The sequence below is a fragment of the Bidens hawaiensis genome, unplaced genomic scaffold (genome assembly GCF_021521415.1).
Source record: "Bidens hawaiensis isolate Kalapana, Puna unplaced genomic scaffold, B.hawaiensis_p1.1 tig00038687_1, whole genome shotgun sequence".
NCBI classification, from domain to species: Eukaryota; Viridiplantae; Streptophyta; class Magnoliopsida; order Asterales; family Asteraceae; genus Bidens; species Bidens hawaiensis.
In genome coordinates this window covers 133,388-197,819 of record NW_027505575.1, presented here as the reverse complement: position 1 = coordinate 197,819, position 64,432 = coordinate 133,388, and the positions used below count along the sequence as shown (strand labels likewise).

The 64,432-nt window shown below is 34.4% G+C and overlaps 4 protein-coding genes and 4 pseudogenes across 4 annotated transcripts; 5 read left to right on the top strand and 3 right to left on the bottom strand.

The window, feature by feature from the left end:
• Nucleotides 1–5,130: 5,130 nt before the first annotated feature.
• LOC143614046 (uncharacterized) lies at nt 5,131–7,394 on the top strand. Its single transcript, XM_077087597.1, has one exon. The coding sequence runs from the start codon at nt 5,131–5,133 to the stop codon at nt 7,348–7,350; it is 2,220 nt and encodes a 739-aa protein (XP_076943712.1). The 3' UTR covers nt 7,351–7,394.
• A 2,430-nt stretch (nt 7,395–9,824) lies between these two features.
• On the top strand, nt 9,825–12,831 carry LOC143614037 (uncharacterized protein At2g02148-like). The gene is made up of 9 exons (XM_077087589.1): nt 9,825–9,901; nt 10,151–10,357; nt 10,986–11,091; nt 11,179–11,517; nt 11,595–11,757; nt 11,836–11,959; nt 12,038–12,091; nt 12,191–12,406; nt 12,522–12,831. The coding sequence occupies exons 2-9, from the start codon at nt 10,175–10,177 to the stop codon at nt 12,621–12,623; spliced, it is 1,287 nt and encodes a 428-aa protein (XP_076943704.1). The 5' UTR covers nt 9,825–9,901; nt 10,151–10,174; the 3' UTR covers nt 12,624–12,831.
• A 3,127-nt stretch (nt 12,832–15,958) lies between these two features.
• LOC143614038 (tobamovirus multiplication protein 3-like) lies at nt 15,959–17,708 on the top strand. Its single transcript, XM_077087590.1, has 10 exons — nt 15,959–16,114; nt 16,293–16,383; nt 16,460–16,512; nt 16,594–16,686; nt 16,778–16,849; nt 16,926–17,044; nt 17,127–17,190; nt 17,312–17,365; nt 17,453–17,530; nt 17,616–17,708. Exons 1-10 carry the CDS (start codon nt 15,959–15,961, stop codon nt 17,706–17,708), a joined length of 873 nt encoding a protein of 290 aa, XP_076943705.1.
• An 11,303-nt stretch (nt 17,709–29,011) lies between these two features.
• LOC143614050 (phytosulfokine receptor 1 pseudogene) lies at nt 29,012–31,089 on the bottom strand (annotated as a pseudogene).
• Nucleotides 31,090–32,693: 1,604 nt separating this feature from the next.
• On the bottom strand, nt 32,694–34,016 carry LOC143614049 (phytosulfokine receptor 1 pseudogene; annotated as a pseudogene).
• A 6,144-nt stretch (nt 34,017–40,160) lies between these two features.
• On the bottom strand, nt 40,161–42,067 carry LOC143614048 (phytosulfokine receptor 1 pseudogene; annotated as a pseudogene).
• A 2,506-nt stretch (nt 42,068–44,573) lies between these two features.
• On the top strand, nt 44,574–45,471 carry LOC143614052 (putative CCR4-associated factor 1 homolog 11 pseudogene; annotated as a pseudogene).
• Nucleotides 45,472–61,071: 15,600 nt separating this feature from the next.
• Nucleotides 61,072–63,663, top strand: LOC143614041 (polygalacturonase At1g48100-like). The gene is made up of 7 exons (XM_077087592.1): nt 61,072–61,278; nt 61,452–61,583; nt 61,799–61,960; nt 62,199–62,243; nt 62,330–62,537; nt 62,705–62,895; nt 63,268–63,663. The coding sequence occupies exons 1-7, from the start codon at nt 61,072–61,074 to the stop codon at nt 63,661–63,663; spliced, it is 1,341 nt and encodes a 446-aa protein (XP_076943707.1).
• The last annotated feature ends 769 nt before the right edge of the window (nt 63,664–64,432 follow it).

Genomic DNA, 64,432 nt, shown 5'->3' with positions numbered 1-64,432 from the left:
TCTAGCTGATGTATAAACCTTCAAAATCAAATCTTTGAATGAGTATAAATCATCTTTTTACATAATGTTTGCAAGCAAGTCTTAATCTTGCATTGATAGTTTAACTGAACGATCGTTTTAGATGCATTATTTCTTGTACAACTTTCTAATTTTTTGCATTTTGATATGGTTTGGAAAATCTTGAAATGTAATTGCTTGAATCAAGATTCTGGTGGAATACAAAGGAGTGATCTTTTTACCATGTTATCAAGCTCAAGTCTACATCTTGTACCTCAACATCACAACTCCATTAATGGCTGTACTATACAAGTGCATTAAATGCAGTTTTTCTTATACAACTTTATGATTTACTGGGATGCTGATAATTGCTTGAATCAAGATATGATCTTAATGCATCATTTTTTATATAACTTTGTGATTTTTTGGCATTCAGGTATGGTTTATGAAAATCTTGAGATGCATGCAATTGCTTGAATCATAGTTCTAATGTGTTAGAATGATCTTTTTAAACAATATTAGCAAGAAAGTGTTGATCTTGAATCTTATCATCACATATCTGTTGGTGATTGTGCTGTACAACTTTGTGATTTCCTGGCACTCTGACATTGGTTGGAAAATCTTGAGATTTTGATGGAATTGATGTGTGGGATCATAAAAGGTACAATTCCTCATAATGTTAGCTAGAAAGTCATCATCTTGACATCACAATTCCATTGCTAACTGTACCTATAAGCATCCCATCCCACTGCACCTTTTGTTGTACAAGTTTGTGTTTCTGACATTGGTTTTGCAAAGGGAAAATTTCCAAAATAGCCTACTAGAAAATCTTCGTCTCTACGCTAGAAAATCGAGACGACATGTTTCTTAACTCGCCGTTTTCTTGTCATATTAGCTCATAACTCGTCGCCTCCCCACCATGTTAGCTCAAAACTCGCCGTTTCCCTGCCTTGTTAGCTAAAAAATTAAATCTAATATTAATATATCTTGTTATTTAAAAAACTATATCTAAACAGGCTACACATAAAATGATTTGATGGTATGAATGAGTTTTCTAAATCATATTATCATCCAAAATCCAATATACAAGAACTTAAAAATCAATAAAATTTAAAATATTCAAATATTTTTTAATTAAGTTTTGGATCCATGTTTTTAGTAAAGATAAGGTAGAATTTTGTTTTTAGCTAACACAGCGAGGAGACAGCGAGTTTTGAGCTAACATAGAGGGGAGACAATAGGCTTTGAGCTAACATGGCATGGAAGCGACGGGTTATGAGTTAATCTGGAGATGAGGCGGTGAGTTAAGAAACATGTCGTCTCGATTTCTAACGTATAGGCGAAGACGAGTTAGTAAAGGAACAAATGAGAAATTTGTATTTTGGAGGGTTATAGTTGGAATCTCTTTAAAATTAGGCTATTTTGGGATTTTTCCCTTTTTGCAAATCTTGAAACTTTAAGTTGTATGGTACAAGTAGTTGATGCATTGAAGTGGTTTCCCTTTTTCCATCATGATTGGTCCCTTCCATTTTCCATGAACTTGCTTAGCTTTTACAGAGTTGGGCCCCTCACCATGTGTGCATTATTGTCATTGTATCAAATGCATCTTTCTCTGTTCCTTGTAAAGACTAACTTTTACTCTCATTGGCCCATGGTTTATGGCCTGCCTCATCTTAAAAGAGAAAACAATAAACATATCTACACTCATTGCATTTAACTTTTTATGTACAAACCTACCTGTGATTAAGTGGCATCTTCAAACTTGTGATTTCATAAGATTTTCTTTGTAATTATTGTTATTGTACTCCTAAATGTAGATTAATAATGCATTTCATTATTATGAGATTGAGAATGGTTATGAGGGCCATATGTTGATAGTGTCGAAGTGGGTTTGCTTTGGCTGAATTACTCTAGTTAAAATTAACAGAAATAAATGTTTATGCAAGTCCAACTTGTATCATGTAATTTGAGATCCAACTCGTTCGAACGTAGTTCTAAACACCAACTCAACACACTAAAATACAAGCTCAAAATATACAAGGAGACGAACTCAAAATTATAAGAACTCCTTAGGTTTTTTTATTCAGCTTTTTAAACCTACGTCCTTGCCCTTTGTACACATTGTCTATCGTTTCTACCGATTGAATAGTCCGGTGAAGTGTGTAATAGATACAAATATAAATTGGAACTTATACAAATGATTTTTTCACTTGTGATCAAGTTTTTTTTGTTATTTTTATACACATGCTTAAAATTACTAATTTTATTTTTTAAAATTATTTATAGATTTTTTTAATTACGAATATGAAATAACTCTGAAAGGTATTTACAAATCATTTTCATTTTAGAATTCATAATATTATAGTTTGAATATTAATTTTGAAAATATGTATAACACCATATAAACTACAACATAATTAATTCAAAATGAATAAAGGATTTAGATCGAACTCATTCCATCCTCAAGTTAAATATATAATCCAAGGGCTAGTCGGGATCACAATAGTTACACAAGCAACGCAAGGTTAAGATTTGGCAATGACCGCCACTCATAGCACCTTCAGCCTTACAAATGATATCGCAGTTTCTATTGAAGAAGCATAAGCCTTTATATGTTCTACTAAAATATTTGCATGGATGAATCTTCTCTCCGGTGCTTGAACTTATTTCTATCATTGTAGGTTACACATTAAATAGCAAACAACATATGTTAGCAACAAGAAAACATATACGATAATTCAATAACTATACAAGGGTATAGATAGAGAGAGACCTGAAATTATAAGCACCGCTAACGACAAAAAGAAACATGCTAGAATGGAATTAAGAGAACGCCCCATCAAAATAGAAGATGGTTGTTTCGTAGATGACTACTCGAGAACGGAGAAATCAATCATGAAAAATGGCTTACTCTAGCATGCACATAGAATGATGTCTTCATGTGATAAACATGTACCAACTTCCTACATTTTTGTTTGATGTCTTCATGTCTTGACTCACGTATAACACTTACATATCGTTTGAGTCTAGTTAAAATGATGAGGTAGTTAGGTAGACATGGACACATGGTTTCAATTACTTTTGCTAGACTGGACATAAAGAAAAAGAACGATAACCCTTTAATATAAGTATCAACAAATTGATGAGCGCATGGTACATAAAACACACACTTAAATTGACGAGCTCATGGCACATCTGGTCGAAACCGAAAGAGGCATAGCCGGACCGTCTCTCAGTCTATTATTCTTTTCCTTACTCCAAATCTTCGTCTTTTTCGTTGTAAAAGATCGAGTTAATTGGAAAAACTCTAAAAGAAGTCGTTAAATTGTAAAAAAAAAAAGGACGGTAAAAAGATGAGTTAATTAATGGGTTAAAATATAGTTAAAGATTTAAGAAAATTAAGGATAAAATTATCATAATACGAATTCTCTTTATAAATATGTTAAGATGAATACATAATATTTTGATTATTTTAGAAGGATATAGATGATATTTAAAATTTGATTTGAAGTTTTTATCCACCCCCACTTGGTGTTGTATTACATTATTCGTTTCTAACATTTATATATTTTTTGGATTTTAAATTTATTTATAAGGAAGTCAATAATATCATTAGGATTTGATGATTAAAGGGTTTCACAAATAAATGAAATTTTAACCGGTTTAAAAACTATTTGGGTTTGGCGAGACACATGACCCGCTTATTTTTTTTATTAAAAAATTGTTTCTTAATTATAAATAATATCTTTTTTAAAAAATTCTAATACTAATTTTTAGTATATCCCTATTCTATAGGATTTTCATATCAAATATTTGATTAGATTAATTTTTAATTTAATGAGATGCTATAAAATGTTTAAGGGCTATCTAGGTTTGATGAGACCCACACCCGTAAATTCGGGTCAAATGCATGAGAAACATTCATTTATAAATAAAGTAATCTAGTAGCTTGAGAGAACATAGAAATATTTCGTTAGTTTATATATATTTAAGATTAAGATAGTTAGACAAGTTGTGCGGGGATAACATATATGATTTAGTTTGAATATAAATGATATTTGAGGAGCACTATATACATGAAATGCTCAATTTATTTGGAATTGATGGTCTATTTTCAAAGACAAAACTTTCTTTTTAACAATTAACAAATAAAGTCCGGGTATTCGGGATAATCCACTGACAAAAGACGTCCTAACACTCCCAATACACCCGCGATCGTAGACAGCACTGGGTAGTCTAAGCCCACCATCTCAGTTCCCTGAAAAACCTGCCGCCCAAAAACCAACTACGATACAACCCGGTTGGAATTGGATTCGAACCTGAGAAGTTAAAAAATAATTATATTGTCAACTTGAACAGCTAAGTAGAGGTGCACAAAAAACCCGAACCCGAAAAAAATACTCGGAACCGGTTTTTTCTATACCCGGGTTTTTAATACCCGAACCCGTACCCGACCCTACCCGTAGGGTACGGATAGGGTATGTATTTCAGTACCAAAACCCGTACCCGGAACCGGACCCGATTTATACCCGGTAATACTCGAAAACCGGAACCGTTTCCATATCCGGAACCGGGTTTTTCCAATACTCGTAACTGGGTTTTTCAAAATACCCGATTTATATCCGAAATTACCCGAAAAATACCTGAAAAATACTCGAAAATACCCCTAAAAGTGTAACCCCTTAAAAAATCCAATCTATACCCGAAAAAAACCCAAAAAAAACCTAAAAAACCCAAAAATAGGGTATTCAAATACCCGATTCCATACCTAACCTGACCCGATGCATAGGGTATGGTTTTTATAGAGAATACCCGGACCCGACCCCAAACCGGGTATTACCAATACCCGATTTTCCAATACCCGGTCATACCCGAACCCGGGTATTTAAAAACCCGATTTGTGCACCTCTAGCTAACCCATGAAACATTGGGCCAGTACTAGAACTAAGCCCAAACCCATATACTCAAACCCGACCCGCACTCACACCACCACACCACACCACACCACACCACACCTTGCCGCTTTCCTCTTGAACCCTGGTGGCTAAAACCCTAATCACCACTGTACCAACTTCCCACACTCACACCAGCAATGGAATGAATGGAACCCCACTCGCCTAATTCGCCCAGACCATGTTCATCTTCCTTCGCAGTCTCGTCTTCATGGGAACTAAAACCAGATACCCAAATCATCGCGTAAGCCTCGTATTATCATCATCTTCAACATTAACAAATTCAAATTCAAATAATATATTATTTTTCTTCACTTTCCGATCATATTCCAGTAAACCCACTTGCGATAATTTAGCCCACGGTCTTGATCGCAATACCATTAAGGAAATTGTTAAGAATGAGCGTTGGGATGATTATAGGATTAATAAATTATTTGCTTCGGCTTTAGCCCCAATTTGTGTTTCAAACATATTATTACACTTAAAGGAAGAACCTTTATTAGCCTTTAAGTTCTTCAAATTAGCCGAAACTAAACCCGGGTTTCGCCACACGAGCGAGGCGTATTGTGTTCTAGCTCACATTTTGTTTTTTCATAAACAATATACCGATGCTCATGGTGTTTTGAAGGATTTAGTTAGCTCACTAGTTTTGCCGGGTTGGGATGTGTTCGATGCAATGTGGGCGACGCGGAAAACATGTCGGTTTGGGTGGGGCGTGTTCGACACGGTGTTTAATGTGTTTGTGGAGTTAGAGAGGTTTGAGGAGGCGAACGCGTGTTTTGATAAAATGAGAGCGTTTAAAGTGCTTCCGAAGGCGCGCTCGTGTAATTTGTATTTGGGTAGGTTGACGAAAACAGGTCGAGGCGAGGTCTCGAAGAGGTTTTTTAAGGAAATGATTGGGGTGGGAATTAAGCCTTCGGTGTTTACGTTTAATATTATGATTGATTATTTGTGTAAAGAGGGTGATATGAAAGGCGCGCAAAGGCTTTATTCTGATATGAAAGTGTTAAATGTGGCACCTGATGTTGTTACTTATAATACGCTTTTAGATGGGCATGGTAAGCTCGGGGAGTTGACCGAGTCAACGTGTGTGTATAATGATATGAAAAATAGTGGATGTCGTCCCGATGTGATCACATACAATGCGTTAATAAACTGTTTCTGTAAGTTTGGGAAAATGCCACAAGCATTTGAGTTTCTTCATCACATGAAGGAAAACGGATTAAAACCGAACGTTGTAACTTACAGCACGTTTATTGATGCGTCCTGTAAAGAAGGAATGTTGCAAGTAGCAATCAAGTTTTTCATGGATATGAGACGGGTCGGTCTTGTTCCCAATGAATTCACTTATACGTCTTTAATTGATGCAAATTGTAAATTGGGTTGTATTTTGGAGGCCGTGCGGTTAGTTAAAGAAATGTCTGAGGCAGGTGTTACAGTTAATATTGTTACATGTACAGCGTTATTAGATGGCCTTATTAAAGAAGGTAAAATGAAGGAAGCGGAAGAGGTTTTTAGTGAAATGGTTAAAACTGGTTTATCACCAAATTTAAAAGGCTACACGAGTCTTTTTCACGGGTACATAAAATCCAAAAATATTAGTAAAGCGATGGATGTTTGGGAACAAATGGAGTCGAAAAACATCAAACCTGATTTGTTGTTATACGGTACTCTTGTTTTAAGACTTTGTAACGAGAAAATGTTTGACGATATTAAGGTTGTACTTAAGGAAATGAAGAAAAGTGGTACGGATGCAAATTTTGTGATTTATACTTCGATAATGGATGCGTATTTTAAATCAGGAAAGTCAAAAGAAGCTCTAGATTTGTTTCAAGAAATGAATGATATAGGTATGACACCGTCGGTTGTGACATACAGTGTGTTAATTGATGGTTTGTGCAAACTTGGATGTGTTCAATCAGGTTTAGATTATTTTTATAAAATGTTGGGTGATGGATTAACACCTAATATTATTGTTTACACAGCTCTTATTAACGGGCTTTGTAAAAACGATCGATTAGAGGCTGCCAATAAATTGTTTGATGAAATGCTTGAGAGGGGTTTGATTCCGGATGTAACGGTTTACACGTGTTTGATTGATGGGAATTTGAAAAATGGGAATGTTGAAGAAGCCTTGAAGTTGAAGGATACAATGGTAAAAAGTGGTGTAAAGCTTGATCTTTACGCGTATACTGCTTTAATTTGTGGGCTTTGTAAACGTGATAAAGTTGTAGAAGCGAGAAGTTTGTTTATTGAGATGGTTGTAAATGGTGTTCGTCCAGATGATATTATATATGGCTGTCTTGTAAAGAAATATAATGAGGTTGGTAATGTAAAAGAAGCAGAGGAATTGCATAATGAGATGATTGGAAGACAACTTATGAACGGTGTTAGTGATTAAGATTCAAAATCATGAGTTTTTGCATGTGGGCGTCATGAATTTGGATCAAGAGTTCAAGATCCTGCTATTGACTTCTGCAATTGGTCAAACTTACTGATTGTGACCGAGCTGGAAGTCGTAGAAAGTTGGATCAAGGGATCGATCAGGGTACCATCGTATGTCAAGCATACAACGTTTCTGTTATTAGGTATGTATTAGTTTGTTGTTAGTTTCAACATATTATTTGAAATTCCTGTTTGTCAAGAAATAAGTAAAAATTATCTTCTGCTTGTCATTGCAGGCACATAGATGGCGGAAGTCAAAATTCAGTTGTGTCGAAACCATTGAGAAAGTTTTGGCAGTAAATGAGGTGTCGATAATCTCATGTAGATAGATGTCTGATTCTTTTAATTGTTTTGTGACCTCTGTTTTGAGAGATTTTGATAATCATTGTAAGCGAAATAGTTTATTAAAAGAAGGCTACATCAATACATTCAAAGATCAAAAACTTAACGTATGCTAGGGACATCGAAGGGTGAGGGCAAGGTGGTTCTGTGCCTTTTTTAGACTCGGTTTTAAGTCGTGTCGTTTACAATTCATATTGGAATAATTTTTTTTGATGGTGACTTGATCTGAATCAGTGTACAGATGATAGTTTTTAGGCTTTGGATTTCTAATTTGAACCGTGTCTGCTTATTCAACGTGCCCAATCTGAATGTCTGAATTCATTTCATTCCGGTATGGCACTGTATAGGTTAGCTCAGGTATCCTTATTATAGTTATCTAAGATCAAACAATATATGACACCTTATGAATTTTGTATACAAATTAATGTTGACAAACAAACGTATCCAGTAAAATCTCAATTGTATGATAAGGTCTACGGAAGGTGAGACGAATGCAAACCTTTTCTCTATTTAAAGAGAGAGAGAGAGAGAGAGAGAGAGATCGCTCCAACTAAGAACACCGATTCCAAAAAATAGTGTGGTAAACTATATAAAACAAATAATATAAGTGTAGCCAAGATAGTCCTAACAAGAAAACATCATATAACAATAATAAAAGTCGGTAACTAGAAACTTAGAAGTGATGCGAAAACTTTAATAGTAACAGCTAAATGAACAAAGCACAACAAATCTAAATAAGATTTACAACAAAGCTAGAAAAAAAATCTAGAAACTAAAGATTCCATTATAAAAGATTATTAGCAAGTTTTTTTCCCTCAACCAGAAACTTTCATTAAAAAAAAAAGCACCCGCTAACAAGACCAAAAACAATAGAACCAAAGATATGACAAATTAGACGTTAAGCTCCAATAAATTTCTCCTGTCTAGCCCTACCTTGCTCGACCAAGCTTTTACAGTTTTACCCAAAGAAAACTAAGAGATTTGATTTGAACCACGAGCTTTTACAGTTGACCCACGATCCACCTTCTGCTGCTCAAAATACTTCTATTTCTTGTTTGCCAGGCACACCAACAAGCAACCAACATTATGGGTTGGAGGCTTCTTTTCCGGCTATAGAGGATGGGAGCATACTTACGAATCTCAAAAATGTCTTTCAAAGAAAAGTCGAATATTGACTGGATCTCGCACTACCTATTTATGCGTTGCCACACCAAACTAGCCACGAAACAAGACTTAAACATACGATCAGTCTCTGAAATGCAACCGCATAAGGGACACCCATGGTTAACCGGAATAATCTTCCGCTTACCTGTCTCTATGTTGTAATTGGATTCTTTTATTATAATATAAAAATCTAGTTGATAAAATCTTCCTTTTAACGAGTTCAACTGAAGTAACGCCGGTTCGCCACCAAACAGATTAACCTTAAGGGGGATCCGACTATTCTAACAATAACTTTCTGATCCTTTATCTCCCCGGGCGAAGATAAATAATCACACTTTTATGTATTAGCCTATAATAATCTCACCTTTAAAAATCACTACTAACGGTTCAACCTTTCAATTATTTTTGTCTCAATGCCCTTCATTAAAAAACACGTAACGCCTTTACGCTTTTCCGAGTTTCAAACTGTTGTTTTAGGACTTTTGATCGGAAGAAGGATACGAGCCAACTGATGTAAAACTTATCTCAAAACGATGATTCAAAAGGATTGATTTTTGTTAACTGAAAATTCAAACACCCGAATTGAAACACTGTTTCATCGTTTGGATCACCGTTTCAGGATAACTTTTACATCAGTTTACTCTATCCTTCTTCCGATCAAAATCCCTAAAACATTGGTTTAAAACTCGGAAAAACACGTAACGGTGTTAAGTGCTTTTTAACGGAGAACCATTAAGACAAAAATAGTTAAAATATTGGCCCGTTGATAGTAATTTTTAAAAGTAAGATTATTATCAGGCAATACACAAAAGATGAGATTATTTGTTCTTAGCAACGAACGTATTTACACTCTTACAAATTCTCCAAGGGGTGAATATACAAATTCTCCACCCCTCATATCACTACAAAACGTTCAATCTCGCCGGTTCGGGTGCTGGTACGGAGATCATTCACAGGCTCGGGAGCTTCTTTACACTTGCCGGAAGCAAGCTCACCCTCAGGTTCGTATTCCTCAATCTATACATACATACATACATACATATACATATATATATATATATATATATATAGCCGTTATATCATCTTCACCTTTCAAATTCACCCAATTTCATCACTCAATAATATTATTAATCACCTCAACTTTACAGCTGGTTAATCAGCACAGTTAGGTTACATGATTAATAATTACGTGTTTATTTTGTGAGTTTAGGGTTTTCGATTTCTAGGGTTTCTAATTGGGGAAACTGTAGGTTCAGATTCAATTGGATAGTTAGATGGGAGCTCGGGTTCCGGTTCAACAGTATAATTTGAGATCGGCTGATTCGTATATAGACGACACGTCTTTGCATGATCTCAATACTGTCGATGGACGGTCCGGTGAGATTATCGAACCCATGGTTGACCGTGGTGCGGTTACGGATGGGAGCTTAGATAATGAAGATGACTCTAGTGCTGTTGTGAGTCTTATGTAATTATAGAGATATATACAAATTAATTGATAAATAATAAGTGAGCCGAGCTTGAGCTTTAGAAATAGAGCTCGAAATGAGCCGAGCTCAAGCTCTCTTAGCCGAGCTCGAGCTCTCTATAAGCTAAATGAGCAGAGCTCGAGCTTAGGTTCGGCTCGGTTTGTTTACACCCATAATTATCTAAGCAGCTAATGCGAAAAAATATCGGATATTGGCCAAGGACCAATATTTGAGACATCAGTATCGCAGTGGGATATCAATAATTATAATATCGTCCAGGATTTATATATATAGCAATTTAACACTAACAGTTCAGTATACTCTTCAACCACTGACAAATCTTTTGCAACTTGCAAAACACTAACAATTGTAGCAAGATTAAGACTTAAAACACTGACATTAAACACTAAAAATTGTATATTTAGACTTAAAACACTAATATCGGATGTATCGGTGATATATCAGTCCAATATCGGTCCAATATCAGTCAATATCACTGATTACTAATATTTTGACCGATATTTTGACTGGTATTTCACATGGGGACCGATAACCGATATCCCACCGATATTGACAGCCTAGCTAATTATTATAGTATAATTTGTTTCATATGCAGGAGTGTATGCATGAAAGCTATCAGAATAGTTTACCACTTCAAGGCCATTCAAGCCTTGATACTAGTGGTTCATCAAGGGATTCATATAATATTTTATCACCCAATGGTACTGTTAAAGTTTGCACAACATGTATGCTTGTGAATTATTGCTTACTACTGAAATTAAACATTTAAGCTGCATATACTTTTATAGATATTTCGCCAATAGAAACTGCGAGAGCGAGATTTTTGGATTTTGTGGTGGATACTTTTATTGGATCACATGTTGTTGAAGTGACCGATTCTGAGACTGATATGCCTCAGTCGATGGAAGACAAAACCAGCAAGAGAAAGACGAGAGATGTTCAATATGAAGGGGACCCGCAGTATGTATTGCCGTTAATGTATGTGGCAAATATGTATGAAACTTTGGTTAATGAAGTAAATATGAGAATTGCTTCAGTTGATGGCATGCGTGAGAAGACGATTGGAGTTGCACTTGAAGCTGCTGGTGGTTTGTATAGAAAGCTAGCAAAGAAATTTCCAAGAAAAGGTATTTATTTATTTTTTATCCGATAATACTTTTTGCATATATCTAATGACAGATATTTAATGATGTATGTCATGCAGGTGATTGCACGTTTAAAAGACGGGAACTTGCAACTTCTTTTGAAACAAGGTCAAGGTTTCCTGAATTAGTGATACAAGAAGAGAAACGGGTTCGTTTTGTTGTTGTCAATGGTTTGGATATTATTGAAAAGCCAACAATAACGCATGCAGATAATTCGGAGTGGTAAGTTTCATGTGTAAACTTCAATATTATAATTAGTTAATAGAGTATGGACAATTAAATTGACTTTTTTTAATATAGGTTTAAGAGGTTGACTGGTAGAAACGATGTAGCCGTCTCTCATGTTGACTACAAGTTTTATGCCCCAAGGCATAAATATAGGCGCACGGGATCAAACTCTGTTTCAAACATTCCTGGTTTTCCAGTAAGTTTATAAATATTTCTTTTATACTTATATTAATATCGGAGTTAATCATGATTTTACCTTTATTAATTTGTTTAGACTTTTCCTGGTGCTGATAATTCTTCTCCAATGTCTGTTGCTCAAGGCTATCAAGTAAGATATGTTCCTTACTCCTTAGTAATCTTGATTTTGATTATTTGATAATATGATAAGTGCCATGTCTTTTACAACCGATTATTATATGTTGAGCAGCAGACACCATCAAAACAACAGCATATGCAAAGTCTTCCACACCAGGGTCAATTTCATATGGTGAACCCAAACCACCAATCTATGGGCCATGGTCAGTATTCTCAACACGGTCAATGTGGTTCTGAGATTGGGCACACACAGGGTCCATCTTCCATGTCTCAACAAATGGCTTGTTTACAACCACTTGGTCATCTTGGAGGTCGCTTGCATGTACTGGTGAATTTTTTTAACTCTTGGCTTTTATTTGTTGAATTGGTTTCTGGTAACTAATTAAATTGAAACATTTTTCACTCGCTTTAGTTTGTAAATTGCTTGTGATTTGGTGTTATAGCCAACGAGTCCTGCAAAGTTTTGTGATGAATGTGGTGCTCCATATTTGCGTGAAACTTCCAAGTTCTGCTCAGAGTGCGGTGTGAAGAGGCTGGGAACATAATGTTTTTAGTGGTTGTAACCTAGCAATCTGTTGGCACATGGTAGATGAACCCTGTGTGTGCAATCTCAGAACCACATTGATTGTGTTGATTTTGTTAGTATTGTTTTTACAGTTAGGACAGTTACGTGTTTTTGCGTTATGCAGGCAGGGTATATGTATATATTGTAGTAGAGTTTGTATGTATATAGTTAAATGCTTGCAACATGTATGTGCAGTTGTGGACTGGACTTCCAAGTTGTGTTTCTTGGCTAGTTGACTGGCAGCATTAGTTTGTTGTAATGTTTAGAATTATGACTTAAAAATAATTATGTTACTTTTAGTTATTATTATTGCTGATAATAAGCGAAAGCGACGAATAGAAAACCGTTAATTTATATTCGTTAAATGGTTGCAACATGTATGTGCAGTTGTGCACTGGACTCCCAAGTTGTGTTCCTTGGCTAGTTGACTGGCAGCATTAGTTTGTTGTAATGTTGTGTTTTAGAATTCAGACTTAAAAATAATTATGTTACTTTTAATAATTATAATTGTTGATAATAAGCGAAAGCAACGGATAGAAAAACGTTAATTTATATTCGTTCATAATTAGTTTATTTAAAAACCAACAAGAACAACACTTTATTTTCATGACTTCATCCATCGTTAAAGAACGGCTAAAAATATAAACTTGTTTAATAGTTCATTTAAATGAAAAGGGAAAATGTAACATGATAGTAAGTTTTAAAAGCGTTTCAATTATGTAACTAATGTAATTTTTGCCCAAACGAGGCACTAAATCTTCAAATCGAGCGTCATCGGTTTTTTTGTGCATCAAGAAAACAATTGAGGAGAAGATGTGGGGGTTAGGATTTGAAATATATGTAGTTAAATTTAAGAAATAAAAGAAACGTTAATTATATTAAAAATTTAAATTAAAAAATAAAATCCAAATCATCACTTCACATCAACATAAAAAAAAGATTTTAAAACATTTTCTCATTGAATATAATCTAATTAAAATATAAAAGTTTAATAACTTAATTGGAATACTTTTAAAATTTTAATGACTTAATTTGAACTATTAAATTTTAGTTACCATTATACAAAATTTCCCCAAATGAAAATCTTCTAAAACTTTGAAGATTAGTATTCAGTTTTCAAGATCTAAACAAATTTAATAATTCATTCAAATATTTAAGTTTCTAATCATACGAAACTATTTGATTGATTCAATATTTTCATGAGCATAAAATAATTATTAAAATAAATTGAATTTATATTTACACACAATTTATTTAACAATAATTTTTACTTCAAACGTTTCAAACCAAAAAAATCAACCATATATCTTTACAAAAACAAAATAATGTCACCCATTGTTTATAATTTCACAAAAAAATGATATCTTAAGAAACTGTAAAAATCTATCTAACTATATATATAACTAGATTTTATCCCCGTATTACGGGGATTGTTTTACATTATTTATTTTTAATATTTATATATATATGTATATTTAGATTTTAATTTTTTTTATTGTAAGAATGCCAATAATTAATATACTTGAGATTTGATGATAAAATGGTTTCACAAATAAATGATATGTTATAATCTGGTTTAAAAGCTATTATAAAATTGTTTCTTAATTATAAATAATATTTTTTTTAAATAAAATAGGATATTAATTTTTAGTATATCCCTATTTTATAGGATTTTTATATCAAATATTTTATGAGACTAATTTTTAATATAATGAGATGTTATAACCCGTTTAAAAGCTATCTGGGTTTGGTGAGATCTTTACCCGTGAATTCGGGTCAAATGCGTGAGAAACCTTCATTTACAAATAAAACAATCTGATGGCTTGGGAGAATGGCTGTTTTACATTTTTTGTTTTTTAATATTTATTTTTTGGATTTTAATTTTCTTTATTGTAAATAATATACTTAGGGTTTGATGATAAAAAGGTTTCATAAATAAATGATATATCATAACCCGTTAAAAAGCTATCTGGATTTGGTGACCCATGACCCGCTTATGTATTTTATTATAAAATTGTTTATTAATTATAAATAATATCTTTTTATTTTTAAATTGGATATTAAATTTTAGTATATCCCTATTTTGTAGGATTTTCATATAAAATAATTGGTAAAATTATTTTTTAATTTAATGAGATGTTATAACCCGTTTAAGAGCTATCTGGTTTGGTAAGACCCATACCCATGAATTTGAGTTAAATCAATGAGAGGCCTCCATTTAAAAATCAAGTAATCTGGTAGCTTCCATAAAAGCGGGGAGCGACCACGTCGCGACATGTAGGATTTTAGGGGTTTCGTTTATATATATTATAGATAAGAAAGGTTAATATACAAATTAAATTAGCGTGCTAATTGTGAAAATCAAGTAAAGTAATTACATAATTACTCTACTTGTATATATAATTACTCTACTTGATTCTCACAGTTAGCACGTTAATTTCATTTGTATTTGATCCAAACCCATATATAATTGTCTATTGACGCTGACCTGTCCCCCCCTCTCTGTTTAAGCCATTGATCATATTAATTTAACCCGGTCGGGACCCGTTTACCCATTTATATTATAACAGGTTATAACATATCGTTTATTTATGAAATACCCCCTTAATCATTAAACAATATTCGCGGGTCATTGAGTCCGCTAAATCCGGATAGCTCTTAAACAGGTTATACAATTTCATTTATTTGTGAAACACTCTCATAATCAAACCTTGGTTTAATTTCTTTCCTCTACATATTCTCGTAGTAGGTATATCATCTCCATCACCGGTTAACTTCCGATTACCACCCACCATCGTCAACCTCCACTCACATGTATCAACCACCATCGCCACCTACATCAACTACCCTTTTTCATAAGACATTTATTTTTGTTCATGTTTGTTTGTTTAAAAAAATTGTTCTTGTTCGTTTGTTTATGTTTGTTCGTTAAAAATCTAAAAAACCTACATATCTCAATTGAAAGAGAACAAACGTTAAAAAATGTAATGAACGTAACAAACTAATAAATACGTCATAAATCCAAACAAAACTGCGTCAAAAAATAAAACAAACCTCCGTAAGACGGGTGGCTCAAACTGATTTTATAATATATATTATCTACAATCTACATGACTATACAGTCACATTTTTGTTTCTGGTAGTTACAAAACATTATTTAAAACAACTCAACCGATCTACATTCGACTCGTTGATCCTCAACATATAATAATTAATAAACACATCCTTCACAGGCCTCTTCACAACTGCAATATCAAAAACTACCCATCAAACAGTAACACATTAATCTCCCATTCAACCGTCCAACCTCCGGCAATGTATAGGGCCTTCTTTGGCCCCACGTTGATCATCATGTTCACCATTAAAGACGCTTCTCATTGGTGGCATGTATTAAATGACACACCCCTTTGGCAAGATCGAATCTATCATACTATTGCTTTTCTTTATGGCCTTGTTGCTATTGTTGCAATGGTGATTATTATTATTATTATTATTATTATTATTATTATTATTATGTTCCAATTTCTGTTATTCATCTTTGTGTTTTGGAAACATAATATTTTTATTTTTGAGTTTTATGTTGCTTTTATTATTTTTGAATTTTAGAAATTAACACAAGTGTGACTTGTGATTTTGTGTTTTGTTGTAGATGCAATTGGTTCGGATACAACAAAGACTGCCGGAGTACGGTTGGACGACTCAGAAGGTCTTTCATTTTCTTAATTTTGTGGTTAATGCAGGTTTGTATATTTTGAGTGTATCATTTATGAAACATATGTTTGTGTGATGTTTACTAATGTATTATTACTGTTGCAGTTAGATGTTTAATTTTTGTTTTTCGTCGCGATATTCAAAACTTAAAACAAGAGGTTAGAATATTGTTTGAAAAACTTATTGTGTTAATTAAGTAGTGATAATAATACTTAATGTTGTATAATTTGTTTGATCAGATTCCACAACATATCTTGCTTGATGTACCAAGCCTTGCATTTTTCACCACCTACGCGCTCCTGGTGTTATTTTGGGCTGAAATTTACTACCAGGTTCGGTTAATATTATTCATGCATTATGTGATTTAAAAACATAAAACTTGGTGATTTGGTGTTGAATGTTAATGCAAGTAACCTTTGACAGGCTCGGGCTGTTTCAACTGATTGTCTTCGGCCTATCTTTTACACAGTAAATGGAATAATCTACGCAATACAGGTAAAACCGTAAAAGATATTTTTATTCAGATGAAATATGACGCGGGTAATTAATGTAACGTTTAATTTCTTAACAGATAACATTGTGGCTAATGATCTGGTGGAAGCCAGTGCGTGTTATGGTGATGCTCTCCAAGATGTTCTTTTCGGGGGTGTGTTTGTTTGCTGCCTTGAGCTTTCTGCTATTTGGAGGAAGGTACTTCATAATTTTATGTATATATGTTAAGTTCAGTATTTTTATATATTATAAATGTATAATATAATTTCACCGGTTGCAGGCTCTTTTTAATGTTGCAACGATTTCCTGTGGAATCAAAAGGCCGGCGAAAGAAGTTGCAGGAGGCATGCACATATACGTTAAACCGTTTTTATCAAATTGATCAATTATATCTATGTGTGTGTGTGTGTGTGTGTATATATATATATTATAACATGATATTTTGATTTTTTTTTCTTCATTCAGGTTGGATATGTCACAAGTATCTGCTTTACATGTTTCCTCATAAGATGCATCATGGTAAGTCGGCATTTCGTTGCTAAGATTGTTACATGAACATATTTATATTCATTTATACTTATTTTATTATCATTTTTTGATGGTTAGATGTGCTTTAATGCATTTCATAGTGTTGCCAACCTGGATTTGTTGGAACATCCTGTTTTGAACTTTGTATACTACTTGGTAAGCTTCCTTGCTTTAATTCAATGTGTCTTATGCCTAGTTCTTTGCGACGTTTTTCTGCGACTCATAATTTTCATTTAAACAGTCGGTGGAGATATTACCTTCAGCTCTAGTTCTCTTTATTTTGAAGAAGTTGCCGCCTAAACGAGGGATAAATCAATATCACAATATACGCTGAGAATATTATGAATTCGTGATGATGTGAAATGAAGAAAAGATTTCTTTAACGGAACTGGTTTTTCTATTGAAATGCAGGATATGTCCAGAAGCTGAATCCGTGGAGTGCGAAGATTTTGAAAGCTTGTAAAAGAAACTGATCTCTCATCTGTAGTAATAAAATATTGAAAGATTTGTTCCTTAATTCAATAATTCGTATTACAATACAAAATACGAGTACAAACATGTATATATAGGAGTAGAAGTGGAAGACAGTAATTAAGAAACTTAAGGACGTAAGCACATGTTTAACACGTTTCTCTTAAAACAAATTTAGTGTCAGATTATAGCAAAACTGGATTTGCAAATATTTAGTTGCGTTTGTGTTCATCTCATTGCCAAAAATCACCTTTTCCCCTTCCTCATGTTTACTTATACCTTATGTGGATATATTCTCATGCACTCACACCTTCAATTTGGACATTTTGATTTACCCACTGAGGAGAAGACGAACATAAGGGGATACAAGTCAATCGTCTTTGTTTCGGTTGGGACCGACGGTGTTGAAGTCGTTGGTGGGGATAAAAATTGAAAATGGTGAGGAAGAGGGCGTTGTATGTTGGCTCAATTATTGTTTGGCCCAAGTGTAAAGCCCAGCCCAAGAATTATTAGGGTTTATTATATTTGGTAATGTCTTGACTAGCAAGTTTGGTTAGTCCATATAAGCCGAGTTATGGTTAGACATTAGAATAAGTGAAGTTGGTGTAACCAAGTTAGGGTTCATCAAAAGTCAAACCGAGTTAGGGTTTGAGATATTGTAATCAGTTTTTTGAGTGAGATTTTCTGATTAAAATAAACGAGAGTTATTCGTTTAGTTCGTGTTTAATTATCGATCTGGGACTTGAATTGGTATCAGAGCCAAGTTTAAGAAATCGATAATCGAGTTAACTTTGATCGGCGGTGAGGCGGATCAACGGTGTCACACCCCAACCTAAGGCGGAAATGCCGGGGCGTGAACCGATTGCTTACAGCTCGAAGATACTATCATATATAAAATGTGACAATATCTAATTAATTATTTGATTCAAATGATATACGATATTCAATTACAACAATACAATTTAAATAAATAAATATAGTCAATTGAATTTAAATTTGTCTTCAATATAACCAACCCTAAAGTCTTTCTAAGTGTCCATCCTTCAACTCAGGCAACCTGCATATACGTAGAAAATAGAGTTTTGGTCAACAACACATGTTGAGTGAGTTTACCACCAGTTTTGTAATAAAATAAGAATAATATAATAAATAAGCAAAACGTAATAAATGCAGCAATGAAATCAAACCATAAGCATGTAAGTTGTCGATTAAACCATTGCCAAACGAATCGGGCGCTAGTGAATCAACCATAAGCATATAAGAATAAGACCGTTGCCAAGCGAATCAGGCGGTGGTCAATAGAATGAGAACCCTCTACAAGGGGATATGTCAAACGAATAAATACAATAACACATAAGCACATAAAAAGTAGATTTGATTAATCACGCACAATTACACGTTTGCTATTTTTGATATGTATGTATATATAGATATGTATGTATAGTATTATATACGCATATGTCCCCAAAACGTTTATGAAAATCGAGTAAAATAGGGGAATGATAAAACTCACCTGGTTGAATAAGCCAAACGGGAATGTTTATGACAAGAAGGTGGAAATCACACTCTTCGAGAATTATCGACAAGAATCCTAATTAAATGATATTACGAGTGAATTATAATGATATAACATGTATAACGAATTTAAGATTTTGATGTGATTTGAGTTACAATTATGATTTGGTATGTTACGGATTAAACGATTGATCTCTACGGATTATTGTTATCATTTTAATTATAAAAATCATTGTTTGTTATAAAATCCGGTTTACGAATAATTAGTTTAAATAAATATGGATTGAGATCTATTTATAATAATAACCATTTAAGTATATAATTGTTATAAAATTTATATTTTAAAATCCTTAATGAATTTCGATGGTAAAAATATCATTAACACTTTTAATCATGCTTAATACATTTATTATAATTCTTGTTTTAAAAAGATTAATATATATATATATATATATATATATATATATATATAAAATAATTATGAACAATTTTATAAAAACGTTTTTAACAATGAGAAACATCAATAGTGGTGTTGGTTTTAATAAAATAATGATGGTTTAATAAATAAATATATACTTATAATACATACACATATATATATACACACACACACACGAAAACTTGTATCGAAACCATTTGACATGAAACGTTAACTTATGATGTCGGTATAAATAAAATATTGTTATTTAATAAGTAATATTAATTATAATATATTATATATCAATAAAACAAGTTTTAAACCCTTAAATAAAAAAAATATCAAAAGACTTGGCCTAGCTGGGACTCGAACCCGGGTGGCAGCAAGCCTGAAATTTGAACACACACACACCATCCAACTGAGCTGGTGTGTCAGTTGTTAAACAATATGAAACTAGTAACATATATACAGAATCCATTTAAACCCAAATTGATTAGAAACCCTAGATTCTCAATTGAACAATTTGTTATTCGTTTGTTTAATTAACATTAGGGCTATTGTAAAGCTCAACAAGAAGAACAAAAACATATAATTTATTACTTAATACGATGATTAAACGCAGGTTAATTTTAGCGTAACAGGGCCGGCTATAAGGTCGACGAACAAGTAAATCCAGACTTCGGCAATCCAATTAATCTTAGGGGTTCAATAGGCGCTGGCATGAGGGACTTGTAGAGGGAATTAATTGAATTATATTCAACCCTAGCGTATATATTTGATTCTTGGTTAAGTCGGTTCTTGATATATCAATTATACGTAATGCTTGATCTTGTTTCCTAATTAACTAAGACGGTTAGGCCGTAAATGATACGGGGAATCATATACGCGATTAAATTCCTAGTTTAGATTGAAAATTGTGGTTCAAGCAACTAAACGGGTCACGGTTTTGGGTAGATGGATATGGTTTACGGGTCTGGGTTCAGGGACCAAAGAGGAATAAATTTAATTTATAGAATTTGTACTTTGGTCCTTATAGATTGAAGGTGGGAACGATAGAGGATTTAAGTTGGGTTTTTGGGTTAAAAGTGTACACTTTTCAAAGTTGAATATATATTAAATAGATATAATAAACAAATAATAATTATATAATAATTACTCGATAAACGCGATAATTTTCGATGTTAAAATTTCCCGAGTTTAAAACGGGTCAGGTTATGAGTACCAATTACGGGTTTGGAAAATCCGAGTTGTTACAGTCTCTCCTACTTTAGGGAATTTCGTCCCGAAATTAAGGAAAACCACAACATTATCGTTCTTTAAACAATTAATCTTTTTAATGAAAATATCATAACATAGAACTTTTAATAACCGAAGCAGCGCTTCAAATGACAATCCGGTAAGGGCACTTATATATAGGATGTACCAGCGGCGTATCCACCATGTCCTTATCATTCCATCATTTGTACCGTCACCCAAGCTACCTTAGGTTCTAAATCATGACACATAATTGTATGTATTATGATTTCCATGCGAGGACGTGAATAATTATGTATGCATCTATAATTACTCTTATCGTCGGATGGTCCGCATAATTCGTTTCATCATGTGGTTTATAAAAAAAATTTAAAATAAAATTTTTAAGAGGAAACAATTGTTTTGATAATTCTAAATATAATTTCACATTATAATTAACAAATGATATAGTTGAATTCATAAAACCGTATGATTTCGAAAACATCTTTTGCTTTTAAAGTAAAATTTCGAAAACTGAAGAAAATAGGTTTGATGATTTAGATGTTATTAAGATAATCAAGAATAAGATAATGAGATAGAGATACAAGATCCTAATAGTTTAATTTTGATAAAGGAAACTTTATTCATAGAATGAAATACTTAAAGAGTTCAAATTGAAATCATCAAATGTCGCGAATAGCTAAAGAGTCGATACAATGCAATAATGAAAAGATGAGATAATCTTAAGATAGGAAAACAACAAAAATCTTTAGAGTCTTCAAGCATCTTCAGCCACGGTAGATGTGATTCACTTGCCTTGGAGCACTTGAGGTAGTTGAATCCATAATAACTTGAGCAGTCGATGCAGGTGGATATGGAGTAGGTTGAACTTGGAAAGACGACACTAGTGAGGTTTGGGTGGTGTAGGCTTGGTAAACTTGAACTTGCGGGTATGGAGTTGGATAAGGGTGAGTCATATTGGTGATAGGAGTTTGCAGTGGATATGGTTGATGGGTCGGGACTTGAGAAGCATTAGGTATGTAGTAGGGTGCAATCCTATCTTAAGATTGGTGAACATTGGTTTGGTGAGGGCACATATTGCGAAAATGACTAGGATCTCCACAATGGTAGCAAGCACGGGTAGTAGGGGGTTTAGGAGTAGATGGCGTACGACAAACATTTGCAAGGTGGCCATAACGATTGCATTGGGTACAAAGATGGCACAAGGATTGGATCGGATGATGATAGTTACAAATAGAGCATAATGGGTAAGGTCCGGTATAGGGTTTCTTGTTAGGAGCATTTTGGTTGGAGGGTGAAGGGTTGGTTTGGCTAGCAGCGTTGAACTTACGTTTGTGACAAGAATAGTTGTCATTGCGCGAAATGGGTTTGGGTTTAGCCTTAGCAGTAGTTAAGGATTTGGCTTTGGATTTTTCAGAGGTAGGGTCAGAGTCAGCGCGAGGTAGAGTTCCATCTTCAACAGGGTCATCGGGACGTGAGGTAGCAAGAGCAATAGCTTCCTTGAATTCCTCCCATGGCATACTCGTAGCAATCCCAAGCATAGCAGCAGCAATCTCCTTAGTGATCCTAGCAGTCAAACGGTGATCACGGGCAGCCGACGGACGATGTTGATTACGACTATGGTTTCCTAAGGAAAACATCCTGTGAGGTCCAAGAATGAAAATGTGTAAGATGACAGGTGAGTTGTAGGAATGAGTTGATATGAAATTATGGGGATGCGTATATGTATGTATATGAATTAGTACTAGTGAAGACTCGAGGGCGAGTCAAGAATTAAAATAATATGTATGAGTTTGAAGCATTTAAGTAAATGTTTTATAGAATTTTCCAAAAATGAAATAACCAATCATATCAAATGAGTTGACCTCCCATGAGCTTTCTATGGCAATTTGAATTGCCCAACTAAATAAACAACATAAAGTTTGTGAATTGGCCTCCCATGAGCGTTCCATGACAATTTGTTGGCCCAATTCAAATAACGAGTTATAAGTGATGTGTGTTTGGTTCTGAGAGAGATTCAGAACTAGGCAAGAACTTGTTTCGAAGGCAAAATTGAAGCAGGCTGTCTGATGTGCTAAAAGTAGTTTAATATTATTAACTAAAATTACGCTAATCTAGACACTAAGTAATACTCTAGACTCTCTAAAACTCGACTAAACTACTAACCGGCAAGTGAACCGATCGACTCTAGTAAATCTAAGTAAGTCCGGATATCGAACCCACGAGACTCTTTTAATTACGTAAACTAGCTAAATTAGACTCCACTACAGACACGGCTATTTATTTGTTATTTGTTACTAATAAACTAATTTTAAACTAATTAAAACTAATTAAGAAAACTAAAGACGACTTAAATTTAGAACTTGGACTTAATTCAGATGATGATGAGATAACTACCTAGGCTAGAATCCCCTAAATTTTAGTTATTAATTAATCGGAAAAATATTTAGTTATGGACTGGGATCGTAAAATAGACACCTAAGAGAAAACCCAAACAGGACCCCTGACCCTTCTAAAGAGACACCTATGGGTTTCTAATAAGTTTTAATGCACACAAGTATTAAAAATCAAGTTTCCTTACGGTCACCTAATTATTTATGACTTAGTTCCTTTATACGAAATCCTACCTTACAGCGCGGAAATCAAAGACAGTTTAATATATTTAATTGATTCAATAGACAATAATTAAATAATCAAACCTAGACGGATTCCTTATGAAGAACTAAATCTAGCAAGATCAAATAATAAAGATCTAACAATAACCTAGCACTTTACAGATTTAGGTTAGCAGTATTATTAACTAAACAGATTTAGATTTAGATTTAGGTTTATTTAATTAATAATTATTATTCCTATGATCTAATCGCGAATCAATCATAAAATAGTCAAAAACACAAAATAGATGACCTAATAGCAACCTATCATAATGACAAACAATAATCAAGGCAACTATGGAATAATAACAATTAATCAAACAATCCTAAATATCCATACGCATTAATTTAATATAATTAAACCTTTTACTAAATCATAAAACCATAACGATAAATAAATCCCAAATCAAAATACAACGTCAAAATAGGTTCATCATAAACATAGGCAGTCTATAATGTTTAGCCTAACATCTTAGGTTTAAACAAAACAATCAAATAAGAATTCATGGCGGATATAAAAGACGAAAGAAAACAGAAGATAAAACCCGTGTTCTTCGTTTTCAACCAATACGCGCACCACCGGATGATTCTTCAACTCCAAAGCCTTCAAAAGTTGCAATCCTAAGCCTTGGAACTCCCAAAATTTGTATGGCTCTTCTAGGGTATTCAGGTTATGATTAGGGTTAAGTTTATGGGTGTTTATATAGACTTTCAAGGCCCATAAACTTAAAATTAGTAGAAGATTCGGGAAATCTGAGCCCATAAATTTAATACTTGTAGAAGATTCTAGAAATCTTAGCCTATAGACTTAATATTTGTAGAAGATTCTAGAAAACTGAGCCCAAAGTGCCGCGCGACGGGCCTTTTCCCATTTTGCTTATTTTCGCCCTCTTTTCGACATGATTGTAACTCGAAACCTAAAATATTCAAATGAATTAGTAATATACAAATTCTAATAAAAACCAAACGAAAACTAATAAAATATTATATTAAATATACAAGGGATTTATATATATTTGGCCTTATATCACTGTCGCAAATTTATTCCCGGTGCCGTCGTTTTACGATAACAAGAGTTTTGTTTTTTTATGGCAGGTTCTAGTGGTTTTACACGTGTTCGGTTTTTCGAGAGGTATTCGTTAACCGGGTTTGCGAACAAGTAGGTTCGTGTCTGAAAAGTTGTTCAAGACTGTTTGGCTTATATTTGTTTCAAAGAAGTGGAGCAAAGGGGTTCGATGTCAATGGCAGGTGACGAAGGAAGACCGGTAATCCAACCCAAAGTAAGTGGGGGGATTTCGTTACAGGTTCCAAAGCTGAATGGAACTAATTACATCACATGGGCGATTGTAGTGGAAGCGATTTTGGACGATCAAGACCTATGGGATGTTGTTCAACCAAAAGAGGGTGCGGTTATTGATGCGAAGAAGAATAAAACGGAAAGATCGTTTTTGTTTCAAGTGGTGGATGGTGATATTCTTCTTCAGATTTCTCAATACAAGAATGCCCGAGATATATGGACGACTTTGAAAGCACGGTATGTTGGGGCCGAGCGAGTTCAAAAGGCTCGACTGCTAACTTTGAAAAGTGAATTTGAGAAACTCAAGATGGCGGAAAACGAGACTGCTGACGAGTTTGCGGGAAAAATAACAAGTTTGGTTTCAAAGGCAACAAGTCTAGGTCATGTGTTCGAGCAAGATGTCTTGGTGAATAAGTTATTGGATGCGGTTCCAGATAAGTATTTCCAACTTGTAGCCTCAATAGAGCAAAGTGTTGATCTCGATAGTTTGATGTTTGAAGATGCTATTGGAAGACTTAAGGCATTTAAGGAACGTCTACGAGGGAGAGAACGAGTTTCAAATACACAAGGTCAGTTACTTTTTAATCGATCGAAAAGTAGTTACAAAGGTAAGTTGTATGATCAGTCCAGTAGTCGAGGTAAGGGTTGGCCGAGTTCAAAGGGGCGTGGAAGAGGCCGTGAAACCGGAGGTCAAGACCGAGAGGATGAGGATCAAGATGGTTGTGAAAACCGAGGTGGTCAAGATCGTGGGTCAAGTCATAAGGGACAAAGAAGAACCAATGATCGTCAAAGGGGAAGAAAGGATAGATCACAGGTTCAGTGTTACCGTTGTGATGAGTTTGGTCACTTTGCGTCTATGTGCCCGGAACGTATGAAGAAAAAGGAAGAATCTAATTTGAACAAAGTTGATGATTTTGATCCATCTTTGTTTATGATAAAAGGTGATCAGAAAATGGTTTTTCTGAATGAAGACGGGGTGATTCCAAAGCGTTTCGAAACCGAGCCGATGGAGAAAGATGTTTGGTATCTCGACAACGGAGCATCGAATCACATGACGGGTAATAAAGCGTACTTTTATGAATTGAATGAACACGAAATGGGAACGGTGAAGTTCGGAGATGAATCTTGTATTGATATTCGGGGAAAAGGGTCGGTCTTAATTGAAGGGAAAACGGGAGAGCAGCGCCTGTTGAACGATGTCTACTACATCCCGAGCCTACAGTGCAATATCATAAGTCTTGGTCATGCAACGGAAGGTGGATGCGAGATTCACATGAAACATGATTTGCTAACCATTAAAGATGATACAGGTAAACTTTTGATGAAGGTGACAAGGACCAAGGACCAATTGTACAAGATTGGTCTCAAGATAGCAAGTCCCGGTAAACGAGCTATCATTGGAATGAAGAATTTTGCAGGTCGGGATCTTCAAAGTATTGGATTGAAAGAAGACAAGCCATGTACGAGTCAGATTCCAATCAAAGATCCAAGTTCCAAAATTCAAAGTCCAATGAAGGGAGTTCAAGAAACTAAAAGCGCGGTCAAGAAAGAGATTCAAGCCCAAGGGAAGGCGTATAATGATCAAACGAAGCAAGTGTTACTTCAAGCCAAGTGGAGCCCAAAGAACATTGCAAGAGATCAATAAAAGCCTCGGGAAACTCAAGAAAAGGATGACAAGCGTGAAGTTGAAGATCCGCCAATTTCGAGTAGGAAATTAGGGGGTGAGTCGGATACAACAATTGAGGGGTGATTGTTGGCTCAATAGTTGTTTGGCCCAAGTGTAAAGCCCAGCCCAAGAATTATTAGGGTTTATTATATTTGGTAATGTCTTGACTAGCAAGTTTGGTTAGCCTATATGAGCAGTTATGGTTAGACATTAGAATAAGTGAAGTTGGTGTAACCAAGTTAGGGTTCATCAAGAGTCAAACCGAGTTAGGGTTTGAGATATTGTAATCAGTTTTTTGAGTGAGATTTTCTGATTAATATAAACGAGAGTTATTCGTTTAGTTCGTGTTTTATTATCGATCTGGGACTTGATTGTAGTAAACTATAATACTTTCCGGTCTTTCGTACATTTCACTTTCTAAATGCAGCTTCAGTAACCTCTCATCATTTGTTAAATTCCTTCAACACTCAATGCTCTCGGTGTTAAAACAATCGAACAAGTTTGTTTAAGCTCTATTTGCCGTCTTTAAACATTTCAGTGCTTTTTTTATTGTTATCATAGGCTCTTCCTCTTTGTTCAGTTAATTATTATAGTTAAAATAAAGTTAAAGGGCATATGAATTAAAATCAGTTTTGAAATGAAGTAACTTGTAATAAATAAATAGACTCCATTAAAAATCTTTTTTCAAAAGGACTACTTTCTATGCAACTTCAAGGAAATAGTAAGTTATAATAAAACGAGAAGAGTACGTAATAGATGGAGAACCGGCGACTTTGACAAAATGACATGAAAACGAAAAATAAATTAAAAAAAATGAAACATAAAAAGAAAGTCAAAAGTTTGGTTTGAAAACAAACCAAATCATATGTATGGCTTGAAATGCATCATGTAGAAATGCGAAGGGAAAATTACCAAAAAAAAAAAAAAGAAGTCGTAGTTGATAAAAAATTTCAAAAATACACATAAAAAATTGTTCATCAAAGAAGCTAGGTCTATTTTTTTTATTCCTCACTTGTTGCCTAGCGGTAGGAGACTTGAATTCTTAGGTGGAGGCCTAAGGTTGATCATCATTTATGTCACTTTGTGTGGATAATGACAATAAAAGATTTGAGCTAGGCATTGTGTAAAGGTTATCAGTTCGAACCCTGAGTCCACCCGGATTTTCGTATCACCGTGTGTTAAGCCTAAGAGTTCTACTCGTCTAATGGCACAACGACTGTCAAGTGACAGCCAACGGTATGGTTTCCCGGGGAACGCTCAAGTCAAACTTTAAAAACCAACGTGAGTCCGGTTAAGACAACATAATCTGGTCAGAGTAGGGCAATATTGGGCTCTTCACATTTGAAGAGTACGGTGGTCTAACACGCAAGAAAGTCACAGTTCAAAAGAAATAAAGAAATGCTAGCCCTATTATCTTTCAATCAAAATTCGTTACATCAGCTACGCCAGATCAACTGTTTCCACTAACCGGTAAAAATCGATTAAATTCATTCCCACTCAAATCAATTGGTGATTGCAATGCGTGCATTCGTGAAACCTTTTAATCCTCTTACGTCGTTGGAATTGCATGTTGAAATCACATGGGAACCTGACTTGGTAGGGAGAGAAAAAGATCGAATAGCCGTAAACACTACAACCATCTCATGGAAATTAATAAAAGAAAAGAAGAATATGGAAATTTGTTGTTAGTAGTCAAACAGGTAGGTCACAACGCGCTAGTAGTTAAAACGGGTAGGCCACGACGCGTAGTAGATAAAACGGGTAGGCCGCGACGCTTTACAGTTGGATAATTAACTCGTCGTCTTGATAATCTAACAGGTCGTCGACGACGAGATAGCTTGCGGACAAATCTGGAAACTTGAATTAGGAGGGACATATTTTAAATCTTTTTCAATAAAGGGCCATGTTGAAAAGTTCCCCTTTTGTATGAGAGTTTATTATTAAAGAAAATTAGAAAAATGGTCATGTACACTTAAAAATTATCAAAGTCTCCCGTTGGGCGAGTACGACGACACCAACCTCATACCTCTAACATGTGCCCATTTATATTATATTCACCACTATAGAATAATATACATGATAAAAGAATGAGCCAATCTATATATACAATAGAGGAGTCAATATAAATAATCTAATCACAACCAACATATATATATGCCAGAATACTTTCAAGTAAAAACAACTCATGTTTAATACGTTCTGCTCAATGCTCAATTGTCTTGATTCATGTAATGAGATCATTATAGCACACATTTAAGGCCAATAGAACTTGAACAATGCAACATTTACAACTGGGCATCATAATATATTTACACCATTATCACATTTCAACCCATTGATTACGGAAGAACACAAATTGAATTTACTCAAATTTATCCATTTTTAATGTTCCCCGAATTCTAGGAACAAGTAGCAATGATATGACAGTGAGTAAGAAACCAAATCCAAACCCAGTGAACACAAGCAAACGAAGGATGGAGAATCCATCATCATCATCATATCCATCCTCATATTCTGGAGTCTTCGAGTCTTGATTTTTCTGGCATTTCATAATTGAAAGATCACTACATAAACCGGGGTTTCCTTCAAAGCCAGAGTTTATAAAGGTAAGAAGTTGGCCTCCAGTTGGAATAACTCCCTTTAGATCATTATACGCGACACTAAACTTGGACAAAAAACTTAGTTTCTCCAATGAGGGAGGGACTGGTCCTATTAAATTATTATAGGACAAATCCAGCGTCTCTAAGTCCCTCATACCTGATAAAGAACTCGGAATTGTACCTGACAAACGGTTGTGTTTCAAGTCCAAAACATGCAGTTTTTTCAAGTTCCCAAACTCGGGCCAGATTGGTCCAGTTAGAAGGGTGTCACCGAGGTCTAATAGTGGCGGAATCTCATGATCTGATTGTACTGTAATTTTGACCCCCTATTGCTCATGTTACTATTCTTGAAGAAGGGGAAACCCGGTGAGGCTTCTGCTAGTGAGATATCTCTTGAAATCAAGCTTTGTAACTGTGTTATATTCTTGGGTATCTCTCCGGAAAAGCTATTGTATGATAGATCCAAGTAAAAGAGAGACTTAAAATCGCCTAAATAGGCAGGAATCGTTCCCGTCAAGTGGTTATAAGACAAATCCAACAACTGCGCGCAGTTGTGTTAAACTGCTTAACCATGATGGAACGCTACCTGTGAGCCCACAATTGGTGATAACTAGAGCTTTGAGAGCCTTGAACTGTAGATCATCGATGGCAGCTGTTCGGCGTAAAAGTTCATAGTGAGAACCAAAACAGTTAAATTAGGGCAGTGTTGGAGGATTTTAAGAGTTGATGAGAGGTTAGTGAAGCTGCAATTGAAAAGTGAAAGGTAAGAAAGAGACTCAAAGTTCTTAAAACTTTCTGGAATTTGGCCTGTGAATTTGTTTCTTGCAAGATTTAAAGCTTTTAATTTGAGGCAAGATGCAACATTTGCAGGAAATGTACCAAAAAAGTTATTACTGCCCAGATCAAGGGAAGTAAGGTTGACCATAATTGAGCAGTTAAGATCGATATGACCATCTAAAGAGTTGTTTCTCAAGTTGAGAAAAGAAATAGATCCAGAATTTGACAACGATGGAGGTATTCTACCAGAGAGATTATTAGAATGAGCCGAAAAGTAACTTAACTTCGGAAAGCTATGAAAGAAATCAGGTATATTTCCTGAGAACATGTTGGCCAAAACATCCAGACGGACCAGTTGACTGGAAGAATTACCAATTCCGGATATGGAGGTGAACTCGTTGTCATCGAGAGTCAATTCCTGCATTCTTGGTAATCTGAGTAAGAAGTCCGGTATGATACCAGAAATAAAATTAGATGCAACAGAAAGATGTTCAAGAAAACTGCAATTCTCGATTTGTGTTGGAATAGTTCCAGTGAAATAATTCACCGCAAAATTAAGGACTCGAATTCCCCTGGAGTTAGCACATAAATCAACCGGAAGCAAACCCATAAAGTTATTATCAGAGATGTCTAATTCTTGAAGCGCAAGCAGATTTATGCTAACCGGTAAAACTCGATTAAATTCATTCCCCCTCAAATCAACTTTTTCCAAATGAATGAGATGACAAAGGGAACTTGGAAGAGGTCCCGAAAGCAAATTGTTTGAAAGATTGAGTGTTGTAAGCTGATCTAAATAGGAAACTGAATCAGAGACCATACCATGTAATGTTTTATTCGGGAGTTGTAATCCAATGATCCTACCAGAAGACGAATCACAAGTGGTGCCTACCCAGTTGCCGCAATAAGAAGAGGACCATCCAACGATCGGTGATTCCAATCCTTTCATGAAACCCGCTAAGCCTCTCAAGTCGTCGGAATTGCATGTCAGATTCTGTGAAGTTACAACAACCTGACTTTGTAGAGAGATCAAAGCAAATACCAATATCCCAAAAACTACATCCATTTGAGCAATGAAGATTTGTGTATGAAATCTTGTTTAGTAATAGTATACAGCGAGTGAGTGAAGTATTAACTTACTTTCAAAATGGCTTGATTGAAATTTGAAAGTGATGGATGTAGTTTCTGTTATCAGCTACTCTTGTTCGATGGTTCTTTTTAGCAGGAAAAACAAGTCAACGGTTTTTTTTTTTTCTTTTTCTTGGAGAGGTTATTATTTTAGTTTTTAATGAAAAAGTTACACTTTTGGTCCCTTCTGTTTGGGGAAAGTTGTGGATATATCTCTAATTCAATTTTTTTATGAATTTATTTCCTGGGGGCACCATTTGCCTTCAATAATGGTCTGTCTCTCAAAGTCTCAGACTAAACAATGTATGGATTTATCTATAATTCCATTATTTTATAAACTAATTAGTTTCTGCTGGCACTATTTGCCTTCAACTAAATGTTTCTCCTAAGCTGAATACAAAGGGTAATCTACTAAACTCACTGGTTCCTTCCCGTTTATAATCGACACTGCCCCTTCCTTTGTTTGGCCTAGATTTGCAACATCGAGACTCGAATAACCAGATCCATGGCTATTTGTTGAAAATGGCCATGGTCTTTGAAGGAGAGTGACGGTGATACCAGCGAAAGGGATTACAAATGAAATGTGAAAACGCATGCTTTGTGTTACATTTTCTGTATAACATAAAGTGAAACATGACAATGTCTACAATCTCAACAACTAACTAACTGAATGATAACAACCAGCATAAATATAATTATCACTAGCACTCGAGATTTTGGTATAAAAAAGGTGAATATAGTATAGTAGTTGAGGAAAGTTATGTACAAAATTTTTAACTTTATAGCATATCACATAGACAGAAAATAACATTAACTCTATCTTCAACCGGAACAAAGGATTGGTACTCATATCTCTTCAATCTGAAATTCCCGAATTGTTGGAATAACAAGAAACACAACGATCGAGAAAACGAAGCCAATGACAAACCCGGTCCATTCAACCAAACCAGTGATAGAAACTTGTTTATTCTTAGATGCCTGATTTTGCAACGAATTTTGAACTTTATCACAGTTTGTAAAGAATTCACCACATAAACCCGCATTTCCTTCAAAACTAGAGTTTGAAAAGGTCGAAAATTGGCCTCCGGAAGGAATAGGCCCTGTTAAAATATTGTACGCGACACTAAACTTTGACAAGAAGTGTAGTTGTACCAAACAGTGAGGTATCTCCCCAGACAAATTGTTATGAGACAAATCCAAAGTTTGTATCCTGAATAAATTCCCCAAATTACTTGGAATATTACCTGATAACTTATTGTATCTTAGATTCAAAATCTGTATGTTTACAAGGTTTCCAAACTCGGGCCAGATTGGACCTGTTAGAAAGTTGTTACCAAGGTCCAATGTTCGTCCAAGTGGAGTCCCATAACTGTATGGCACCATTTTGCCACTCATCCCGCGCCTCTTGAAAACAGGTAAATTCAAAGTAATCTTTAAGGAGACGTTAAGTCGAAAGCTTTGTAGTTCAGTGAGGCTTTTTGGAATGCCACCGGTTAAATGGTTGTTTGATAAATTTAAGTAAGCAAGACTATGTAGCTTTCCTTAAAAGGGTGGAATTGGTCCGTTTAACCGGTTACATGACAAATCAAGAATCTTGAGTTTTGTCAAACCATCTAACCAAAGGGGAATCATACCCGTGAGATTACAATTTCCCATCAAAAGATTCTCAAGCATTTTGAACCGTAGGTTTGCGACAGATGGGATTTGTTCATTGATAAAGCTGTGTGTGATAACCAAAGTGGTGAGATTATTACAGTGTTGGAGAATTTGGAGGGAACCAGAGAGGTTTTTCAAGTTTAGCCTTGAAATGGAAAGAAGTGATAGAGAGTTAAACCTTTTGAAGCTTTTTGGAATTCGTCCCGTCAGCTTATTCGTATCAAGATATATGGTTGTTAACGCCACACAAGTGGGTAAATTATCGGGAATCGATCCTGAAAACTTGTTACAAGCCAAATCAAGAAAGATGAGGTTTATCATCAACGAGCAGTTTAAACTTATCGAACCTGAAAATGAGTTGTTTCTTAATATCAACAAAGAAATGCTGTGAGAATTCGACAATGAAACTGGTATCTCACCATTTAACTTATTTGAATAAGCAGCAAAATAAGTTAAATTCGGAAAGGTGTGAAAGAAATCAGGCAGATTTCCCGAAAGCCCATTCATCGAAACATCTAAATAAACAAGATTTGAGGGACGGTTATTATGAAGCTGACCGATTAGGTTGTTATCTTGAAGATACAATCTAGACAATCTTGGTAAACCGAATAAATAATCCGGTATGATTCCAGTAAACAAATTTGCATCAAGAGAAAGCTGTTCCAAAGAACCGCAATTCTCAAATTCAGATGGAATCTCACCATTAAAGAAATTTTCCCCAAAATTAAGAACCTTAATTCCAGTCGAATTGACACAAAAACCAGATGGAACTGAACCTTCAAAGTTATTATCAGAAATATCGAATAACTGGATCGAAGGCAGGTTTATATTATCCGGTAAAGATCCAGAAAACTCGTTGGCACTTAAATCAAGAACTTGTAAATTTGGCAAGCGGAATATTGAATTTGGGATAGTGCCTTCGAGTAAATTACGAGATAGATTTAGCGTTCTAATCTGATCTAAATCGGCTAACGAATCGAGCAGATTACCAACTAATTTTTTCTTGGATAGTTTTAATCCGATAACCTTACCCGAGAAATCACAAGTGACGCCATCCCAATCGCAGCAATTGGAAGAATCTGAGGTCCAGGCATCAATGGCAGATTCCATTCCGTCCATGAAACGTTTAAGTAGAATTGAATCGTCGGAATTGCAGGAGAGTTGAAGTGAGCTGTAACTGAAATCCCACAAAACATAGCAGCCACACATAACTGAAGTACATTCATTTGGAAGATTGGAATAATATGATTTAATATTTGGCTTTGATCGTTAAATCATGTCCAGTTTAGAAGATATTATATGAGTCCATGAGAGTAAATGTGGGAAATTTGAACTCAATGGTGGGACAAAGTTGTCTGGGAATATTAACTGTGGACATGTAGACTGTAGTTCGGTTATAAACGTGCTTGAATATGACAAAAATGGAGGGAAAATATATGATTGTCTTGATTAATATATAGTAAATAAAAAGAAATGCTTAATTATTATTATCTACCTATTCAAATAAAGTAAAATAAACATGGACATTTGTCATGTTTTGGTTAATTCTCACAATTTTTTTCCTCCAAAACTAATATACCCTAATATATGTAATAAATCAATAATGATTCACTTTCCTTTTACACTATATTTATATAATATCTATATATTTTTATAAATATAAATATTAACATATTATTTTACTATATATTTCAAAATACTTGGTGAATTTCAAAAATCAACAACAAATCATGTTTCTCAAACGAAAATTGTTTCGGGTTTTTTGTGGAACTTAAATTATTTTATGGGTCAAAAGTTGGTAAATAGATTGTTTGGTACAAGTTAACTGCATTTAGGTTAAAATTTGTAACGGGTCAAAAATGAAAATTTTGAGTATTTTTAAAAGTTTGAGAAAATGCAAAATAGATTTATCGTCAAATTTGTTATGGGTTCAAAGTGTTGACTTTAAAATGGCAAAAGTATGAAAGTTAGAAGTTTAAACATGATTCGGGTTTCAAATTTATTTTTAAGGGCATTTTTGAAATAATCAAATGGTTCAGAATTTGGCAAACTGACTATTTTTCCCTTAACTTAATATATAAGAAAAAATTGCGAACACTTTCGGCGTGCCACCCCCATGCCTATCAATGCTTCTAACTTTTATCAAATTTGAAATATTTATGTCAACATTAATTTTTCATTCAATGGTAATCAGGACGTTGTATGGGAAGCTTATCATGCGAAACTATGCTCAAATGAATATTCACAAAGTTGAATGGGTTAACATGTTATTTTTTATGTTGTCATTATGACAAAGTCGAGAAGCCCTCTGAAACTTATTAAAATCTTTTTCATGGTGTAGCTCAGAAAAACATAAACATAGCTCTTGAAGAACATCCATTGTTACAATTGAATGTTCTACTTTCCTTTGATGGGTGATAAATTGATAAATACATCAATAAAGGTAACGCCCTTTTGTATTTAGGCTGAGTGGTTAGAACTACTATCGTATGAGAAGCTTTATTTCCGAAATTAGTTCATAACCAAAAGTCTTTCAATTATACATATATGGCACCGAGAAAGATTTTTCAATAGAAAGAAGCATTCTCGGGTACGTTTTTGCACGAGTATTTTTTTTATTAAGTTCATTTAAAAAAATCAATTTATGTACACATTGTATAGATACAAACATAAATGTAATACATTATTTTTCATATACGGTATGTAATTATTATTTTTGTTTATAATTTTATAATTTGAATTATCCCGTGTGTGACACGGGCTCTAACACTAGTTATATTATATATAACAATTACAAACTTTGGTGCCTCTACGTGCCGATTTAGCTACTTGGCGGCACCGTATTGGTTCTTCAATTTTGTTTTTTTGTTTTTTGTTCCGGTACCGTAACAAGCACAGTGAAAACTAAACAAATTGAGTAGACTCACTGCATTTTGTATCAATTTCGGGAATGTAACCGATATGACGGAAATGAGCCGAATTTGTGTAAACTCACCGCCTCAACTTTCGGGATCAGCAATGCTCAGATCTTCCGAACGCCTGAGTGTTACCGATTGACGTCACTCAATTGATCCACCTCAAATTTTATATGTTTTTGTTTTATTTTTGGACTTTTGGTTTTTAGTTACGGTATCATAACGCACTTAACCGAAACCGACCGAGTTTGCGTTGACTCACCGCCTCAACGTTCGGGGCCGACAACATTTGGGTTTATCATTTCCTGAGTTTTAATAACATGTTCGACGCAAAGCGCCGAGTTTATGAATAATTTCTATCTAAGTTGTTAATTTTTATTATTAAATAAGTAGGTAAAATGATGACTTTGGTAGTTATCATGTATATCAAGTCTTCGATTAGGAGATATACCAACCAGTCAACCACAGCAATCAAAATATAATTGTAAAGTTGATTTTTTTTCGTTTCTGGATGTGAACGTAGAACAAGTAGGCCCAACTATCAACATATGTGACAGTGTTGTCATTGACATTTGATCCTAAAGAGTCATGTATAACGAACAATGATATCTAACTAGGTTTAAAACCCGCCGTGCTGCGGCGGCGGTGTGAAGCAAATTCAGTCGGTATCGGTGAAGTTCGTCACGACACCTACACTAAACAAAAAAAATGATAAGTGAATGTCCAAAATAGTGCCAGCACGCGTACAACTTATGAAAGCGTATCTTTTATGATACACAAAATAATATATGTAAAACCATGTTTATTCGGTTGGCAAAATAGGGGTTGTGGCGGAAATTCGGTCGGTATCGATAGGTTGTCACGGTAATGAAACTAAACACAAAAGATAATTTCGAAAAATTAACATATTTAAAAAAATAAAAAACAAAGCGCGGACGTTGCAGCGGCGAGTTAACACACATTCGGTCGGTACCGGTTAGGTTCGTTATCGTATCAGAAGTAAACATAAAAAATAATTTCGTTATTGGCTAGGTTCACTACGATACGAAAACTAAATAAAAAAAATGGGTGTTGCGGTGACAAGGCGTTACGTATTTAGATTCATTACGATACCGAAACTAAATCCAAAATTTAATTTCCTCAAATTATTATACTTAAAAAACCTCTAAAAAAGAACTTAAATTCAAAAACCTTTAAAAAAATTCCACCATAATTAAAATGATAGATAGATAGATAAAAAAAAGAAAGAAATGCATATCAACAGCTAATGGGTTCGAACCTGAGTAAAACCAAAGAAAAGAAGTTTGCAAAACAATCTTCAACCAGCCTACTATATTAATAAATTTGATTAAACGATGAAACTAAAATCATAAATACACGAAGTGTGGGTTTCTTACGCGTTGCAGCGGCGCAGCAATGCGAATTCGGTCGGTATCGATTAAGTTCGTTACAACACCGGCATTAAATAAAAAAATGTCAACGTCCAAAATAGTATCAGTACATGGCCACATGTAAACTTATGAATGATCAAAATGACACAAACTTGGTTATGATACAAATAGCATGTTTAAAATGACGCTTACTCAACCGCTAAAATCTAGGCATTGCGGCAGTGAGTCGATGTGAATTCGGCCGATAACTGATATTTTCGTTATAGTTCCGAAAATAAACCCAAATAATAAATTTCAAGTTAAAATATTTAAAACAAATAGGATAATAGAAAATATAGAAAATGAAAAAGAAAACAAATACAAAAGGAAGGTCCATGCTCCACCAAAACCCACCACAGATATAAGAAATGAGAAAGTACCAAAACCCACCACATAATTATGAAATAAGTAGAAAAAAATAATGCATGCTTAATATGGGCCTCGAACCTGGGTTGAATAATCAACAGCCAATTACTTAACAAACAGAAGAAAAACTATCAGGCGAGACGATCTGAATCGTTTTAACACCAAAATGATTTGACTAAATATAATAAATGAACTAATAAAATACTAAAAAAACCTTTTGTGGCACCGACATTTCAATCTTAATCTATATAGATAATTAAGTATAACACAAATTAGTATGGTGACTATCTGTTTAGAGAAATAACTATTGCAATCTATAATCCGTTAATATTAATGGTTATTATTTGGAGGAATAATTAATACCTAGAAATTAATATTAAGTAAATAAATAGTTACTTTTAGAATAAACATTTATTAGTGGGATTAATATGATCATTATAACTTAGGAATTATAAATTAATTACATTATTATTTTGAAAATTGTATATAATTAGTTTGAATAATAAATAAATAATTGTGAAACTAAAATTAGATTTGAGTTCAAAATCACAACCTAAATCTAGTTACTTGTTTGCAATGTTTCTAAACCACTTTAATTTTCAAATGAGTTGTGCTTTAGAAAGTTTCGGGTCAAGGTAGTTGTGATTAGGGTTTGCTAAACATTAGATTATAAGAATTCCAGTTACAAAAATAATAAAACCGTAAACAAACATAGTTAGGATAAGAACTCTTACCTTAAAAGAAGATTAGTTGTAGAGGATGACTCGACTATCGAGTGCACAACGCATCGACAGTGATGAATGCCAGTCCTTACACACAAACCGCCACGGCCCTTTTGTGAGGCTGCGATTGAGAGGCAAGAACAAGACTAACCAAGTTCGGGTCGTGGCGGTTCGTGTGTAAGGACCGGCATTCATCACTCTGGATACGTTGTGCACTCGATAGTCGAGTCATCGTCCACAACTAATCGACTTTTAAGGTAAGAGTTCTTATCCTAACTATGTTTGTTTACGGTTTTATTATTCTTGTAACTGGAATCCTGGTGGGTGTTCTTGATTACATCAAGAGCGATTCTTCTCTCTTTCTTCCTTTTAAAACGGATGCACGAAACCAAATGAAGTATGAGTGTATGTATGCATGCATGCAGATTTGTAGTTTAGTTGGTCCAAATTTAGCTTTGATAAACTTAATTTGGCTTTTTCTGAATCAAATCACCATAATTTAACTTATTTTGTTTTGAAATTAATATCGGCCAAAAATCAATGTTGAACATCGTTCACCAGCTTAAAAGGTAGTCTATGTAGGCCTCGAAATTCATGGATAACTTTCTGAATCATGTAAATCATATTCAGATTAATGTATTTCATTTATAAACAGAATCAATAAACATATAAGATACAAGTGTTACGTAAAAACAAGATGTTCTTTCTATATAAGAAGTAGACCATATGATATTCTTTCCACTAATTTCACATACTAAACATAGCCCATCCCCTTTGCGGTACTTCTTCTATCATGTTTTCCATCAACTTCACTCACTAGTTTTTGCTCATGCTTAAATGCAAAAAGAAATTTAAAATAATAATAATAATAATAATAATAATAATAATAATAACAACAACAATCAGGGGTGTGTTTTGAATGTTTTTATGACCAGTTCAAACATATATTTCCAACACTGAAGATGACAGCAGTGTAATGATATCAAATAATGCAACCTTTTCATATTGTTTTTATTCGGTTGTTAAAATGCCACACCACCATTCACGTCACAAGCCATTTCAACAACAATGGGACCACATCAGTTCGTTTTATGAGGCATTTAAAAATGTGTATTATATATTATATCACACATAAAACGTTTTTACCACGTGCTAATTAACTAGTCAGGTTATTATCTAATTAATAAGAACAATAAACCATGATCAATCTATTAAAAAAACAAAAAGAAAGAAAGAAACTATGAATCCTCCTGTACAATGTACAATTGCACTGCATAATTTGGATACAATTACACTAAGAGTAGCTTACAGGTATATTGGTTTTTACTAATCTTAACTGTCATCTTTTGGTTACTATCGGTCCCAACTAAAGAATTAGTCGCTAACGGTCCCAACTTTTAACGTATTTGTTCCTAAAGGTCGCAACTAACAGAATCCTAACGTCGTTAGTTTTAGGTCGCCGGAAAAACGTTTTTGGCCAGAAAACTCAATTTTTTTCCCGAAAACTCAACATTTTCGTCCCAAACATCTTAGTAACTTTGTGTCGGATCTTTAGGAACCTTTTTCTAGTAAAAGCCCCAATTATCGAGGTCGCCGGAAACCCAAAAACCCTCTCGGAATCGGTTGATGGTACTCAAGTGGTGGTAGTTGGTTGGCAGTGAGTCAACTAGTGGTGGTTGCGGTGTTCAGGTGGTGTTTTCCGGCAACAAATTTGACTTTTCCGGCCAAAAACATTTTTTCGACGACCTGAAACTAACGACGTTAGGATTCTGTTAGTCGCGGACTATTAGAAACAAATACGTTAAAAGTTAGGACCGTCAGGAACCAAAAGACAATAATTAGGATTAATAAAAACCAATATACCTAACTCAGAAATATGAAAACAAACACACATTGTATACATACAATACACATTCTAAATTACTCAAATTTATCCATATCCTGTTTATCCTTAAATCTTGGAACACCAAGAAACATGATGACAGCCAAAAGGAAGCCAAATCCAAACCCGGTCCAGACAGGCAAACTAATAATCGACTCTTCGATATCTTCAAGTTCCCGAATTCGCAACGATTCTTGATTTTTCACACAACTTAAAACAAACTCACCACATAAACCAGGGTTCCCTTCAAAACTAGAAACCGAAAAGGTCGAAAATTGGCCTCCAGAAGGAATAATCCCTGTTAAGTTATTATACGCGACACTAAACTTTGATAACATCCCGAGTTTAACCAAAGAAAACGGTATTTCACCGGATAAATTGTTATGTGACAAATCCAAAGTCTCTATGTTGGTCAAATTTGCCAAATTGCTAGGAATATTACCCGATAACTCGTTGTATTTAAGGTTTAAGACAAGCAAGTTCATCAAGTTTCCAAACTCGGGCCAGATCAGGCCCGAGAGGAAGTTGTTGCTGAGGTCTAATGTCGGAGGAAATCGAATACCATAACTATATCTTAACGTGTTGTCATGAAACCGAAGATCGGGCAACTGAGTTAAGCTTTTCGGGATCGTTCCGTTTAGATAATTATTTGATAAATCCAAGTAAACCAGTGACTGCAAACTTCCTAAAAAGGGCAGGATGCTCCCGGTCAACTCGTTCAATGACAAATCCAAAATCTTTAACTTGGTTAACCCATTTAACCAGACAGGAATCGTACCTGTGAGCTTGCAATTGGGGATGGCTAAAATTTTGAGCTTTTTGAAATGCAGATTAGCATCAGAAGGCATTTGATCATGGTCAAAGCTTTGACTAAGGATCAAAGTGGTAAGATTTGGGCATGTTTGTAGAATCTGGAGTGATCCAGATAAGTTATTCAAGTTGCACATCGATAACGAAAGATAACATAATGAATCAAAGCCTCTAAAGCTTTCCGGGATTTGCCCTGTGAGATTGTTTCCACCAAGATCTATCATTTTTAATAACGGGCACGAAGGAAGATTATTAGGAACCGATCCTGTAAACTTATTATCAGCCAAATCAAGCAGCATTATATTCACCATTGCAGAACAATTTAGCTCAATCAAACCCGAAAACGAATTGTTTCTTAATATCAACGAAGACACAATACGTGAATTCACCAGTGAAAACGGTATCTCACCTTCAAGATTGTTCGAATGAGCAGCAAAAAAAGTTAAATTCAGAAACGTGTGAAAGAAATCAGGCAGATTCCCCGAAATATAATTCAACGAGACGTCTAAATACTCAAGATTCGAAGGACTAGTATTCCGAAGCTGACCAATTAACGCGTTATCTTGAAGAGACAAGCGTAAATTTCGGCAATCTAAATAAAAACTCCGGGATAATCCCAGTCACAAAATTCCCATCTAGACAAAGGTGTTCTAATGAGTTACATTTTTCAAATTCTAATGGGATCTCTCCAGTAAAATAATTCACCCCCAATTTAAGATCCCGAATTCGATTCGAGTTGATACAAAAATCTTTTGGAATTGGACCTTCAAAATTATTATCAGAAATGTCTAGTAGCTCAATCGAAGGTAGGTTAATATTATCCGGTAAAGATCCAGAAAACTCATTGGAACTTAAATCAAGAACTTGTAAATAAGGTAATTGAAATATCGAAACTGGGGGATTGCCTTTGAGTAGATTTCTTGATAGATTTAGTGTTCTAAGCTGGTCTAAATCGGATAACGAATCGGGCAAACTACCGACTAGTTTTTTCTTGGATAGGTTTAATGCAATAACTTTACCGGATGAATCGCAAGTGATGCCGTCCCAATCGCAACAATTGGAGGAGTTTGAGGTCCAGGAATCAATGCGGGATTCCATTCCGTCCATGAACCGTTTCAATACGATTGAATCGTTGGAGTTGAAGTGAGCTTGTGCTGAAAACCTTATAAGGATAATAGTTGCATATAACCAGAATATGTTCATTTCAAAGACTAAGGAAATTAGTACCTGGATATATTTGGATTGAATAGATGTGTTACATCATACTCACCTGAAAGACAAATTAGGAATGAAAGTACAAGTTTGCGAGTTGTAGATAGTAGGGTTGTTTTGATTCCTGTCAATGGAGGTCAATTCATGGGGCCTTGATAAAGTTGTTTGGAGTATTCAACTAGTGGTATGTCTAGAACTTTGGATGTGTTTTTCGCGTGGCTGGAACTCGAGTTTCACGCATGGTGTGTAACAAGTACACTTTTACTTTATCCTTCGTGATAATATGGAAAATATTATTATAATGTATACAATAAAAGTTATTTTAAGTATTTATCAAGTGTCTTAAGGTTCAGCTTAATAAAAAAGCGGATAAGCAACCTCAAGCTATATCACTAAAAGGGTGAAAGTGGTATAATTAGCTAAAGTGGGATAAACGAACGTAAACTTCGCTTAAGTGCTAAAAGTAATCAAGCATCCGCAATATATGCGGATGTATGTGGCTCGAGAGGTTGAAGAAGTGATGAGCGAACAATGTGTCTTAGGAATCAACAACTAATTAAATCCATGTTTCAGTATTGAGTATTATATGAATATGTTACTTTAAGTATTCTTGTGTATGTGTACAGGTCGACACCAGAAATTTAAATATCTTGGCAAAGCCGAAAGAAAAGGGCTTGTAGGCCCTAATAAATTAAATAAGCTATTTTTTTTAAATGATGATTAACATTATAACAAGAAACATAGCAAAAATACAATATTAAAATCAAATACCATGGTAGCTAATCCATGATTCTTGTGGTTCTTCTAGCATTCTTGACAACAAATTGTTTAATCATAATTTATATTATCTAAGATTTCGTTCTCAATAGCAATCGTGCAGACCAAATACTATATAATTTAGTAACTTCTCCAATTCCTTGGCACCGTCGCACTTTCTCATGTGTCGCTTTTCATTTCCCATGCAAGTAAAAATAAAGGATTCTTTAACGATAGTTACTGTGAAGAATTAAAAGTGCTATAGTCGAGTGAAGAATTATGACCAAAAGTGATAAGCCTAACACTTTTATAAACTTAGAAAGTTAGAACTAAAACCAAATATCACCTCAGGAGGACCATCCTTGTAATTAAATCTTTATAACATTCCTATGGCCTATGGGCCATACTCGTGTCCCTACATCAGGTCCACCATGATCAAGTTGGTTTTAGTTCAATGTAGCTATGTCGATCGATCAATATTATTAATATTAATAAAATAATATCATGTCTATGGGCATTATTCGTGGTCCCTACATCAGACCCATCATGATATTAAATAACAATACCTTGCTTTAAAATATGTTTAGGTATACCAAAAGGAGGATATTGCAAATTGCAATAGTGGATGGCACACATGTCCCCTTTAACAAGTTGATCAAAACAATCAATATTAAATTATTTTTATGATTAAATTAATCCATAAAAGAACCGAACGTTCAGCGTAAATTGTTTGGCAGGAAGTACGTTTATATTTCTTTGTTTAATAAATGAACAAACAAGAAAAAAAGTTCGTTCGATTAACTATAGGCACAAACACTAATATAGTCGATCAATGTTCTTTCAATTATGTTTGTAAACATTTAATAACATATTCATTTACGTCTGCTTATATTCGTTACTGTTTGTTTATCTATATTTGTTCAGAAAGGTTTTTAATATCTTTTTAATTATTTTTCTAATCTTATCATATAAATTTAACCAACATTATAAACTAAAAAACAAAAAACATATACGAGCATGTGTGATTAATTTATGTATAAATCAACACATAAATATGAATGTTAAGAAAAAACACTAGAGATGAGCGGGTAGTCGGGTATCGGTACCAAAAATACCGGTACTAATTTTTTTCAAATTCTTGGTATCGGGACGATATCGGAAAGGTATCTGTATTGAAGGTAAGATTCAGGTGATACCGAAAACTTAAAACTTGGTACAGAATCAGAACCGTTACCCGTTTTACTCATCCCTGAAAACCCACTAACACAAACTTGGTAGGCAGCCCAAACCATTGACAACCTGCCACTGGTCCAATAAAAGCTTAACAGACGAACATCAACGAGCCCATGTTCATTTATGTTTATTTCAGTTTGGTTCATTTACACCTGCAAGACCAAACTTTAATTTAATGAGATATTTTTTTTTTCTTTTGTTGCTATTAATAGAAGCATAGTATCATAACAAGAGCAGGTTCATGTCCCTTTCCCAACACTAATTATAGTCAAACAAAGAAAGCTGTGTACGCGTGAATCTGGTCATCTTCAACCTCAGACAAATCCCCTGTTTCCGCCCACCTTCTTAGTCACCAATCATACTCTCATCTATAAGTACTATCCCCTTCAATAACCCACTCACCCACCAATAATAATATTAATAATAATAATAATAATAATCATGTCAACTGTTATTGATAAATCCATCACAATCCGAGAAGTATGGGCACACAATTTACACCACGAGTTTCATTTCATCCGATCGATAATCGATCAATACCCATACATCTCCATGGACACCGAGTTTCCAGGTGTCGTGTATTCCGATAACATAACATCGCACACGCGCCGCCGCCCGGTGGATAACTACGCGCTGCTGAAGTCAAACGTCGACGTTTTGAACATAATCCAACTCGGGTTGACTCTCTCTGATGAATCCGGTAACCTTCCGACCGTAGACGGGAGGCATGGGACCCACCAGCGTTTTATCTGGCAGTTTAATTTTAAGGATTTTGATGTCACGCGTGATGCCCACGCGCCGGAGTCGATTGAGTTGCTGAGGCGTCAGTCGATTGATTTCGAACGGAACCGGGTTGACGGGGTTGACTCGGCCGAGTTTGCTGAGTTGATGATGTCGTCCGGGTTGGTGTGTAGTGACTCGGTGAGTTGGGTGACGTTTCACAGCGCGTATGATTTCGGGTACTTGTTGAAGATTCTCACGCGCCAGAGGTTGCCGGCGCGTTTGCCGGAGTTTTTGGCGGCGTTGAAGGTGTTTTTCGGGGAGAGTGTGTATGACGTAAAGCATTTGATGAAGTTTTGTCGGACCGGGTTGTATGGCGGGTTGGACCGGGTGGCGAGTTTGTTGGAAGTGAACCGGGTTGCTGGGAAGTGTCATCAGGCCGGTTCGGATAGTTTGTTGACGTGGCATGCTTTTCAGTAGATGAGAGAGGTGTATTTTGCTGACGTTGGGCCCGAAATGTATGCGGGTGTGTTGTATGGTTTAGAAGCTTACTAAATATGTTTAATTCTTTAGGGTTAATTTCGTAAATTACTAATCGAAATTTAATTCATTTTAGTTCATATATATATATATATATATAATACTCCTTTGTTGTTTTTTGTTTGGAATATTTATACTTGGTAACAATGTTACAACAAACCATAATTTATATATTCTATCTAATACTTCCATGCAGTCTGAGAGAAGGAAGTTGGATCCGCTTAGGCAGTCAGACTAGAAAGAAACAATCAAGATACACGTAGAACACACAATCGTAAAAAAAGAACGAAAAGGTAAGTGAACTTAGATGGCTAACGATGACAGCGACGACAAATTCACACTCTAACTATGGCATCCGTATATAATAATAATAATAATAATAATAATAATAATAATAATAATAAGGGGAAATTCCATGAAACACTTAAAAAAATGTAATGTCGTTTTAAAACTTAAAACAACTTAAACTTTATTGAACACCCACCAAAAACAACAAAGAGAGAAACTAAGTTGTAGGCTCCTTCATAGATAAACGAAGGAGCATCTGCAAGTCTAAACTAGAACAAAATTACATTAACGCAAACTTGCATCAATTATCCCAAACCATCTCCCCTTTTTTCGATCTATTTTTTTAACCATAAATAACCTAGAGTTTTAATATCTCTCATTATCTCATGTATCTTGACCTCTTTGTCTTTATGAAGCTTTTTATTTCTAGCTTTCCAAATTCTTCAACACCCGACAATAATTATACCATGAAGAATCTCCTTTTCTCTTTTACCCAAAGCCAAGGAGGAGTAGAGCTCCATAAGATCTTTGGTCGAAAAGGCAAATATGTGGGGGATCCTACACCAAAGGCTTATATGTTGTTTATCTTGTTCTTATTGTTCATTTATATAGTTCTTGAATCACCACGGAATCACCACGGTGTTTGGATTCTACACAAACATTGTGTTTACTTGATATCATATTGTATAGATCCGGATTTGGGACTTACAAAACATCGTGTTCTACATGATATTCGTTTATGGGTTTGCGTATGTTAGTTCCATGTGCGCTTTGTTTCCTTACACTTTAGTTTGTTTTCTTTAAATTCCTATCTGCTCTAGAGGTTAATCCATATCGTGTTTGAAGATTACTTGAGCTATACTTGAATAGTTGAATGGGTTGTTGGGATATCGGCTATTTAGTTTGAGTTGTAATAAGTATATGTAGCATGTTATAATCATACGTAGTTTAAAAAGTTATTCAAACTAGATTTACACCACTAGACAGTTTAGTTTGTAAATTGATGATTATCTTCTTCCGACGGGAATACGAAAAACTTTTTGATTTAAATTTTTGTCTAAAAAGTCAATATATGTGCATAATAGGTGTTAATTAATAGATTTCTAACTAGAGTAAATTTGAAGGAAAAAGAAATAGATATCCCAAACGTGCTTTGTCCGGTTTGTAACAAGTTTGATGACACTAATGATCACGTGTTTGCCACATGTTTGGTGTCTAGTCGAATTTGGCATCTTATTGTGTCGTGGCTAGCTTGGTCTTTCTTTGGTGACGGGTTCTAGTCTAGGTGAAATGGTGGATTTATTGAAAGCACTGAAAGTTCAAGATCACAAAAAGACTTAATCGGGTTAATTATATTTGTCACTTGGTGGGTTCTAAGGATATTCAGGAATTATACTTTTCACAATAATATTCGACACAACAAGATTACATTATTTGATGATATTTTACATTTCCCGTACCTTTGGTATAGTACAAGGAACAAAAAAAATGCAAAATTACTAGGACTGAGTGATGAGTGTGTAAAAGGATGCGTTTAATGTTTAATATCGTGTGTTTTTAATTGTTTATATGCACGATGACTTTGAGTTCTTTTACGTTTGTAGATGGTTGGGGAGCTTAAACGGTGCAATTTGAACTTGATCTTACAAGATGCCATTGGCCAACGGAGTTTATTTTCAAATGGCTTTCTTTACAATATAATTTTTATTATTCTCAATTAAAGTAATATGAATTAATTCATTTGGAATGAAAGAATAACATGAATTAGTTTCATCGTGACCCGTGTACTCAACTTCTCAAGTCAAAGTGGTAGACGTGACTAAACTAATATAATTATAAGTTGGGATCATTTAGAGGAGCAGCTCGTATTGGACTGAAAGACACAAAACTAAACAGAAACATGGATAAAACTTTGAATAGAGCTAGATGGCCCAGTTACACAAGAAGTAACGAGGGCTTGTACGAGGTTAGGAGGGTGCGGGACACGGACAACAAAAGTTTTGGATGGCGGATTTTGACAGAGAGAAGAGAATGATTCGTACGGTTAACATTTTTCTCAACTTTATTCATGTTTGGATTTATTGTTGATATTAACAACGTTGTATAAACAAATTGATGTGTTGTTTTATTTAAACTATTTCCATGTGTTAGTAATCATTGTTTTAAAAATTGTTTGGTTGATGACAAAATCTAGTAGCTTGTTGGGTGATATAAAGTAGGTTGATTCACATTAGTAAATGTGGCAATTGAATTTTTAAAGATCTGATGATAAAGATATGTTTTTGATTACTTAAATTAACCAACTTTCCAACACCATGTCTATGTGGTGTCTAATTAATTAAATGAGTTTTGTGTGAAACCTAGAACCTAAAATCCGGAGGAGGTTGTGTAACACCCCGGCTAAAGCGGAAACGCGTCTGAGTGTGATGTACAGATTGTTTAAACACACGTGACACTATTAGGTGACCATAATAACATTATTTCATTTAAATATTCATGTAACACAAGTTATCAAATAATACAAGTTGTAACAAATAAATAAACAAATGGTAAGATGTTCTTTGAATATCCTATAGGCATGCTACGTGTCTTCTAACTTTCATCCTCGTATCTTTACACCTGTAACATATGTATAAAATAAAGTCAGCTATGAACATAGCTGGTGAGATTCCCACAGTTTGATATAATACGTAAAAATCATACAATCCATGGACAACTGATAAACGAGCAATTAAAGTCCTTTCCAGTTGGTATCAACCAACGTACTCGGGTAATCGCGCAAGTAAGGTCCTTTCCAGTTGATAACAACCAACGTACTCGGATAATGAGGCCCTTGTCCACTCGATACAAATGGACCTGAGTGCAAAGGGGGGTGTATGATCATACTTATTGAGGCTACCACGTGCAAGTAAATTCGAGCAGGTAATCAAATAACACACAAGTCCATATAGTGAATTGTAGTTTGTAATCGAAATCATAAATACTTGAATTTGTAATATGCAACCCCAAAATATGAAAATATTTAAAAGGGGGTTGTGAGAAACTCATCTCGAAATCGAAGACAAACTTGTAATAAAAGCCGAAAGCACAATAACAACCAAAGGGGTCAAATGTCACGAACTATAAATAAATAAAAACGAAAATTTAAAAACTAACGGAATTGATGAAAACAATAATTTAGATAAAGGGATTTTAATATATTTTTATTAGCTTTTTATGGAAAATTATAATATAATATTATATTTGAGTTTTAACAAAATTTTAGCTATGTTTATTATTTAAGTTAAAAATTTTAACACTAAAAGAGTTAGGATATTATAATGTACGTTTTAAACGGGGATTATATCTCGAAAACTAATTAAGTTAACGAATTAAAACTAACGAATTTTAACTCCAAAGAATTGAGGTTAACGGATTAAAGCTAACGAGCTAATTGTTATTTTTACTCATTTTGCTTTAATAATATTTTACGTTTAACTAAATTTTGGGTTATTATTTGATTACTATCTTAACGGGAAAATATACAAGACATGATATTCGTAAGACTTGGATTAACGTCTACGAATCGAAATTATATTTAAAAGTTTTAATGAAATAATCTAAACAATTAAAGTTTACGGTTCATGCTGACGAACGAATTTAAATTATGGGGTTACGAAAATGAAAGTTTGATTTTTAAGTGGAAAAGTGATGAAATATAATTTATAATTAATTTATAAAAATTTATTTGGTTTAAAAAAATAACTTTATTAATTTATTATGATTTTTTTATAAAAGATTTAATGGATGTTTATATAATAATTCCAGGTCTTAAAAAGAAAACATAAACTGCTATGACCATGAGCTAGTGTTGTGATTTACACAAAAACAAAAACAAAAACCATATAAGCATAGTTTAAACTTCATCTTCCTTCCCACATGAACCCTAGATTCCAATTCCCTTAACTGGTTGCATGTTCGTAAATTTGATGTTAGGGGTTTTGACTTTCGGATAAAAACTATCAAAAACAATATAATTATTACCTATAAATGTTACGGATTGACGGGGAACACGGCTCGCCGGAAAAGCAGACCTTTGACGGATGATTTCGAGATATAGAGAGTATATTAGATGGAATTGAAGGTTGGTACGAGTTTAGTTTGAGTTTTATATCCTTTTTATAGTACGAATTGGAACGTACATGCGTTAATTGGTCGTGTAATGGATTAGCCGATTGTCCGGCGAAGATTACGGAATTGTTTGACGATTTGGGGCCGTTTTAATACAATTAATATATTAATTACGGTTAAATAATAATGTCAAAGTTCGTTATACTAATTAATCGGGTCAAAGAACCATAAATACGACGAAAGGGAGTGGCCGTAAAACGAGATTGCCGGTGGCGGCCGGATAAACGGGCTTACGGTGCGGATTCCAAGCCATTATAACGTGTAAAAGATGATGGTTATGGTTGATTGAAAAGGTCTATGGCCGTTACGATAAATTAATTGGGTTAATTCGAGCGTTAATGTGGTTTATGTGTCGTCGGCGTCAGATTCCGGCTTCCCGGAAAGACGATCGGAAAAACGGGCCAGAAGTTAGGGTGGCGGCTGATGAGAAATGAAAACATATTAACTTTATTAAAAAGTTTCACTTTTGCCCCCTCAAGTTATATATTGTTTTTAAAACCAAAATTAATATATATAATTATAATTTAAACCTTGAACTTTGATATTAATTTAAGATTAAAATTAAAACATAATCTATAAATTGGATCCCGAACTTTGAGATGTTTTAAATATATAATAAAAGTTAACATTCTTGGATATTTAAAGTATTAATGTGACTCGTTTAAATAGAAACTTTAAGTCCCGTAGTTTTGTTATTTGAACAAAATGAACAAAAAAGATGACGAATGACACGTTAAATATATGAAACGAACTCGAGATATAATACATATATATATATATAAACGAAATCGAAAATTCGAAATGGGTCGGGTTTTCGGGTTTGAAAAGTAACGAATGTTATAGGTTGCAGTTTTCTTAAATTGTTTTTTTTAATAAATCTTATAATTTTCGTTTAACGTCGTTTGTCCACCTTAGTTAAATTTCGAATAAAAATCAAACAAACTTTGTAATACTGACCCCACGCTCCTCGTGGATACAATACCCTACATACTCTATCTATATAGTTTAATTAGGTTTTTGCATGAATAAAGTGACGGTCCAGTAATACAAGAACTTGTTATACTTGTAACTTCTTTTCATATCCTAGCTTTTTGTTATCATTGTTTTAATAATAACAAACCGCCTTTCAAAATAAAAAAGAAAAATCAACTTTAAATAACTGTTTAGTACTTTGTAGTGGGAGAGAAAAATAAATACTTCACATTACCATATTATTTCATAACTAAAGCAATATCTTCATATATATATGTAATATGTTTATGATGTTATCTCATTTTTTTTTATTAGAAATGGTTATGTATTGAATTGTCTCTAAATCCCTAATGCATATACATTTTTAATTATGTAGTTATTGAGTATATCGAGAATGCTAGTTGCATTATTATTAAGCGCTTAAGCGTCTCCAATAAACTACCGCCTTGATTAACTATTAAAATTACCACATTAAGTGTTTTTGGTAATTACGCAATGTTTAATCGCTTTTTGATTGACACATATTCACAAGCCGGGTTTTCTTTACTTGGGGGTAATCTCTTAGCCTATCCAAAGTAAACGCATGATCAATGGAACAGTGAAATCCCTCGTTATGTTAACAAATTGTATCAAAGTAGTACACTTTTAATGTTGATGAATTTCTTGGCCTTTTTTGGGATGAGAGAAATGACATTAAGCAGCAACATTCAAATGTGAAAAACATATATACCACGCCAAAAGCACATGATAAGATTGATGCCTAAACATAGTCAAGACGTTTTGGGAACTAACTTCTAAATGAACATAATAATGAACCCGTTATGTATGTCTCGTCTTTCTCAATTATCAACTAGGTTTTTTCTGATAAGGTTAACCACTTGTATATACAACACGGATCTTGTTGATTATCCCAAAATTATATGTGCATTCCATAATATAAGTCTTAAAACAAACTAAAGATAAACATATCATTAGGTCATTGAAATAGAGAAAATTGTCTTGAAAACATTTATAGAGATGTGACCATAGTTAGGGTATGTTTGGCAAGGAACTTTTAGGAGCTTCAAGCTTTTAAGAAAAAACTCCTACCTAACAAAATTTGTTTGGTTCAATGAGCTTGAAGCTTTTATATTAGGAAAAAACTCTTTTTCTAAACGCTACTACTACTAGCGTTTGATAAAAGCTACAAGTTTTTACAATTGAATTTACAATTTTGGTACTTGAACTTTCATCAACTTTTGTTAATTTATATAATAGTTACATATTTTACCCCTATTCAAAACTAACTACCTCCATGACTCTTTAAAAGTTCATAACTTTTTCACACGTTAATATTTTTTTAAACACATTACATCATAACAAAGAGCATTTTATTCTCTTTAATTTGAATATGATATTGATATACTTCTTTACCGGTTATGATTGGCAACAAGTTGAGTCAAACGAGCTCGGTCATGTGTAAGACCAAATTAGGGTCGGAACGAGTCGATAAAAAAGGGTTAATTTAGTTCGGTTCGTGTCGGTACGGTTTTGGGTTGAAAGAGACCAGGTCAGAACATGTTTCAGATTAAAACGGTGTCGGGTCGGAAAGGGTTTCAAATCAAAAGAGGTTGGTTAAAAAAACTATCTATTTGAAAATTGTATATTTTGGCTTTGTTTCTTGATTTTCGTCACGATTACACGCTTGCTGCCTTTGCACGAAGCACACGTCTGCATTCGGGTAATGCGTGCACTAATATCAAGTGAATCACGTACCGACACTGATTATGCGGTTGATCTTAGGTTGCGCGCGCACTCCGCTGGCACCCAATTAGTTTTATTAAAAGCTCCAGCCACTCTCCCAAATACTTAAATATATCTAAAAAGCTCCATCTACTCTGCCAAACACCTAAATATATTTAAAAAGCTACAGCTAAAAGCTACCAGCTTCCAACTTCTAGCTTTCAGCTTCCAGCTAGTTTTGCCAAACATACCCTTAATATTCTTAACGCATTATATTACCATAACAAAGAGCTTGTAGTCTAGCGGAGTAAGATTTAAATAGAGTGTGAGCAGCCTAGTGGGGGTAAATTAAATTTAGCTAACCCTCTCAAACATATCAAAAATTATTGATTTATACATATATATTTATTATTGACAGAATTACAAATTTTGTCCTTTAAAAAAAGCCAAAAACCGGTTCGTGTTCTTTTCTAAGTTTCCTTGCAGGCGGTGTACTTTAAACTTTTTTTTTCTACACGTTATGTCCTTTACGCTAACTGGGTTAGAAAAACACAGTTAAATGCCCTCACGTGAGGCGCATGTGAGGGCATTTTTGTCTTTTCACCTGTACCTGCAACTCCTTCTTCTCCTTCATCCATTCAAATTACATATTATATATATATATGCATAAACCCCAATTCGTCATCAATCAATCATCATATTCACATTCATCGCCTCCATCAAATCCTCCTGTAAGTATCATCATTCACTTCATCATCTCATAATCTCTCGTTGACTCGATCTGATTAATTTTGACTTGTGAGATCCACCTGCATTCCATCAATTCCGTGCCCTAATTTCACCAATTTAGCTTCACATAGATTCAATTCCGTTAACTCTTATTATTATGTTTGTGATCTGTTGATCTGATGAGACGCCGTTCTGATACGCCGTTCTGATTAATTTTGTTTGTGATCTGATGAGACGGTTTGGGAAATTGAATGGATACGGGATAAATAAAGGCCGGATATTAAAGGGATGAAGGACATGACGACAATACGGAGGTCTGGGTCCGAGGAGAGGAAGGTGTCGTAGAGCCAGTTGCAGAGGTTGTCGTCGCCGGAGCCGGAGTGGTCGGAGGAGGTTAAGGAGAGAGAGACGGCGTTGTAGGCGGTTAAAGAGGAGAGTAGAGTGGTGTTGAGGATCTGGTGGTTGCCGTTACGGTGGTGGGTTTGGGAGGAGGAGGAGGAGGTGGAAGAGGAGGAAGGAGATCCGCCGGGGGCGTGGTGGCAGAAGTCCATCGCTGGTGGTGGTGGTGGTGGGTTTCCGGTGAAAGAGGAAAGTGGAGGTACACGACTCAGGATGAAACCTGTTGTTTTTGAGTGAAACCCTAGATACAGAAACAGAAGCTTAAGATCTGCAAAATGAAGAAGAAGAAGGAGTTGCAGGTACAGGTGAAAAGACAAAAATGCCCTCACATGCGCCTCACGTGAGGGCATATAACTGTGTTTTTCTAACCCAGTTAGCGTAAAGGACATAACGTGTAGAAAAAAAAAGTTTAAAGTACACCGCCTGCAAGGAAACTTAAAAAAGGACACGAACCGGTTTTTGGCTTTTTTTAAAGGACAAAATTTGTAATTCTGTCTTTATTATTATTATTATTGTTGTTGTATATTTATTATTATTATTATTATTGTTGTTGTTGTTGTATAACTAGTATGATGTTGGAATTATTATTATTATTATTATTATTATTATTATCTTTGTCTTTTTAAATAATTATAATTGCTTGTGAAACAATATATACTTCTTATGGAAAACCATGGGGAAATATATGCGTTCTCTCTTATATTCATTTCCCTTCTTTTGAAAAGATAAAATGGCCGGTCAGGATTAATGGACATAGACTTAATCTATCAAATCAAAGGTCACATCTTGTTTTAAGTCTTCTCCCAATTCTTATAACATGATTGTTAACAACCAACTAGGAAATGCAAAGTCTTTTCAGTAGTAGTCGTAAGTAAATAAATAAACAAATAAGAAGGGTTTTCAAATATCAAAGTTGATCGACGAGTAATTGGTTGCGTAATACGCATGGGCCATGGACTAGCTAAGTGTTGCTTTGAAGAGTCGAATTTTGGCGGACTTTATTTTTTTCTATTAAAAGTAGGATGCCAGTTTACCTTAATTACTTGGTCTTTCTGACTTAAAGATATGGTTGGTGATTTTAGGGTTATCAATAATTTTAATATTATAATTGTTGTTTACATTGAGAAAAAAATGCTTTTACTTATGTTTTAACAGGAGTTAGAAGTTGCACAATATTGATTAAAAGCACTTTGAGTCTTTGAGAGGTTCATTTGCACTTTGCAAAACATGAGTTTCGGAAAGAGTGGACACTTTGTTATGTGGTAATCACATTATTAGTTGCTTTTAGTAAAGACCACTTTTATAATAATCGTCTTTTTAAATTCGACTTGTAAAATATGATCATTCAACGGACGCTAATAATAAGATTCATGATCAAAATCTTATCATCACAGAGCGAGATGATAAAGCTTTGGTTAAACATTTATTTATTAATTGGTATGTATGAACTGATCAGCATTATAATCTATATGCATAACCAAAATGTTTTTTCCAGATAAATTAAAAAAAAATATGTCAATTTTCTAAAAACGTTAAAAGTATTAAAATAATGGTAGTCAACAAGCCACTATACCATTTGGAAAACATGGTGAAGAAGACAACCGCGAAGGATTAATATTTTTCAACGATAAGCTAGATTTTTAGTATTGGTTAAAGAAACTTAGGTAAATATGCAAGAGGATTTCTTCACGTATTTTCTAAAGAGCTATGAGGGTTGCCAACATAACATCTTATAATTTCCTTAATCAAGCATCAACGGGCATAAATATTGCCCAACCACTTGACATAAACATTAGAAGCGAGATGGTGTTTTTATGGATTTTATTATATGGTTGCCTAGATTTAAAAAAATGACACAACTTAGGTTGTTGTTATCATTTGTCTAAGTTGATTTCTACTTATCCATAACACAACGTAAGCACGTTATTAGCGGCATACCACCAAGGGGTCATTTGACAACTTGACACGACTTGTATTATGGCTCATAGAGATCTACGTTTTATGTCATGTCGTTTGAATGTTTATCTGAATGCATATGGACATATAAGACTTAAATTCAACATTGCTTCGATCTGCTTTCAGATGATCTTCTAAACGAACTATACAAATCTTGAAAGAAAAAAAAAAAGAGCATATGCTCTAGAGTGGATAACAAACTAGGATGAATATTTGCGTGTGGTTTAGTAAGATAAACATTCAACAAAAATTGACCAGCTAGTATTGGCATGGATCATTTTGAACTTCATATACTCGAAAGTTGGGAGAAGGTCGTACAAGACTAAAGTTGGTATAATGAGAAGGTTGTTGCAACTATAAGCTCAAGCATAACAAATAGCTATGCCAATTAACATTAAAGAGCCCATTTTCATGTAGATTCCAAAGCTCTTTGATGAATATCCCTATATCCACATCGCTCTTTTTCTTTATTTGATCTATACACAATACAAACATATAGTAACCGTAGGTTATAGACATTTAGATGCGGGAAACACTACTTCAGACTATGAGAACTGAAGATTAAGATAAGAATCAACTACCTATAATGGATTAACGGGTTTGGTTGGGTTGCTTATTAAAACTTCTTATATTATTATTTTGAAACTAAACAAGATATCGTATAACGAGCTCTAGAATAGGTAACACAAATTATATTGTTTAGATCTGTTTCAATCAAACCTAATTCGATTTGTAAGAGAACCGTGTTAAACCATTCTAGTTCTTGTTCCATTATTTCGATTTTATTTGAACCTGATCGAACAGTGACAAGACACATCTATAATATGTTTGCTTTCGTGTATTTATTTCTCAATCATTAAATTAAAACTTGGCTTCTTCAGGACAAATCCCTAAATTGTTAAAATAGAAAAGACAATTTTCTTGGTATCTATTCATTCTCACCTCTAAAACAAACAAATACAATCCAATGCAAAAGAATATTGCAGGAAGCAGGAAGAAGGACTACAGGTATACGAATTCTAGATGTAATATTATCTTATCTTATATTTTATGTTTTGAAAATAAAAAATTCTGCTCTTAAAAAGCATCGTCTACAAAAACAAAAATGATAGATTACGTTATGTTTTAATTATAATTTTAAAACAACATTTTTTGTCATTCAAACAATTATATTCAATATAATTACATGATATACTTTTTTAACTAATCAAAATTAAGTTATATATCATCTTTGTTTTAGCTTTCAATTATTAGGGGACTCTGGATTTATACCACATGATGATCAGTGGGAGTGTGAAATACATCTAGAAATCGGCAATAAATTGTTATGTATCGATCCTAGCAATCAATGCAGAGGAATGATAATATCACAGAGACAAACGAGAAAGAAAACAAAAACGTACACGAGATTTACATGGTTCAATCAAGATGACCTGCATCCATAGGTTGCAATTAGGGTTTATCTTTTATTAACTCAATACAAATTAATTTGAAAGTTACATTCACTCACAGATTTCTACTGTAGTAGCCCTACATAATTTTAAGCACATGGTACTTGCTTCTAATGCGTTAGATTGTTGCCACGTATCAGTTAAGCCTTTGAGGTGTCATCCACTCAGCCATCTTTTTTACTTTTGTAATCTCTGTTTGATAATAGTTGGCTTCATTGAACAGTATGCTTAAATTAGGGATTTTTTTGTTGAATGTATTTTCCTGAGTATTCAATTGATTGTTGAATGGCATAACGGTGAAATTCATCGCAGGGATACGGCGAAGAGTCCAGGCTGTGGGAATGAAGACGAAGACGGATTGTATGATGAAGACTTCAGAGGACCAATCGACAACTTCAGGGACTTGCATGTTCGGGATTCAACCAAATTCGAACTGATAAGGTTAGATTCTACGAATTCGTTTGCGAGACTTCACTGCGGAATTTTATGAATTAGGTTTAGAATAGAATTTATTTATTGATGTGTATGAATGGGTTTTTGTTCTTCTTTGGTTTAATATTTCATTACTATTATTGTTTGGTTTACTTTGATGATGAAATTGTGTCTTGATATTGATTTTGTTAATAATGTAGAGCTCTATAACTTTTAGGGATAGAGGACAGTTAAAACTTAAAACTACTCCTCAACAACCCTTTATCTCAAAACTGAGGTTAGTTTTTCATTACTTTATTTGTTTTCCTATTAGCTTAGAATAAAGAGATGCTATAAGCAATTTAAGTTAATCAACCCAGAAAGTTGAACCAGAAATATGAATATGTGGTAATTTTTAACTTTTTTCACACAGCAAAGAGAAAGATCAAAACAAGAACAGACCATAAAGAACATCATAAGGTCTCCCATGGACAACAGATGAAGATGAAGCAAAGGTAACGTCGTTTGTGCAATGCCATTTTTTTTAACTAATAGTTTCAAGTATTTTCAGAGCTTGGCAACACCTCCGGTTAAAGAGAATACTAAACCTGCAATTTGTTTATTTGTTATATAGAATTGTTTTAAATGCTTGCTGGTAAGATCACGTGGAATGAAAGGATTAACACTTTTGGTTGTGTTCATGTAAATTAATTCATTACTCAATTGTTTAGTAGTTTTACTGTTTTAGCAAATCTTCAGTGTCGTGTTCCCCGCCGCGAAGCGCGGGGGCCATTTCCTAGTTATAATTATATATGAAGGGTATAAGATAACAACTAAGGTTTGGAACTTAGAAAAAAAGAGTAATCATAAACCAAAAAAAACGAGCCTAAATCTTCTAAACCTTCACAAATCCCAACATTAATTTCAACTTTAATTAATTAGAATATTTTTCTTGATTTTTATTAATAAATAAATATAAGTCGTCACCAAACTTGAAATTTGTTAGTTGTATTCAATTTCAAGTTTGATAATAGAAAATGCTAAATCTTCTATAAAAATTTAATACTATACCTTTGAAAATATTCCGTGATATCTTATCCTCTATCAAAGTGTGTATACACTTTTGTGTATATTTTTGTCCAAAATTTGTTGTTTATCAAAAGTTTGTTAGAACGTATCTAGTTTTACGCTCCTGTATATGTGGTACACATGAGTTTGCTATTCGGTCCTGCTTGAGGTTATAAAGCACATGAGATCGATAACAATGAGACGAAAAATTAAGGGAGACAAGAGATCTCAATGCTAATACAAAATCATATGTTGGACCACTTTTTGCTCATAATTTGATGAGAACAAACATTTCGGCTAGCATTATGATTACTATAGAAACTATAATTACTCGACCCCATGAAACGTACTTGAAGAAACGTGGATCTACTCACTGGTAGCAGATCTACTTTCCTCGGGTGTGATTATACTATTTCACCGATGGTTCTTCTGGTTCCGTGTTCTTCCACCTACAAAATGAACAGCGCCGTTACTTACCCCTCAGAAAGGGACAGAGGGGTCCTCTTTGGGGTAACCCTCCGGCGTGAGAATCAGTATCTTGTGGAGAAGATGATAATGTGTGTAAAGGAATCTCAAGAGTATTGCTGAATAGCTGAATACCCTCTGATTGTGAGACTGTGTGTTTGTGTGTAACTGACTGTGAGTGAATGTAATTCAATATGATTGAATGTGATATCACTGCTTGTAACTGTCAATGATTGAGTATGAATGTCTCATCAAAGTGGAGTTGATGCTGTATTTATAGTGCTAGGGTTTCCATTGATTTGGCCCAACCTCGTTGGCCTCCTCCAATTGCACTGCGCCACGTGTCCTCTGGGACACCTGGCGCTTTCTCGTTGGTTGTAGTCACGTGGTAACACATGTGTCATGCTGAGTTGTCGACCTTTCATTTGGCAGCTGTCAACATCAGCATATTCTTACTCCTTAAAAAGATGCCTTCTGGAAGGTTGTCTGACGTGCACAATCAAGGTTGCCCTAATCCTGATTTGGATAAGGACGAGGTTGATTATGTGCACGTGTGATATGCGCCCATCCTGAGGATGCGCGAGGTCTTCTCTTTATTCTCACGCGCAGATATTTCATGCGCAGATGTGATATGCACGAGCATGTGATATGCGCCGCGCGTTGATGCGCTGCGCGCATATGTGACGCGCGAGCATATGTGTGCCTGGGCAGATGTGATATGCACGAGCATGTGATATGCGCCGCGCGCTGATGCGCCGCGCGCATATGTGATGCGCGAGCATATGTGTGCCTGGGCATATGATGCCTGAGCATGTTTTGTATGCGCCATGCGCATAGGTTTTGGCTTTGTGCCTTCATAATGTCTTTATCTTGTGGGTTGACCCGCCTTGCTCGGTGTTGAGGCGGGTACATACCTCTTCAGTACTATTGCTTCGTATCAAGAAAACCGAAAGGAGGTAATGCAACCTATTTTTAGAAAGACCATCTCACGTGAACAAATCTAAACAAACTGTTAAGGTTTCTAATGGAGGCATTGAGGCAAGTTGCATTTTAGATTTTTAGTACTTGAACTATTATTTTGAACTAATCACCAAGGCTATATCACTTAATGCTTCATGAGGAACAGATTAATCACAGTTGCTTCCCCAGGTGGCCAACATACCTGCTTCATACATATATAGATATATAATACAGTCATGCATACATATATAGATAAAATATTATCATTTACTTACATTATTTTTGTTCAAATATATTATTTAAATATAGGTTACTTACATGAAAAAAGGTAATCAACTTTTAACAAATTAGTAATTTCTCATATAGCTCATAAAAGTTTACAAACATTTCGTGACATTGACTTACTCAAAGTTATAAAAATTGAAAGTTACAAAAATTGGGTAGAAAAAATCAAGTGTTTTTTTTTACCTTAAATAAAAGCTTTTATAAAGTTAATTAAATTTTGGGGAGGAATTATATCTATGCATGTAAAATGCTATATATTACGAAAACACGTGATTTATTTTATAGTAAAGTTATATACATGTGTCGTTTATTATTTTTCACCCGGCTCTTGTGAAGTTAAAAAAAAAGAACAAATTTTGTTTGTGTATATAACCTACATATAAGTGTAGGTAAATAATATAATATTAAAAGAAATATATACGTACAAGTTAGTTTGAAGGTTTTTATGTACATAACCGACGTACATGCATGTGAGAAAAGTATAAAATTCTAAAAAATTAACCATTGATAAAAACGTTTAAATGATTTAAATTTATTTTGCGTATTCGCACAAAAGTTGCAATCCTCGCTCTATGCAAGAGACCAATTATTTAACTGAATGATAAAAAAAGGATGATAATGTTTATTATATTATTATTATTGATTCATTTTGCCGTAAAAGAAAAAGAGAAGGAGACGTGAGCCAGCATGGAAAAAGGAATGCAACAATATGCATATAAGTTGACAATCCTTGAGGTGATTTGCCTATTTAAACACCAAATCCATATTTACTATGAACACCCAAGTACACATACACCTAAACATGAGAGCCTTTAGTTTTAAAAACAAGACATTTGTTATTCTAACTTCAACCCTTGTATGTTTATCAACTTTTGCCCTATGCAATGCTGCAGCAACAACAACAACCAAATATAGAAGGCATACCGGTAAATCAAAACCGAACGATGGCTTGAAATTTAACGTGCTCGATTATGGAGCTAAAGGAGATGGTAAATCCGACGATACCAAGGTATAAACATATAGAATCTTATAACGCGTCAATTTGTGATTTGTATAGTTACATAAACATGAATTTTGATGGCAGCTTGCATGGTTAATAAATAAGACCACCAATTATCTTTGAGCAACCATATATAATATAACTTACTTAGGAAATTAATCCAATGTTTTATGTATATGCAGGCGTTTCAAGCTGCCTGGGCAAATGCTTGTAAAGCCGAGGCATCAATGATGATCGTGCCATCGGGTTACAAGTTCCTTGTGGGACCCACTTCATTCACGGGTTCAAACTGTCATAAAAACATTATTTTTCAGGTAAGTTCAACAAAAATATATTCAAATATCAACAAAATAAATTATTAACTACTAGAATCGTGATAAATAGAGAGCTGGCTTGTATAAAAATTATAAGAAAATACAGATTCAATGATTAAACTTAAAAAAATCATGATAACTAATATAATAATTTCATAACTAGTTACAAACTTATATCCATCATTTTTATTTAATATATGAAACTCTTCTTGCAGCTTGATGGCGCTATTTTGGCTCTAACAAGTTCCAAAACATGGCACTATTTTGATCACTGGCTCGAATTTACAAACCTTGAAGGATTTACAATCCAAGGAAAAGGAACCTTTGATGGGAGAGGCTCAGTTTGGTGGACAAAATCTATACATGGTTTTCAACAAGTAATACAACCATATCCCTTTCCATGGGCGGGTCAGACGGGTTGGGTAACAGGTCAAAACGAGTTCAGGTTGAACATGATAGTTTTTTTTAACATTATTGTCATTGCTAGTAAAATAATAATAAAAACACACCATCCAGAGGTTGTATGCAATTATGCATCAAACGGTCCCGTTTTCTTATTTGAGATAAAGTACAACGCGAATTGAGTAACTCATAAGTAAACGTTTGAATTGACAGGTAAGCGTCTCAAAGGAAGGCAAAAGGCAGACAAGCAAGCCAACGGTAAGGACCAAGTGAAGTCCAAGGCGCGTTTGTTTGTTAACCATGATTGAAGTTTAATAACACAAAAACTTTTTTTTTTTATGCAGGCACTTATGTTTGTTGGCTGTTCTAAAGTGACAGTCACCGGCATAACGATTCAAAACAGTCCCCAATTCCACGTTACATTTGATAACTGCGACGGGGTTTTAGTTCACGATATCAGCATCTCATCTCCGGGTGACAGTCCTAATACAGATGGGATTCATTTAAGAGACTCCAAGAATGTGGTTATCCATCATACAAACCTTGCTTGTGGTAAAACCTTCTCTCTAGTATATGCGTCGACCCGAAGAGCCCATACGGGCCCATATTCTATATTACTGTTTTTTTACCAGAACCTTTTTTGGCCCGTTACCTAACTCATCTGACTTCCCATTTTGCCTCTTATGACACATTGACACTTGAATACATGTGATATGCAGGAGATGATTGTATATCTATACAAACAGGATGTACAAATATACTTGTACACGATGTCAATTGTGGGCCCGGGCATGGAATAAGCATTGGAAGCTTAGGAATCGATGGAAACACAGCGTGCGTCTCCAATGTCACTGTTAAAAATATCAACATTCATGACACAATGACTGGTGTTAGGATCAAGACATGGCAGGTATAAAAGCATAAAACTACAAAACTAATTCTAAATTAGAGAAAATTACTGTTTGCGTCCCTGTTGTTTTAGGATGGAGACATAATGAGTCCCCGAAAAATTTTTTGAACTGTTTGAGTCCCCGTGGTTTCAGAAACGAAGTAAAATGAAAGTTTACCCTGAAAGTTAAGTAACGGCAGGGACTCAAATGGTTCATTTTTGAAACCACAGGGACTCAACCAATTCAAAAAAATTTTCGGGGACTCATTATGCCTACGCCTTAAAACCACAGGGACGCAAACAGTAATTTTCTCTCTAAATTATTAGAGATGTTATATAATAATAATAATAATAATAATAATAATAATAATAATAATGTTACTTATGTGGCAGGGTGCAAAAGGGTTAGTACGAGGAGTGTCGTTTTCAAACATTCAAGTTTCTGAAGTCGAAGTCCCAATCATGATCGATCAATATTATTGTGATCACAGCATCTGTGAGAACCGAACATCTGCCATCAGTATAGCAGACGTCGCTTATGAAAATATAAAGGGAACTTATACAGTTCAGCCCATGCATCTGTCATGCAGTGATAGCAAGCCTTGTATGAATTTAAAGTTATCTAATATTGAGCTCAAACCGAAGCCAGATGGTCACCGGATGTCAGAACCATTCTGCTGGCAGGCTTTTGGAGAGTTAAGCGCTCCCATTGTCCCGGAACTTGACTGTTTGCAGGAAGGACAGTCATCAAACAAGTGGGGTCACCATGATGCTAAATGTGCAGCATAGGATATATACACATTGGTGAAATTGTTTAATTTATTATTTATAGCTAGCTTGGTGGTGTGCATGTATTATATGTGTATACAAAAGAATGAAACATAATATGTGTTATGTGGTGTAAGTGTGAACAGCAGACTGCAATAGAAATGTTTCCTACATCTTTGAGAATTATTTGATTGTTCTATGGTTAGAATCTGATTTTGACGCGGAGCGAAAACACAAATATAAATGAGTAAACTCTGAAAAGATATGCTATTGAATGATCAAACTATTACAACAAGATGAATTTTTGGAAAAATGAAATTGACTATATACTTATATAGGAAATAAATTGACAGTCTACATATAAGTGTAAATTACCCGATTCAGATGACTATAAAATTAAAAATGCTAAAATTTGTGTGTTGGGGTGGGTGGGTGGGTGGGGGTGGGGTTCGTAAACCGAGCTAGGAGCGTAGAATGATGGAATTTGGGACCCACGAGAATCCGGCCCATTGAGCATTATAATTAATTTCCCACTTGTTTTGACGAAATAAAACGAAGTTTCTACTTGCTACTAATAAAAAGAATTTGAGAGGACTAAGTATGAAATTTATGTGTCTTTAGTTATGAATTAAACTAAAACTTTTGATGTTATTTTTAAACATGCACTTCTTATAATAGAAAAGGAAAATTGGAGATTTAGGAGGATTTTTTCTTTTACTTTTCATATTTTGGTCTATTAAAGTAAGCAAAACAACTACAATATGAAAGTTTAATTAATTCTAATTATTAT

Bases quoted from the DNA above. Each gene is read 5' to 3' on its own strand.
- LOC143614046 (XM_077087597.1), top strand. From the start codon at position 5,131: ATGTTCATCTTCCTTCGCAGTCTCGTCTTCATGGGAACTAAAACCAGA.
- LOC143614037 (XM_077087589.1), top strand. From the start codon at position 10,175: ATGGGAGCTCGGGTTCCGGTTCAACAGTATAATTTGAGATCGGCTGAT. The intron at 11,092-11,178 runs GTACTGTTAAAG...ATACTTTTATAG, and splicing joins TAATATTTTATCACCCAATG to ATATTTCGCCAATAGAAACT. The intron at 12,407-12,521 runs GTGAATTTTTTT...TTGGTGTTATAG, and splicing joins GAGGTCGCTTGCATGTACTG to CCAACGAGTCCTGCAAAGTT.
- LOC143614038 (XM_077087590.1), top strand. From the start codon at position 15,959: ATGTATAGGGCCTTCTTTGGCCCCACGTTGATCATCATGTTCACCATT. The intron at 16,115-16,292 runs GTGATTATTATT...GTTTTGTTGTAG, and splicing joins TTGTTGCTATTGTTGCAATG to ATGCAATTGGTTCGGATACA. The intron at 17,045-17,126 runs GTACTTCATAAT...CACCGGTTGCAG, and splicing joins TTTCTGCTATTTGGAGGAAG to GCTCTTTTTAATGTTGCAAC.
- LOC143614041 (XM_077087592.1), top strand. From the start codon at position 61,072: ATGAGAGCCTTTAGTTTTAAAAACAAGACATTTGTTATTCTAACTTCA. The intron at 62,538-62,704 runs GTAAAACCTTCT...TGTGATATGCAG, and splicing joins TCATACAAACCTTGCTTGTG to GAGATGATTGTATATCTATA. The intron at 62,896-63,267 runs GTATAAAAGCAT...CTTATGTGGCAG, and splicing joins TTAGGATCAAGACATGGCAG to GGTGCAAAAGGGTTAGTACG.